Consider the following 72,089-nt stretch of genomic DNA (forward strand, 5'->3'; position numbering starts at 1 on the left):
CTCAAGACAGGACGCTAGTCCATCATAGGGAAGCCCAAATGGGACTTGAACCCCAGACCCACCAGAGAGCAGGCACAGGCCAAACCTGCTGCACCACCACACCCCTCAACTCCAAAGCCTTTCAGTGCAATTCATATTTATTCTGTCATAATTCTTCTTTATTTATTTATTTATTTATTTACTTACTTACTTACTTACTTGGTTATTTGTATGAAGTGTTCTTTGTGCTGCTGTTCTTATTTGGTTGCCATACGGAATTTCACTGTATTGCATATAGTGACAATAACATATCTTATCTTATCTTATCTTTTCTTATCTTATCTTTTCTCAATGTACTTGGTAAAAAAAAAAAAAAAAAGAAATTCTATGATCTCCCTTCCTGTTCTCTCTTCATTGTCTGTGACTGTCTTTTTCAAGTTCAAGACTCTGGCTGTAGCATTCAAGATGGAGAAAGGATCTGTGCTCTGACACCTACAAGCACTGATAATTACAACAAAAGTACTTTGCTCCTCTACCTTCAGTCACTTGGGGATCGTTCTCACAAGAGATCCAAATTCTGAAGTTGATTTTGGTTTTGAGGCTAAGGAAAAAGTTTCCTCTCTCCCTCAGAACTGCTGACTCCTTCTCAGCTTGTGTCAAGCATTCAGTATGAGGATCAGCACCTCCAAGTCTGAGTCCATGGTTCTCTCACAGAAAGGGATGGCATGCCCCATTCAGGTAAGGGGAGAAAATCTCCCCCAGATGGAGGAGTTTAAGTATCTGGGGCTCTTGTTCACGAGTGAGGGGAGAAGGGAGCATGAGATTGGCTGCAAACTGGGAGCAGTGGCAGCAGTAATGCGGTTGCTGTACCGGAGTGTAGTGGTGAAGGGAGAACTGAACCATAAGGCAAAGCTCTTTAATTACTGGTCGTTCTACATCCCTACCCTCACCTATGGTCATGATCTCTGGGTAATGACCAAAAGAATAAAATCGTGGATTCAAGCAGCTGAAATGAGTTTTCTCCGCAGGGTGGTGGGACTCGCTCTCCGTGACAGGGTGAGGACTTTGGCCATCTGGAAGAAACTCAGAGTAGAGCTGCTACTCCTCCACATTGAGAGGAGCCAGTTGAGGTGGTTTGGGCATCTGGTAAGGGTGCCCCCTGGGTGCCTCCTTTTGGGGGTATACCAGGAACGTCCAACTGGGACGAGACCCCGAGGTTGGCCAGGACCCGCTGGAGAGACTATATCTCCCAGTTGGCTGAGTGGGCTGAGTACCCCAGGTTGAGCTGGAGGAAGTTGCGGGGGACAGGGGCGTCTGGGCTGCTTTGCTCTCCCTATTGCCACCGCGACCCTAGCAAATAAGAAAATGGGTCATTGTATTGTTGATCTCACTTTCAAGTGACAGGTTGTCTGTGATCATTGAGCCCAGGTACACAAATTCATGGACAGCTTCCAGCTTCTAGTAAATAATGGTGATGGATGGCTCGATGCTGAGGTGTTGGTGATGCAGCTACTCCCAGCAAAATATCTATATCCTCAGCAGTAAGAAATATATAAACATCCTGAACAGTTAAAAGTACGCATATATCCCAAACAGTAATAAATACACCCCAAACACTAAAAGTGCAATGTTTATTACAAAAAAACATACCCTCATTCATCCCCAATGCAGATACTGTGTTCAACATATGGATGTACCTTGCTTCCCACTGAACAAGGCATCAACCTCTGTCAGCCCCTGTTGGAGTAATCTTTCCTTGACATTTGCAGTAAGTAGTTATATGATAATTACATTTTGAATAAAACCAAAATTTATCTGTTTAGGTGCATGTGATTCCCAGCTTTACTTGTCAGTTTTCAGATTCCAAACTTTTGAAATGTACATTTTATTCAGATTGTAATAAAAATACTAAATTTTTACTTTAAAAAGACAACCACAACAGAACAATTTAAAATCAAGCAGATACAAATTTAATGGAGGTATTCTACATTTTGTAAATCATAAATTAAAATAATTTTACAGCCTGTTTCCACTAGCTTGGTACTTTTACTTTCACAACACAAAAGCAGGTCAGCACACTATGTTTAGTTCTGCTCCAGTTCAATTGTGCATGTTCTCCAATGTCTTTACAGATGTGGTGTCTGAAATGAAGGTGCACCATTCTTTGGAGGTTTTACTGAAACAAAGCACTGGAACACTTGGAGTGCACAAATAAAAGAGTTTATTAAGAACAGCAGCTTGTCACAATCTCACTTCCCACAGTGAAACCTCTTCTGCTCCCGCACGAAAAAGTCCGCCTTATATATAGTGCAGCCTATAATAATTTCCGATTCAATTACGAATTAATCAATGAGAATTAAGGTTTGTCAACTTAGATTCTACAGGCTGGCAGGAACCTTTTTTTTTTTACAAAACTCTCGATGATTTGTTTTTGGTGTAAAACACCACAACAGAAGTTCTGTTTTCAGACATAATAGCAAAAAGTTTTAATTGCCTCCCTCAAGGTTTATCTCTATAGAGATACATAAATAAATAATTTAATAAACAGGGGGTGTAAATAGTGCTTTTAAAAGGACTGGGAATGTGGATTATATGGGACAGTACATGCATTGCCTCTCACAACCACGAAGGTAAGAAGATAATACGTAGAATCCATGTTCTGGTCAAAGAACGTTATTTTTAGTTAATAAGGCATTAAGTTTTTCCCTATCCATTAGCCTATATCTCTGTAAGTATTATTGTTTGTGATCTTTATGTTCTCTTTTACTGGACCTGAATAAATGTTCTGTTACTTTATTGCATCATGTTGTGAGATCATATCCATCTCTCATTTTACTGTTGAGTTAGTCTGAATGAACTACCCAATGAAAGCAGGCAGAAAGAAGGGTGGAATGTTTCTCTACCTAATGGACACAGTTCAACTACATAAAATAAAGGCATGTTGATGAATAGTCAAAGTATCCTTTTTAGTTTCATGTAAAAATTGATTAGCCATTTTAGTGTCCGTTTAAATAAAAGAAAAATATCAATAGATAAGAGATAAGACCTTATTTTTCCTTAGTTTTTAAAAACTGTAAAATTCAATAACATTAGACCAACAGTGATCATGGATGAAAATGAAAAAAAAGAATGTAAAAAGATAAAAACAAAGATTACCTTTAATCAGTGGCATTTGTCTTTCAGGTTTATATTCTGAGTTCAACATGTCCGCTACAAATCAAACCTCTGTGAAAGAGTTTTTCATTGTGGGCTTTCCTGGACTTCATCCTATGTATTTTGGGCTTGCTTCTGTTCTTTTATTTTTTGTCTACATGTTCACTTTAGTGGGAAATGGAATATTTCTCATCCTGTTTATAACAGACCGCAGTCTCCACAAACCCATGTATGTTATCATTTTGAACCTGGTTGTGTCTGATGTGCTGTTCAGCACCACCACTTTACCAAAGATTATTGCCAGGTACTGGTTTCAGGCAGGAGCCATTTCATTCACTGCTTGCTTTGTCCAAATGTACTTTGTGCACTATTTTGGAACAGTCAACTCATACATATTATTAATAATGGCATTAGACAGATATGTTGCAATTTGTTACCCTTTGAGATATCCTACAATAATGACAAATTCCATTATTTTACTGACTAGCATAATTTCATGGGTAGTGGCAAAGGCTTGTCCACTGATGATGGTAATAAGAGCATACCCCCTGCCATACTGCGCTTCCAACACCATCATTCAGTGTTACTGTGATCACATTTCAATCACAACACTGGCATGTACTGACCGGACCCCTTATGCTTTCCCAGCTTTCGTTTTTGCTATGGTTGTGTTACTGGTACCTCTTGCTTTTATTGTATTCTCTTACTGTGCCATCATTGTAGCAGTACTTCGAATTGCAAGTACCCAAGGGCGCCTCAAAACCCTTTCCACATGCACTCCTCAGCTAATCATAATAGCTCTCTACTTCTTTCCACGGTGTTTCGTGTATCTTGCAAGCAATGTGGGAATTACATTCAGTACAGATTTACGGATTGCCATCATCATGTTATACAGTCTGCTCCCTCCAATGGTCAATCCACTCATTTACTGCTTAAGGACTAAAGAAGTGAAACAGACTTTGATGAAAACATTCACTAAACAACAGGTTGATATACAGAAAATAAATATATCTGCTCTTTCTAAGTAAACTGTTCAGGTAAAATAAAATATTTTTGCATTTGTATATGTTGATATTTTGTGTTTTTGTTGTTTTTTTTTTTTTTTATCTATGGAACGTTAAGACTTTTCTGGTGGTGAGTCATGCTGTACAGAGTCTGAGTGTCTGAAAAAAAATCAGCTAGCCGTGGTCAACAGGCATCTTCAAATGCCTCCTTCCTCAGCACGGTCATAACCTCCCATGGATTCAAATACCACTGCTATACTGATGAAACCTGCTCTTCCTCACCTGGAGTATCAGACATTTCTGCACACATTGCTGCCTGCCAGGTAGATATCTCTGCATGGATGTCTGATCACTACCTCCAACTCAGCCTCTCCAAAACAGAGATTCTTCACCTCCCAGCTGGCCTATCTTCCTGTCATGATCTATCTATCAAACTGGACAACTCACTCATTTTGCCCACCTCCTCAGCTAAGAGTCTGGGAGCGATGATTGACTCAAGTCTATTTTTCTCTCAGCACATCGAAGCCACAACCCAGACCTGCAGATACATGCTGCATAACATCCACAGGATCCATTCTTACCTCACAACTGACTCTGCCACACTACTTGTCCAGGCTATGGTGACATCCCATCTGGACTACTGCAACTCTGTCTTGTATGTCCTTCCCAGTACTGCTATCAAACTTCTACAGCTGATACATAACGCTGCTGCCTGAGTTGCGTTTCACATGCCAAAGCATTCCCATGCATCTCCTCTACTCATTTCTCTGCACTGGCTTCCCATAGCTTCCCAGATCAAATTTAAGACCCTGATTATTGCCTACAAATGCATCAGTAGAACTGCTCCCAGCTATTTACAAGACTTGATCTTCCGCTACACCCCAACCAGATTGCTTCGCTCATCTACTTCTGCCCACTTGGTGGTCCCGCGCATCAAAGGTAAAGTGCAGAGATTCTCGCTTTTGGCTCCATTGTGGTGGAACAATGTCCCCCTCTCACTTGCAACTGCTGAAATTCTGTCCACATTTAAAAAAGGTCTGAAAAGTCACCTCTTCCAGACTCATTTTGCCCATGATCCCACAAGTTCGTGTAAGGTGTAAATGTTCATGCACCAAAATTTAAGATCTTGCCCGGATCAGCCTTTACACAGCTACTCCTGTAATATAAGTAAATGTTTGTGTATCTCAAAAAAAAAAAAAAAATGTAGGAAGGTGATCAGGAATCATCTATTCTGAGTTGTATGCAGATACTCATGTGATGAACATAGGTGCATATGGTGGAAAGAAACAAACTAAATTTACTTAAGAATCACACTTCTGCAACTATGTCTATTTTTCTCCTAATGTAATCCACAAATTGTATTCTTTGAGATGTACATCGCTTTGGAGAAAAGCATCTGCTAAATCAATAAATGTAAATTTAAATGTGTAGGGACCCACCCAGCATTTCAGTACGATTCCTTTGGGTGCTAATCCTAACACAGCCATATCAGGTGATTGTTTCAAGTTCCACCACCTTATGACCAGAGAAATTAGAAAATGAAGGAACAAGCATATGCAAGTAAACATTTTTGTAAGGACCAGCAAATTTCCCTGAGTATGTGTACAATTCCATGAAGTACAAATACTTTTCTGCCACCATCAAATCTCATAAGTTAAACTATTACCAGAAATTAAATACAAATAGAATTAATTTTTTTGGGTAGTAGAAAGTATATAACAGGTAATAAAATCTAGGTTCAGACACTTCTGCTTACAGACTTTATACACTATACAACGAGACTAGATATAAACCAACACATTTTAAATTAACATCTGTCCCCTGTCTGGGGCCTCACTGAACCCGAGAGACATGCAGATATCAGTAGGTTACTACAACCAGTGGAAGCAGAAGTGCCAAGGTTTATGAGAGGTTTTAAAAATGTTCTGTAATTGACAGGTGTGCATAAGTGGGGGTGTGCTCTAGTTCTTTTCTCCCAAAAAACCTCTCAGCAGATTCAGCAGATATTAATCAAGCCACAACCAATCTTCACCTAATTATTATAAAATGTTAGATAATGTACATGTGATTGTGATTCATTTGCAGATGAACGTAATGAATATATATATATATATATATATATATATATATTTTCCCCCACAAGTTACTAGGCAAGCAAAATCCAATAAAGAGCAAGTGCAAGTTCTATAATAGCTAAAAGTGTGATTTTTCCTTCCATCTTATTAATGAAAATAAGTTGTTTATTAGGCTGTCTAACAATATTTCTGGTTAATTACTTTCAATGGTAAATTTTTTATGCATTCTTGAATCCCAAAACTGGCACCCATTTATGTCACAAATATCAGGAAATTCTGACACGATTACTTCAGTAGTTAACAGTACAACAGTTATCATAGTACAACATAAGGCATATTGCCTTCATTAATTACCCTCTAATACTGTATGGCTGTCTGCAGTACCAAAGCTAATCAGCTGTTTCACAGCTCTTACAAAAAGGCCACAGGTTTGAATCTCACCTCCGGCAGTAGTACCCTTGGGCAAGGTACTTACCCTAAATTGCTTCAGTGAAAATTAGCCAACTGTACAAATGGGTAAAAAATTGTAGGTAGATTAACATTGTTAGTCACTTTACATAAATTACTTTACTGTAAATGTAATTTACATTACATTTGAATATAAATGTGTTACATGTCATGCTTTTAAGAAACAATCATAAACATTAAAGAAAAGAAATCAGGAAGACAATGCAAATGAATTTGCACTGGCCACAGGGAACAAGCTGTGGTATGTTTTTTGGATAGTGAAAATGAGGGTTATTATTACTAAGATTTTAATAGATGAAAAAAAGCAAACAAAGGGTAATGGTGGCTGAGAAATTAATGAAGCACAAACCCAACTATTACTGTATAGAAGACCACATGGTGGTGCTTGTCTCTCCTCTGGATGATGCTGGTGTCTTAAAGTCCCTGGGCTGATTAGACTGCGGTTTGATCCCTGCTCAGTGTGTGTAAAGTTTTCATGTTCTCCTATGTTTGTGTGGGTTCCTGCCATAGTTCAAAAACATGGGCTTTATGTGGATTAATGACTCTAAATGACCCTTAATAATGACGTTTGTATCTGTGTCTGCTAAGTGCATTTGCTAAATGAGTAAATATTAATGTTTCTGTTGCAAGGCACAAAAAATCCAAACTTGGCCCTTATAAGTATGAAGGAATTGCACCTGAGCAAAAATAGAAATATTAAATGAAATTCCTTGAAAATTCAAAATTTCATAGCCGAAATTGATGATTCTTGGGGTATACCTGTACGGTATACGCTTACATAGGTTACGTTCATGTGATCTTTAATTCTATTTCAGACATGTTGCTGCTTGAATACACACACACACACATTTTCAGAACCGCTCGTCCCATACTGGGTCACGGGGAACCGGAGCCTACCCGGCAACACAGGGCGTAAGGCCGGAGGGGGAGGGGACACACCCAGGACGGGACGCCAGTCCGTCGCAAGGCACCCCAAGCGGGACTCGAACCACAGACCCACTGAAGAACAGGACCCGGTCCAACCCACTGCACCACCACGCCCCCCTTGCTTGAATACTTATTTATGAATTTGTGTCAAAGGAAGTCAAGGACAAAGAGAAGAAGGTCTATGGCCTTTACCAATGCAAAGATGTTACTGTACATATTTCAACTGAAATTAGAATGTATCTGACAATATTAAATGTTTTTGTCTTGTTTTTCTTGACCATTAAAATATCTCACAAGGCAATCAGTTTTAATCATCCCTCTTGTGATTGGTTGTCTGACAGGTTGTGTTTACACAAGTCAGTCCCAAGGGTTAAACCAAAATAATGAACACAAAAAGGTGTTTAAAATTGAAGTCTCTTCTACAGTTAGTGCACAAAGCCCTTAAAGTATCTTAGCAGAGGTAAAGGTAAATGTAGACAAGTTCTGGCTGTGGGTGGGCAACAAAAGCTTTTCCAAAATATTCGGTTTTTGGTTGTCTTGTTTTTTTGCTTACTCACATCAACCAAAGTTATGCGTAAGCTGTCATCAAGCATCTGAAGAATCCTTTTGGAGACTGTCAAAAGAACAACAAAGTAAGGTGGTATTTGTCAGGTTCCCTTGTTTTTATACCACATTTTTGCATTACTGTATGAAATTTTAAGATAATTCAGTGTACTTTCACTGTCTGCCACTTTTACTATATTTATATATGAGTTCAGCAGCAGACTTTGGTCTGAATGAAATTATGAAATGATTTAACTGAACTTCTAAGTGACATTTCTGTGAAATTAGTGTTCTATGTTACTTAAAATTTACTTTCAAATAGTAAGTTTTATGCATTCTACAGAAATTACTATGAAATAGTTGCAGCTTAATCAACAATGGTGAAAAAGTAAACTTCAAAAATCTGGGTTATGAATTTGTTGACAGATTTTTCAGTTTTCAGTTTATGATACAGGAGAGAACTTTATTTCACCTTGGGATACTTTTATGTAACAGGTCAATGATCTTTCTTTCTTTCTTTCTTTCTTTCTTTCTTTCTTTCTTTCTGTCAGTTTTGAAATACACTACTATTGTTTATCCAAAAAAAATTCTCAACTAACAAAAAGTGCAGAATGAAAAAGGGAGTTTATGCTTTTTACCTAAGTTTTTTATAGATTTCTGGAAACTCACAAAATCCATTTCTCCGATCAAAAATATTAAAACAGGTAAGGCATTTTCTTTATAAATATACTGTCATTTCGTTAGTCTAATAAATTATGCTGCCTGTAGATAAAACTCCTGATTGTGATATTTACAAAATTTATTTATTTCTATATTCTGTTCTGCTTGACTGTTTCTTTTTACAAACATACTTTGATGTATATTATATAGTTTCAGCATATTCAGCCACTCAGTTTCCTTCTGCTTGTGATGATAGCAGGTTCAGCAGGCAGACCAGAACATTCCTTTCCTTAGCAACTGAGAAATATTACCTCCTCCCAGTGGGACATGACCAGTATAGGTCCAGCTGGAGCCGATCAGGGGCATTCTTACGATGTACCCAAACCACCTCAGCTTACTACTCTTGATTCTACGTAAGTAGCACCTTGTAATAGACAGCTTGCTCTGCATTTCAGCTACTTGCATTTGTGATATTGTTCTTTGAGCCATTCCCCAAAGCTAATGCCCATAGGTGAGAACTGTTGAGCAACCCTCTCTTTGGAAAGTAATTAAATCTGGAATATACAATATGAGCATCGTTTCATCCCCTTTTCATTTTCCATATTTTATTCTTTTTACATATTTTATTCAAAAATTCATCTAATGGAAAATTTAGAAATGTAAAACATGTTAAAATTCAGTCTTAGAAAGGATTTAAATACTTCTGTGTTGCAGGCTTCTTTCTCACCGAGGATTGCCCTTCAACATGTCAGATGGAAATCAAACCCTTGTGACAGAATTTCTCATTGTAGGTTTCCCTGGACTTCACCGCACCTACTATGATCTTATAGGCGCAGTTTTTTTCCTGGTCTACATCTTCACTTTAGTGGGAAATGCAATATTTTTTGTACTGTTTGCAACAGACCACAATCTCCGCAAACCCATGTATTTCATCATCTTAAATCTTGCTGTATCTGATGTGCTGTTCAGCACCACAACTTTGCCAAAGATCATCACCAGGTACTGGTTTCGGGCAGGGACCATTTCATTCATTGGCTGCTTTGTACAGATGGCTTTTGTGCACTATTTTGGAACAGTGACTACGTACATTTCAGTAATAATGGCTTTAGACAGATATGTAGCAATTTGTTTCCCTTTGAGATATCCATTGATTATGACAAATTCCATTATTTTAATTCTTTGCATCACTTCATGGGTACTTTCGGCAGCAAGCCCAATGATAGTGGTAATTAGATCATACTCCCTGCCATACTGTTCTTCCAACACTGTCATTCAGTGTTTCTGTGATCATACTTCAGTGACAACACTGGCATGTATTGACAGAACTGCTTTCGCTTTCCCAGCTTTCATTTATGTTTTGGTTGTGTTATTGGTGCCATTAGCCTTTATTATATTCACTTACTGCTCTATTATTCTAGCAGTGCTTCAAATCGCCAGTACTCAAGGGCGACTCAAAACCCTTTCCACATGCACCCCTCAACTAATAATAATAGCTCTCTTCTTCCTCCCACGGTGTTTTGTGTATCTTGCAAGCAATGTGGGAATTACATTCAGTACAGATTTGCGCATTGCTATTATTGTGTTTTATAGTCTACTCCCTCCCATGGTCAATCCACTCATTTACTGCTTAAGGACCAAAGAAGTGAAACAGAGTTTGATCAAAAGACTGAAAAGACAAGAACTACATGCAGGGAAGATCAACATCTCTGGAAAATAAATACTTTAGAAAGTATAGAATTTTCCTTGTTTAATTGTTTTTATTTTTACCTTTATTTTTCTCTAGGAAACATTGAAAAAATAACCAAATTCAGAAATTATTCGTGGGAAAAAAAGAGAACTAAAATCATTATTATTTAAACTATTATTAAATGGAATTTTTTTGTGGGTTTAGCCTTAGATGACTTTCGCCATTGCATGTGGAATTGGTTTTACCATCAAGCATCAGACCTTTCTGGATGTCCTGATCGAGAGAGTGCTGCTTGCTGACTATGCAGTCCTACTGGGAGTCTTAAGTGTTCATGTAGCTTACAATGAAGTAACCTAGAGGAACGTTATCAAGATGAAAAGCCTATGTGATCTCAACCCAAATGTCAAGTGGCTAGATTTCTATGCTAGCCACATACTGGCAATAATGAATACCATGAGTAAAAACAAGGTAGTGTATAAGTGTTCTTGGTACCAGAGCACCCAAGTTCAAAAAACCTGATTGTAGTTCTGTTATCTAACCTGATGACATATATTCTGAACATTTGGGTGAAGAGTGGTTCTTAGCTGTGAGCTGATCAACATCTGGGGACACCAATGGACAGACCTGAAAGGGCCCAAGTGAGTAGTAAGGTTGTCCTTGGAATATTTAGCAGACGCCCTGGTTTATGATCATGTGGACTCCCATCATAAGAGTTTCTCCTGCATTCCAAAGCAAGTCAGAGGCATAGAGTTGGAACAGATGCTAAGTATTTGTAGGATGTAGGCTACTGCAAAGAGCTATTGTTGGAAGGTGGTTAATGCCTGTCATGGCAACAAATCAAGAGACAAGGTAGACATCATTAGTGAAAGAAGCTATCAGCCTGAAGAAGGAGATCTACTGAATGAATTCCTGATTCATTAAAGATGTACCTGAAATCTAAGAAGGCTGTGGCACCAGTGTTTGTAGAAGGAAAATCCAAGATTTGGGGGGGGTGTTGAGAGTGGCAATGAAAAGTGATGTCTTCAAAAACTGGGTTTAGGAGTAACCGTATTAGAGACATCACAACTGGACCACTGCTACTTGCAGACAATGGTGGTCCTGTTTGCCTCATCAAAGTGCAATCTCCATCAGGCATTAATAAAATATGAAATTCACTGTAACAAGTTAGATTAATCTGGAGTGAAGAGATGTGCTGGGTAATACAATGAATGCTTTCTCTTTGTTCTATCCTTCATCAGTCACAGTTATGACTATAATTTTCATTTAATCTTATTGCTTACAGAAAAAGAGGGGCAAAAGCTTGATTCATAGTGGGATATTTTAGTAGAATTGTTGTACAATAACTTGACCTTAGATGTTTCCAGCACTTTGTCCCCTGGACCATGCTGAAATCTTTGTACAAAGGTTAACACTGAAAGGTAGTTGAGATGCCAAGAGGAATTTTTTAAAAGTATGTGGATATGGGAATGATAAAACATAACTTTCAACTTTCAAATCATCAATAAAATTAGAAAAAAGGACTTGATTTTATTTCATAATGAAAAGCATTATGTAAACTTCTAGTTATGATTTGAATACCTATGATTAATTGTTTTGTAGTGCTGACATAAAAAAGAGATTTCCAACTTCATAATATTTGGTTATTTGGACTGAATGCAATAATGTAACCAAATCAAATGGTGACAATGGGAAAATGTCAAAATCGATTAAAATTTGACTCACACTGCACATTAATGTCACTAGATGGTGTGATTATATAAATAAGTACAAGTGGTCCCCGATTTACCATGGGATTACATTCCACGAAACCCATCAGAAGTCGAAAATATCGTAAGTCAAAAATGCATTTAATACATCTAATACACACCTCTGCGTGACAGACTGGAAGATGCAGATTGGATTGCTCATGGGAAAGTATTGCGTCCCATATCGCTTGCCCAAGAAAAAATCAAAATTCAAAATTCGAAGTATGGTTTCTACTGAATGTCTATGGCCAACTCACCATCGTAAAGTCTAACAAGTTGTAAGTTGACCCATTGTAAATCAGGAACCACCTGTACAAGAAACAAATTTCTGAATTTTACTAATTTCCATAAATTTTCTGTAAGTAAAGACAGAAAATTGGAACTGTAGGCTTCAAATCCTTAGCAAGGGTTAGCTGTCATAAGGTTTTGAAATACATAGTTGTCTTGAATAGATGGAGGAAAATATATTGATGTATGATATAAATGTAACAGCAAAGTAAAATGTTTGAATATTGAAAATGGTTCAACAAAGTATTATTGTATTATTTCCTTTTGTAAACATCCATCAGTCCAGTTTTATTAGCTGTTTGTCTTGCTCAGGGTTGCTGGAGTCTGTAGCCTATTCCAAAATCACTAGGCAAAAGTTTGAGATGGAGTACACCCTGGATGGGATGCCAGTCCATGACAGAGTAGCCACACACACATACATACTGTGGACAATTTAGTATCACTGCTTCACCTGAACTGTATGTCTTTGGACTATGGGAGGAAAACCATTCAGGCATGGGGAGAAATGAAAACTCCACATGGACCGAGCCGAATTCAGACCTATACCCAAACAGCTCAGGCACTGTGAGATAGTAGCACTATTCATTACACCACTGTACCACCTCCTTAGTAAACAACTTTAATGCAATACTTGCTTTTGTCCATACATTTTGCACATACTTTTCAAATCTTAATAAATGGATTCAAGGACAAAGTGGAAGGTCGCTTCTCTTTACCAATGGAAGGATATCACTGTATTTATTCCAAGAGAGCACAGAAGAAACAGAAAAGACAAAATAAAATATACCACACATCTCAATTTTTGTTTTGTTTTCCTTGACTACAAAAATATCTCGCAAAACAATCAGTTTTAATTACCCCTCCTGTGGCTGATATGCTCAAAGTTTGGGCTGGCATAAGTCAGTCCCTGTGGTTGGACCAGAAGAATGAGCAAGGCAAGAGTATTTAAAGAGAGTAGTTTGTTATACAGTCTGTGCACAGAATCTTACTTTAGCAAGAGTAAGGGCCAATGAAGAACAACCCTGAATTTGGCATGTGCAAAACAACAGCTTTTTGAAAACTTTATGAACTTTGGCTTGCTTCTTCAAATACTGTTTCTAGAAACCTTCTTGAACAGCCAAAAAGAACAGCAAAGTAAGGTGCCTTTGCTCTGATACCACTTTTTTTTTGATGACTGTGTGAAACTACAACTGAATTAAATTTTTTCTTTTATATATATATATATATTCTGTTTTTATGGAAAAGCTGTCTCCACTCATTGACTACCCTACTAAATTTCCTGTTCTAGGAGAGGACCTACTAACAAACATAGAAGAGAAAGGCAGCAGGCAGCTTATTGTGACCTGAGTCTGAATCTCTGCTGGAGTACTGTTGAGCAAGGTACTTGAATTGCTTCAGGAAAGAATTATCCAGCACTGTAAATAGCTAAAAATTAATAAATGAATAAATTAAATTAATAAATTAAAACTGCTTTGGCAAAAGATGTGAGGTAAAAAAAGAAAAAGTAACATACAATGTGTTATATTTTTGACTGAATATACATTTCCATTCATTTTTGCTCTTCCTATTTTAAATTTTTGAAATATAATTTTAAGTGGCAGTTAGAATGCACATCATGTATTGTAAATCTTTAACTCTAGGTATTCAATTAATTCTACTGCACATACCCTAAATCCAAAACTGATTTATACAACTTTATTAGGTAATAAATTAAACCTTAAGTTCTTTCTACTTTCAAAGCCCAACATTGTCTGACTTGTTAAACAACTAAAAATGTTTATAGAATGTTAATGCAATTGCATTTGTAAAGTAAGAGACAGCTAATAAAATTGTTATATTTTGCTCAGATTTTTCATGTTATCTTGTCTTGAAATTCACAGGTAATTATTGACGTTATAGCACACAAACAAAACAGAAATAGTCACAACTTATGTCTATATGAATATTCATTCATATACACAAATATTTCAATATTCATTAATATTTCTTAATTAAAACATTTAAAATCCACTTTTTAAGTTTAAAAAAACCCTATGAACTCTTATAGATACTTATGTGTTGCAGGCTTCTGATTGTTAGAGGATTCCAGTTCAACATGTCTGTGGGAAACCAAACTTCTGCAACAGATTTTTTCATTGTGGGATTTCCTGGACTTCAACAGAACTACTATGGACTTGTAGGCACTGTCTTTTTCTTGGTCTATTTCTTCACTTTAGTGGGAAATGCAGCATTTCTGGTACTGTTTACAACAGATCGGAATCTCCACAAACCCATGTATGTTCTCACCTTAAACCTTGCTGTGTCCGATGTGCTGTTCAGTACCACCACTTTGCCAAAGATCATAGCCAAATACTGGTTTCAGGCAGGAACCATTTCATTCACTGGCTGCTTTGTACAGATGGCCTGTGTGCACTATTTTGCAACAGTGAGCAGCTTCATATTATTAATAATGGCTTTAGACAGATATATAGCGATTTGTTACCCATTGAGATATCCAAAAATCATTACCAGTGATATAATTTTAATTCTTAGTATCACTTCATGGGTGCTTTCAATTGCAAGCCCAATAATAGCAGTAATTAGGGCATATCCCCAGTCTTACTGTACTTCTCACACAATCATTCAGTGTTTCTGTGATCTCATTTCGGTCACAGCTTTGGCATGTGTTAATCAGACTTCTCAGTCTTTCTCAGTTTTGGTTTACGCTATGGTTGTACTAATGGTCCCATTTGTCTTTATTTTATTAACATACTGCCGCATCATTGCGGCAGTGCTTCAAATTGCTAACACCAATGAGCGTCTGAAAAGCCTTTCAACCTGCAGCCCTCAGCTAGTCATAGTAGCCCTCTACTTCCTCCCACGGTGTTTTGTGTACCTGGCTCATAATGTGGGTATTAAATTCAGTACAGATGTGCGTATTGCCATCATCGTGTTATACAGTCTGCTCCCCCCTATGGTGAACCCACTCATTTACTGCTTAAGGACTAAAGAAGTGAAACAGAGTTTGATCAAAGCATTCAGAAGACAACATGTTCGCATTCAGAAAATGAATATTGTTCTTACTCTTTCTAAATAAAAAATGAATAAAGTACAAATTTCACAAAACAAATGTAACTCATACTCATAATTTGCTCATAAAGAGATCATCAAAAGATTCTTTATTATTTTAAATATAAATGGAAAAACTAGATAATGTGTGTCTGAGCCACATGAGTTTCACCCATTTTTTCACCAAATATGCAAAATTCATGCCCTATGTCACGTCCCTTGCAGCCGGCACATCGGCGACACCTGCTGTTTCCTAATTGAAACAGCTATAAAGAGGGACACCGAGGAAGCCTGGATGTGGAACCTTGTTTTGCCTCCTTTGTTTCCTCTTGAGCAGTGTCACAGTGAACCTCTTCCGACATCGACCTTTGCCTGTGTATTTCCTGACCACGTTCTTTGTCTAGCCGTCTGTACTACATTTGCTGATCGCCTGACCTACGTCTGTCCCACAACTTCGGTTTTTTATTCCGTTTTGGCGTTATTAAACATTTGTTTATGAAACTCTGCACTTGAGTCCGTCCTCGTGAAGCGCAACCATGACAGAAGGTTCCGCCTGCAACCAGGACTCAGCGGAGTATGCACAAATGTGTACGGCACTCGCCACGCAAGGCGAGATTTTGGGAGCGCAAAACCAGTCACTGCAGTGCCTGGGACAGACAGTAGACAGATTGATCCAGGCTCTACAAGCTGGGGGAATCATCCAGCTCTCCACATTGACGGCACCCGCGGCCCCCTGCTGAACAAGCCCCACCTGCACCACCAGAAGCCTCTGGTCCAGCTACACAGATCGCCATTCCGGAGTGGTATGATGGCAATCCCGACCAGTGCCAGGACTTCTTGATGCAATGTGAGTTGGTTTTTGAGAGCTCCCCTCGCATGTATCATGCTGATGACGCGAAGATAGCATTTGTACTATCGTTGCTGAGCGGCCTGGCCCGGCCTGGGCTGTAGCAGGGTGGCGCACGCGTCGGAGGACCACCTATGCTGTTTTGCGTGACAGGTTTGAAGCGATTTCTGACCACCCTCACGCGGGGCGCGCTGCAGGTAACCGTCTCATGCGCCTAAGCCAGGGGAATAGGATGGTGGCTGAGTATACTCTTGAGTTCAGACCCCTCGCAGCCAAGAGTGTATGGAACTCCATTGCCCTCCTCACCTGTTTCTGTAAAGGGCAGAACCCCCGATCCAGGAAGAGCTCACGTACAGGGGTGAGGATTGGGACTTCGACCGGTTTGTGGAGACCGCCATCGACAACCTTGGCAGGACTCGACAGCCCTGGGGAGGCCAGACCATCCACCATGGGTCCTGCCCCGAGGAGGAACCGGAGCCCATGCAGATAGGACCGGGTCAGATTGGGACAGAAGAATGAAGAAGGTGCTTGGTGGGGAAATTGTATCTCTATTGCGGATCCCAGGAGCATCTCCATGCCGCATGCCCGGTTCGACCACCCCAAGGGACCTCCAAAGACACGAAGGTGAGTCCTGGGGAGCACCGGGGACAGTTGAGGTTGCCAGTGAGTATTGCCTGGGGAGGAAGCCGGGTACAGGCAAGTGCCCTAATTGATTCAGGAGCAGCGGGCTGTTTTATGGACTGGGGCTTTGCCAGAGTGCACCATGTCCCTCTTAAGACATGTGAGGTCACCCTGAGAGTGAAAGCCCTCGATGGTCAACCCTTGGGGTCAGAGGTAGTTGATACCCGAACTGTCCCTCTCCTGCTTGAGACAGGAGCCTGTCACCACGAGAAACTTACCTTCTTTCTGATCCGAGCTCCAGACACCCTGATTATTCTAGGATACCCCTGGTTGACATGACCCGGCCTTCAAATGGAGCACCAATGAGCTGGTCTCATGGGGAGAGTCCTGTCACTTGTCTTGCCTCACCCTTCCTTGTCGGGCCACATTGGTGGAAGGGGTAGAGGGCCTCCCCCAGCCGGAGATATCCCCTGACTACGAGGACCTACGAGAAGTCTTCAGCAAAGCCCGCGCCGCTGAACTGCCTCCTCATCGGTCCTGGGATTGCGCCATTGACCCCTTACCAGGTACCACACCACCTCGGGATTGGGTATATCCCCTGTCATTACCGGAACAACAGGCCATGCAGGAGTACATCAGGGAGGCCTTTGCGGCCAGCCTGATCCAGCCTTCTACTTCACCTGCAGCAGCAGAGTTTTTCTTTATCAGTAAGAAGGACGGGGGACTGAGGCCGTGCATAGATTACCGGGGGTTGAACGCTATAACAGTCAAATACCCACACCCTTTGCCTTTGATCACTTCAGCCTTGGAAAGTATTCATGGTTCTACCTGGTTTACTAAATTAGACCTCCGCAGAGCATATAACTTGATTTGGATCCGTGAGGGGGATGAGTAGAAGACGGCCTTCTCCACTACACTAACCCATTATGAGTACAGGGTCATGCCATTTGGCCTAGTTAACGCCCCCTCGGTTTTCCAGGCCTTTCTGAACCACGTGTTGGGGGACTTCATTAATCGCTGTGTCATCTTCTATCTTGACGATATCCTGATTTACTCAAGGACCTGAGAGCCACATATCCATCAGGTCCGGTCGGTCCTCCGGCAACTCTTACAGCACCGTCTGTATGTCAAGGGAGAAAAATGCGAGTTCCATCAACGCCAGATCTCCTTCCTGGGCTACATCCTGAGCCGGGAGGGAATCTCCATGGACCCCAGGAAGGTAGACGCGGTGACATCCTGGCCTCAACCCACCACAGAAAGGGCACTCCAACGCTTCCTTGGCTTCGCCAATTTTTATCGTCGGTTCATAAGAAATTTTAACGCAGTAGCTCCTCCCCTTACTGCATTAATGGCTAGCAAGGATCGAAGACTCCCTTAGAGGGCGGAGGCAGAGAAGGCCTTCCAGGATCTAAAGAAACAGTTCACCTCCGCTCCAGTGCTGAAACAGCCTGAACCTTCCTTGCCGTTTGTGGTGGAGGTCGATGCCTCCTCAGTAGGTGTGGGAGCAGTCCTGTCCCAGAGGCAAGGGGACCCACCGAAGCTATACCCCTGTGCTTTCTTCACCAAGAAGATGGCCCCAGCCGAACGTAATTACGACACTGGGAACAGGGAACTCCTTGCTATTAAACTCGCGCTTGAGGAGTGGCATCACTGATTGGAGGCGCTGTCCATCCCTTTGTGGTACTTACAGATCACAGAAACCTTGAATATCTTGAAATCGCAAAAAGGTTGAATTCCCGACAGGCCCGATGGGCCCTGTTCTTTACCCATTTCAACTTTACTGTATCCTATCGACCAGGTACCAAGAATAGGAAAGCTGATGCCTTATCTCGGATTCATGACCCAAAACCGACGCCCATCAACCTAGAGGGGATCCTGCCTAAGGGATGTGTGGTGGGTCCGGTCCAATGGCAACTCCTCCAAGACATCCAAGAAGCCCAGGATGGTGAGCCAGAACCTCCTGGGAAACCAGCAGGTTGTGTTTATGTTCCCATTTCCTTCCGCGCGACAGTGATGAAATTGGTTCATGAGGCCCTGGAGGCAGGGCATCCCGGGATCCAGAGCACCCTTTCCCTGGTACAGGGATGGTTCTGGTGGCCTTCGGTGTCCGATGACATCCGGGACTTCATCCAGGCCTGCACCACCTGCGCTCAAACCCAGACCGTGCCCGAAAAGGCGGCTGGTCTCCTAGAACCCCTACCTACACCGACCCGACCCTGGATCCATGTAGCACTGGACTTCCTAGTGGACCTGCCGGTCTCCAAGGGTAAGACAGTGATCCTCTCTGTCATAGATCATTTCTCCAAGGCCTGCAGACTGGTGCCCTTTCCAAAGTTGCTCACAGCTCTTGAGGTTGCGGAGATCCTGTTTGAACAAGTATTTAAACTGTACGGACTCCCCGAAGACATTGTTTGAGATCGGGGACCCCAGTTCACCTCTTGGGTGTGGAAGGCCTTTTGGGGATGGCTCGGCGTAATGGTCAGCCTTACATCTGGATACCAACCGCAGGCCAACGGGCAAGCAGAACACCTATATCAGGATGTAGCAAGGTATCTCCGAGCCTACTGTTCCTAAAAGCCGCACAATGGGCTCGCTACCTGGCCTGGGCAGAGTATGCCCACAACTCTGCACCGCATTTGTCCACAGGTATGTCTCCCTTCCAATGTGTTCTAGGCTTCCAGCCTGTCCTGTTCCCTGCAGAAACCTCCCAGAGTCCTGTTCCGGCCGTGGAAACTTGGCACAACGAGAGCGCTCGCATATGGAGGACGGTCCGGTCCTACTTGCTCCGCAGTGCGGAACGCCACAAACGTCAGGCGGACCGGCACCGGTGTACCCTTTCCTTCATACCCGGGCAAAGAGTTTGGCTCTCCACTCGAGATCTTAACCTGAAGGTCCCCTCAAAGAAACTCGGGGCTCGTTACATCGGCCCCTTCAAGATCATGCGACGAGTAACGCCGGTTACCTACCGCCTTCAGTTGCCTCCTGACCTCCAAGTACGCACAACATTCCATGTCTCCCTCCTGAAACCGGTAGGAGTGTCCCTACACCAGCCGCCAGTCGACACCACACAAACTCCTCTGCTACCTCTTGACGGGGACAGAGTCTACGAGGTCCGGGCCCTACTGGATTCCCACCGACGGAGGGGCCGCTTGCAGTATTTGGTAGATTGGGAGGGGTATGGCCCAGAAGGACGCTCGTGGGTAGCCACTTCTGATATCTTGGACCCCAATCTGATTGCTGCCTTTCACAGGGATCATCCAGAGTGCCCGGCCCCTTGCTCCCGGGGGCGCCCGTGGAGGGGGAGGTACTGTCATGTCCCTCGCAGCCAGCACATCGGCGACACCCGCTGTTTCCTAATAGAAACAGCTATAAAGAGGGACACTGAGGAAGCCTGGATGCGGAACCTTGTTTTGCCTCTTTTGTTTCCTCTCGAGCAGTGTCACAGTGAACCTCTTCCGACATCGACCTTTGCCTGTGTATTTCCTGACCACGTTCTTTGTCTAGCCCTCTGTACTACATTTGCTGATCGCCTGACCTACGCCTATCCTACAACTGTGATTTTGGATTCCGTTTTGGCTTTATTAAATATCTGTTTACGAAAGTCTGTACTTGAGTCCGTCCTCGTGAAGCGCAACCATGACACCCTATCTTTTTAACACTGAGGAAATTTAAATCAAAACTATATAACATCAGACCTACTCTGCCCACTCTTTAATTCTTGTTTAGGACCCAGATGCTCAAAATCATGTTGAAAACAGTATTATCCTTTTCCTATTACCTTATTATTTTTTATCGTATTATTATTGATATACTTAACGTGGTGGAGGGGTTTGAGTGCCTGAATGATTTCAGGAGCTATGTTGCCTGGGGCTATATGCTCCTGGTAGGGTCTCCCAAGGCAAACAGGTCCTGGGTGACAGACGAGACGAAGCGCGGTTCAAAACCCCCTTATGACTATTAAATCAAGGTTCTCGTTTACCCCGCCTGGTATGGGGTCACAGGGTCCCCACCCTGGAGCCAGGCCTTGGGGGGGGCTCGCATGCGAGCGCCTGGTGGCAAGGTCTATGCCCATGGGGCCTGGCCGGGCTCAGCCCGGAGCCAAAACGTGGAGCCACTCTTCGGTGGGCTCACCACCTGCCAGAGAGGACGTAAGGGGCCGGTGCGTTGTGATTTGGGCGGTGGTTGGGGCCAAGTGCCCGGCCGACCCAAACCTCGTGCGCCAACTCTGGCTTCTGGGACTTGGAATGTCACCTCATTGGTGGGGAAGAATCCTGAGCTAGTGCAAGAGGTTGAGAGATACCGTCTAGATATAGTTGGGCTCACTTCCACTCACAGCTTGGGTTCTGGAACCACTCTTCTCAACCAAGGGTGGACTCTCCACTATTCTGACGTTGCCCAGGGTGAGAGGCGGAGGGCGGGTGTGGGCTTATTAATAGCCCCCCAGTTCAGCCACCATGTGTTGGAGTCTACCCCGGTGAATGAGAGGGTCGTCTCCCTACGCCTTCGGGTCAGGGAACGGTCTCTCACTGTCGTTTGTGCTTATGCGCCTAGCAGCAGTGTAGAGTACCCGGCCTTCTTGGAGTCCCTGGGGGGCATGCTGGAAAGCGCTCCCACTGGGGACTTTGTCACTCTACTGGGGGACTTTAACGCCCACGTGGGCAGCGACAGTGATACCTGGAGGGGCGTGATTGGGAGGAATGGCCTCCCCGATCTGAACCCAAGTGGTGAGTTGTTATTGGATTTCTGTGCTAGTCACGGTTTGTCCATAACAAACACCATGTTCATGCATAAGGGTGTCCATCAGTGCACTTGGCACCAGGACACCCTAAGTCAGAGGTCGATAATCGACTTTGTAGTCATTTCTTCTGATCTTCGGCTATATGTCTTGGACACCCGGGTGAAGAGAGGGGCTGAGCTGTCAACTGATCACCACCTGGTGGTTAGTTGGATTCCATGGCGGGGGAAAAAGTTGGACAGACCTGGCAGGCCCAAACGCATAGTGAGGGTCTGTTGGGAACGTTTGGCGGAGGCCCCTGTCAGAGAGGTCTTCAACTCCCACCTCCGACAGAGCTTCAACCAGGTCCCGAGGGAGACTGGGGACATTGAGTCCGAATGGACTATGTTCCACACCTCCATTGTCGGGGCGACGGTTCGGAGCTGCGGCCATAAAGTCTCCGGCATCTGTCGCATCGGCAATCCTCGAACACGGTGGTGGACACCGGAGGTAAGGGATGCCGTCAAGCTGAAGAAGGAGTTCTATCGGGCCTGGCTGGCTCATGGGACTCCTGAAGCAGCTGACGGGTACCGGCAAGCCAGACAGAACGCAGCTCTGGCAGTTGCCGCGGCAAAAACTCGGGCTTGGGAGGAGTTCGGCAAGGCCATGGAGGAAGACTTTCGGTCGGCCTCAAAGAGATTCTGGAAAACCGTCCGGCGACTCAGAAGGGGAAGCAGTGTTCCGCAAACACTGTTTACAGTGGAAGTGGTGCGCTGCTGACCTCAACTGAGGATGTCCTCAGGCGGTGGAAGGAGTACTTTGAGGATCTCCTCAATCCCTCCGACATGCCTTCCGTAGAGGAAGCTGAGGCCAGGGAATCGGAGGGGGACTCGTCCATTACCCTGGCTGAAGTTGCTGAGGTAGTCAAAAAACTTCTCGGTGGAAAGGCTCCGGGGGTGGATGAGATCCGCCCCGAGTTTCTCCAGTCTCTGGATGTTGTGGGGCTGTCTTGGCTGACACGCCTCTGCAGCATCGCATGGAGCACGGGAACGGTGCATCTGGACTGGCAGACCAGGGTGGTGGTCCCTCTTTTTAAGAAGGGGGACTGGAGATTGTGTTCCAGCTATACGGGGATCACACTTCTTAGCATCCCTGGGAAAGTCTATGCCGGGGTACTGGAGAGGAGAATCCAACCGACAGTCGAACCTCGGATACAGGAGGAGCAATGCGATTTTCGCCCTGGCTGTGGAACACTGGACCAGCTCTATACCCTCACTAGGGTGTTGGAGGGTTCATGGGAGTTTACCCAACCAGTCCATATGTGTTTTGTGGACCTGGAGAAGGCATTCGACATTTCCCTCATGGCATCCTGTGGGAGGTACTTCAGGATTATGGGGTTCGGGGCTCGTTGCTACGGGCTGTTCGTTCCCTGTATGACCGGAGCAGGAGCTTGGTTCGCATTGCCAGCAGTAAGTCAGACCTGTTCCCGGTGCATGTTGGACTCCACCAGGGCTGCCCTTTGTCACCGATTCTGTTCATTATCTTCACAGACAGAATTTCTAGGCACAGCCAGGGAATGAAGGGTGTCTGCTTTGGTGGCCGTAGGATCTTGTCTCTGCGTTTTGCGGACGATGTGGTCCTGTTGGCTTCATCAAATTAAGACTTACGGCGTGCACTGGAGAGGTTTGCAGCCGAGTGCAAAGCGGCAGGGATGAGAATCAGCACCTCCAAATCCGAGGCCATGGTTCTCAGTCGGAAAAAGGTGGATTGCCCCCTCCGGGTTAGGGGGGAGTTGCTCCCTCAAGTGGAGGAGTTTAAGTATCTCGGGGTCTTGTTCACGAGTGAGGGAAAAATGGAGCGGCAGTTTGACAGACAGATCAGTGCAGCATCCGCAGTAATGCGGTCATTGTAGCGGTCTGTTGTGGTGAAGAAGGAGCTGAGTCGTAAGGCGAAGCTCTCAATTTACCGGTCGATCAACATTCTTACCCTCACCTATGGTCATGAACTTTGGATCATGACCGAAAGAATGAGATCGCGGATACAAGTGGCAGAAATGAGTTTCCTCCGCAGAGTGGCTGGGCGCACCCTTATGGATAGGGTGAGGAGCTCAGTCACCCGGGAGGAGCTCGGAGTAGAGCCGCTGCTCCTCCACATCGAGAGGAACCAGTTGAGGTGGCTCGGGCACCTGTTCCGGATGCCTTCTGGACACCTCCCTGGTGAGGTGTTCCGGGCATGTCCCACTGGGAGGAGGCCTCAGAGCAGACCCAGGACACGTTGGAGAGACTACGTCTCCCAGCTGGCCTGGGAACGCCCTGGGGTTCCCCCAGAGGAGCTGGAGGAGGTGTGCGGGGAGAGGGAAGTCTGGGGGCTCTGCTTGGACTACTGCCCCCGCGACCCAGTCCTGGATAAGCGGAGGAAGATGGATGGATGGATGGGTCGAAAATAAAGTCATTTTTCTATGTGATCATAATATTTGTTTGCATTTACTTGCACAGCAGACACTTCTCTTCAAAGCTATATACAATAATAATTAATCTTTAATTTTGCTAACACATTTGTCTTTGAATGCTAGATACACTGCAATAAACTCTGTGCAATTGTCTACAGATTTGTGGAAATTGTGCAGTCCAGAGACATGCTGTTCAGGTTCCCCTATAGTGTGTGAATGACACAGAGAGAGTTTGTGTGTTCCATTGATGCATGGATGAGTGACCCATTGTAAGTTATGTATCTAGCAGTGTAAGTCACCTTGGTGAATAAGGTATGTAGGCTGATAACACTACATAGTAACCATTGTAAGTTGTTCTGGAGAAAAGCATCTGCTAAGTGAATAATGTAAATATAAATAAATGTAAATGTAAATGTAGCAGTGTAGTGTATCACACTGATTCTTTCCCTCTCTTTCCATATAAAGGATAAGGCAGGATTTGGCATGTTTGTTCTGTAATGGATAATTCAAAGCGACGGGTTCACAAAGTGTTCTTAGTCATATATACAGTACAAAATATACAAGTGAAGGTACTTGGTTTAACGAATGTAACTTGGGGTACAGTTATTTTTGCATCTGCACTACTTCCATTTTTGTACTACTCACATGATTTCCTCCAAACCAACGTATGGATCTGGTAAGTACACATCTATTATGTCAGATAAAAAAGACTGGTTCTTATTTAATAATTTTGTGCTAAAACTAAGAGATGCAAGGGGTTCACATATTTTCAAGCAGCACTGTACATACACACATTTAAATGTTCATGGGGGTATGGTGCTGCAGCAGGTAATAGTAATGCCTCGGCACTCCTGGGCTGCGGTTTCAGATCTGGGGTTCATATTAGGTTTTATCTGGGTGGGGTTTTGTGTGCATCCTCCCAGAGTCTAAACTCATGCAGTGAACAAGACAGCAGTGAACCACTTCCATGCCCTTTCATATCACAAAATTAATGTATGTGTTTGCCAAGAATCAGCTTCAACCCATTTGCTGTAGTTCACTTCTTGAATAATGTAAAGAACACAATCCAGTTGTATAGAACTTGTAATTTCATATTGTGAAGCAGTTTCTTAAAGTGTGTGATAACACTAAGGCTTAGTGACAGCAGGCTTCATTGTCTTGTAAATGAATTTTCAGCCCTGCATCTGCTTTTTGTTCACTAAGGTAAATATAGAGCTCTATATTCCTTACTTCTAGCTGAAAGCAGTTGGCTTTGTAAGGGGACTATGGTGTTGAGAGTGGTGCAAGTCATGGTTAAGTATCTTACTCGAGGGTATTACAGAAGGAGTGAAGATTGAAACTAGAGATCTTCAGATAGGAAGTAAACAGCCCAAACCATTTCACAGTCCTGTTGCCCTCTGAAATGCACTCTCATTGCAGGTGGTTTTTTTAATTATCATGGTAATTCTCAAATGCCATGAATCCCTTAAGATTAGTTGTGCATTATGCAAATAATAATGTGAGGTAGGAATCAGAGAGCTCAAATCCTTGATGCTATACATCCCAGCATTTAAATATTGGTTAATACACAGCAAGCCTCAAAGAACAGCTCAGGGTGTGCGTTGTTTTGTGCCTGTGGCAGATTGTTAGAGCAGGTAAGAACGATACTTCGAAGGCAGATGAAAAAATGATCCCATGTATTAATAGGACAAGAGAAAGGAGCAATTTCACTGTAATTGAAAAAATTTCACATTCTGAAATTGTTGTAATCAAATACAATCAATTGAATCGATGATAAAATGACAGATATCAATTGCACAATTGTTTTATAAATAATCCTCATGTATACATCTGTCAATATGGCTGAATTGTTTGTCACAAAAGGGGGTGCGGTGGCGCAGTGGGTTGGACCACAGTCCTGCTCTCCAGTGGGTCTGGGGTTCGAGTCCCGCTTGGGGTGCCTTGCGGCGGACTGGCGTCCCGTCCTGGGTGTGTCCCCTCCCCCTCCGGCCTTACGCCCTGTGTTGCCGGGTAGGCTCCGGTTCCCCGTGACCCCGTATGGGACAAGCGGTTCTGAAAATGTGTGTGTGTGTGTGTGTGTTGAATGAAATGTTTCAGCATTTTAAATTAATGTTTTTTTTCCTCTTTTCTTGATGCTTTGCAGTCAGCGTTGCTTTTGGTTTGTCATGCCGTACACCAATGCAAGTACCATAACCGAGTTTTTGTTGATGGGGTTCCCTGGACTCCAATCCTGGTACTATGGGCCAGTGGCAGGACTTTTCCTTGTTGTCTATCTGGCCATTTTATCAGGGAATGGGCTCCTTTTAGTTTTTGTGGGCACTGAGAGAAGTCTTCAAAAACCTACATACCTCATATTTTGTAATCTGGCCATTTCAGACATTGCCTTTGCTACCACTACTTTGCCCAAAGCCATTGCCCGATATTGGGTAGAAGACCAAATCATCTCTTTTAATGGCTGTTTCCTTCAGATGTTTATGGTCCATTTGTTGGGATCAATCAATTCTTTTCTTCTCATGATAATGGCTCTTGATCGTTACATAGCCATATGCAGTCCCCTTAGATACCAGACACTGATTAAAAACTCTTCAGTACTGATCTTGTGTGGCCTCTCCTGGCTTATACCATCAATCTGGATGATTATTATTGTTGTACAGGCCTACTTTCTTTCATACTGCAACTCTAACAAAATTTTCCAGTGTTACTGTGATCATATTGGAATAGTGGGACTAGCATGTGAAAATACTTGGAAGGTCCAAACTGTAGCATATGTTGCAGCCATGACTCTATTGTTAGGTCCACTCACATTTATATTATTTTCTTACATTTCCATTATTATCACTGTAATGAAAATAGCACATTTGGAGGGTAGATACAAAACCTTCTCTACTTGTAGTCCTCAGCTTTTTGTCATATGCCTCTATTATGTCCCCCGTTGTTTTAATTATCTGGCCAACCGCGTTGGCTTCAACTTCAGTGCAGAAGTACGGATTGTTATGATCCTGCTTTACAGCCTCTTTCCCCCAGTGGTCAACCTTTTGATATATTGCTTCAGAACTAAAGAAATTAAGGAGTTATTGAGCAAAAAGTTTAAAGCAAGAAGGATAGGGTTTTGAGTAGGCTGTAGCTATAACTAGCAAACTTAAGGACTTATAAATAAGTCTGGCTCAAAGTAAGGCTCTCGGTTACATAACTGTGAAGTGAAAAAGGTTATTCCAAAACAGCATAGTCTAGTCCTAACACAGCACAGAATGATTTTTAATTATTAACTACTCCATCTCTACTCCAGGTCGATCCCTCTTCCTGAGATTTTGGTGGTCTGGAGTCTATCTTAGAAACCGACTGTCTCTACGCCACTCCTCTGCATTGCCTATATATTGTATTGAGGTCAGGTGATAGAAGGTGACAATGTTCAATCCAGATTGTGGGTGTGTTGTTTTTAGTAAATTGTAGAAAAGGTAACTTACCTAAATCAATGGCAATTTTCAAAAGGTTGGGACAGATGTTCTACAGAAAGAAAAAAAAAAAAAAACTGACAGTGTATAATGCAATTGTTTTAACACACTTTTAACAGAGTTTCAAACAAAATGTATTTTCATCATTGATTATAATGTGAATGGAATTAGATTACATTTTCCCATCATCATCACTGCTGTTTTGCCATCAGTTTTTTCAGTCTTTTAAAGTTTTACTCACTTATTTAACTGGATGTCAAATGTAGCATTTCAGGTTGAGTACCTTGCTCAAGAAAGAACTTTCTGTAGTACAGCTGAGAAATTTACACACACACACACACACACACACACACACACACACACACAGTCTGAACTGCTTGTCCCATACGGGGCCGCGGGGAGCCGGAGCCTAACCCAACAACACAGGGCAAAAGGCCAGAGAGGGAGGGGACACACCCAGGACCGGACGCCAGTCCATCGCAAGGCACCCTAAGCAGGACTCGAGCCCCAGACCCACCGGAGAGCAGGCCCTGGTCCAACCCACTGCACCACCACACCCCAGCAAGAAATTTACTTTACGCTAGTTAACTCTAGGGAAAAAAAAAAAGCAACTGTACAATGAGGTCAAATCATTAACAGATTTGGAAAGGCATAAATTAAGGAACAAAATTTTCTGTCCTCATTGTGCTGTTCCTTTAATAAAACCAACAAAGCCATGTACCAGCCAATTATTTTGCGTTTTCCACTTTCTGTCAGATCTATTTTTCTACACTATTCAGTTTCTTTACTAACTGAATCTCACAACAAGCACAACTAAAAAAATCTTTCTATTGCTCTGCTCTCATGTTCCACCATATATTGTTTTTTTTAACAAAACATCAATATACATTCCATATAATAACTTCCTTACATCTGAAATTAATGTAAATAAAGAAAATGCTTCAAAATTAAAAATATAAAAATGTGAAGAGGTGCAATAAAAATTTGAAATTTATTACATTTTGGTTACTAAGACATTGAAAGACAGATTGTTCTAGCTACAGTGGTGCTAATTTACAGACCAAATGCGCATACAAATAAATATACTTTATATATAAAATGTAAGCTGTATAGTATGTTGCAATGTGAAATGTAAAATGGCAAGCTGAAAAACACTTGAGAAGTATCTCAGTTTCTCTAGTCTTTATATATAACCATGAATAATCATCATCAGAAGAAACAACCCAGCTCAAATGGCTTCTGTCCATCAAATTTGACCTATTTGCTTGTATTACACAATATAAACAACTGTTTTACTTACTTTTTAATGAGTGAATCAATGAATAAGCTTTATTGCCAAGCATGTTTACACATACAAGGAATTTGTCTTGGTGACAGGAACTTCCACAGCACAGACAGAATGACAGTGACAAGACACAGATAATAAAAGTAGAGTGGGCTAATAAAAGATTAAAAGATATATATATAGTGGCTGGATAGTGTAGCGGTAAGATCGCAGCCTTTCACATAGGAAACTGGGGTTTGAATCCTGGTCATGGCCCCCCTACCTACAGTGGGGGGGTCCTTAGGCAACACCTCCTTATGCTTGGCTCTGCCTACTTTGGATATGAGAGTGAAACAAACAAAGAGAGTCATGCTGGCTCAGATGTTGGGGAACCAGGACATACTGATGATAAGTGGGCTCCTGGACAAGAGATGAGAATAGGGAACTGTTATGGCTGATTACCAAGACCAAGTGAAGTACCTACTGAAAGTCTACTAGAAGATGTGAATGCAGCACTATGAACAATCCCTACTGTGACCATCACTGACACCAACCAGCTGATGTACAACAGAGATGCTTGTATACAAGATGAATACCAAGCATAAGAAGCAGTATCCTCCATGGAAAAGAAGGCTAGAGGCCAAGATCAAGGCAGAATGAAGGGAAGTTAAGCAGCTATCAGAACTGCAGAAAGGTGTGATGAAGACCCTGCCTAAGAAGTACAGCAAGCTGTCTATACCTGAGGCCTTAGAAACTGCCAAGCAAAGACTCACAGCTAACTGCCTGAAGAGGTACACAAGAGAGATAGAGGGCAGAAGAATAAACCAGATGTTCTCCACAGAACCATCCAAAGTGTACTCTCAGTGGCAGGGTAATAACATGAGAGTGGACCCACCAAGGTTGGAGACTGAGCAATACTGTAAAAACATATGGGAGAAGGAGGCATCACACAACAACAAAGCCCAGTGGTTAGTGGATCTAAGAGCAGACCATAGCAACCTCCCTGAACAGGATCCAGTAACCATCACAGTGGCAGACATCCAAGAAAGAGTCTCAAGTATGAAGAACTGGACAGCACCAGGCCCTGATGTGATCCATGTCTTTTGGCTAAAGAAGCTAACTGCACTCCATGAGCGCCTGGCAACACAAATGAACCAGCTGCTAATAGATGGGACCCACCCTGAATGGTTAACAGAAGGCCGGACAGTCGTGATCCTGAAGGACCCCCAGAAAGCAGCAGTCCCATCCAGCTATCGCCTGATAACCTGCCTCTGCACAACATGGAAGCTGCTCTCAGGTATCATAGTGGCTAAGATGAACAGGTATATGGCTCAATACATGAGTGAGGCCCAGAAAGGAATTGGTAGAAACACCACAGGAGCAAAACACCAGCTACTGGTAGACAGAACAGTCACTTGAGACAGCAAGACCAGACAGACCAACCTGTGCACCGCCTGGATTGACTACAAGAAAGCCTATGTCTCGATGCCTCACTCATGGATCCTGGAATGCTTAGAACTATACAAGATCAACAGGACACTAAGAGCCTTCATCAGGAACTCAAGGGGGCAGTGGAAAACAACCCTAGAGGCCAACTCCAAGCAAATTGCGCAAGTCACCATCAAGTGCGGCATCTACCAAGGAGATGCATTGTCCCCACTGCTGTTCTGCATAGGCCTGAACCCCCTCAGCCAGATCATCACCAAGACTGGCTATGGATACCGACTACGGAATGGAGTAAACATCAGTCACCTCCTCTACATGGATGACATCAAGCTGTATGCCAAGAGTGAACGAGACATCGATTCCCTGATCCACACCACCAGGATCTACAGCAATGACATCGGAATGTCATTCGGGCTGGATAAGTGTAGCCGGATGGTAACAAAGAGAGAGAAGGTAGTCAGAACTGAGGGGATTGTACTACCAGAAGGCAACATAGCAGATGTTGAGGACAGCTACAAGTACCTTGGAATCCCGCAGGCGCATGGGAATCATGAAGAGGCCGCAAGGAAAGCAGCAACCGCCAAATACCTGCAGAGAGTAAGGCAAGTCCTGAGAAGTCAGCTGAATGGAAAGAACAAGGTCCGGGCTATCAACACCTACGCCCTGCCGGTCATCAGATACCCCGCTGGCATAATAAGCTGGCCAAAAAAGGAGATAGAAGCCACTGACATCAAGACAAGGAAGCTCCTGACAATGCATGGAGGGTTTCACCCCAATTCCAGCACCCTGAGGCTGTACGCTAAGCGGAAAGAAGGAGGCCGAGGACTAGTGAGCGTCAGAGCCACTATCCAGGATGAAACAACAAAGATCCTTGACTACATCAGGACGATGGCCCCGACTGATGAGATACTTAGTGAATACCTCAGGCAGCAGAAACCCGGGAAGGAGGACGAGGAAGAACAGGAACCATCATGGAAGGACAAACCCCTACACGGTATGTACCACCGGCAGATTGAAGAAGTGGCTGATATCGAAAAATTGTACCAGTGGCTGGACAAAGCTGGACTGAAAGACAGCACAGAGGCACTAATCATAGCAGCACAGGAACAAGCTCTAAGTACAAGATCAATAGAGGCTGGGGTCTACCACACCAGGCAGGACCCCAGGTGCAGGCTGTGCAAAGATGCCCCTGAGACAATCCAGCACATAACAGCAGGGTGTAAGATGCTAGCAGGCAAGGCATACATGGAACGCCATAACCAAGTGGCTGGCATAGTGTACAGGAACATCTGTGCCGAGTATGGGCTGGAAGTCCCAAGATCAAAGTGGGATACGCCCCCAAGGGTGGTCGAGAATGACCAAGCTAAGATCCTGTGGGACTTCCAGATCCAGACTGACAAACTGGTAATGGCTAACCAACCGGACATAGCAGTGGTGGACAAACAGAGGAAGAAAGCCGTAGTGATAGATGTCGCCATCCCAAGCGATGGCAACATCAGAAAGAAAGAACATGAGAAGCTTGAGAAATACCAAGGACTGAGAGAGGAGCTGGAAAAGATGTGGAAGGTGAAGGCAACAGTGGTCCCCGTGGTAATCGGAACACTTGGGGCTGTGACCCCTAAGCTGGGAGAGTGGCTCCAGCAGATCCCGGGAACAACATTCGAGATTTCTGTCCAGAAGAGCGCGGTCCTAGGAACAGCTAAGATACTGCGCAGAACCCTCAAGCTCCCAGGCCTCTGGTAGAGGACCCGAGTTTGAAGGAGTAAGACCGCCCGCTAAAAGGGGGCGAGTGGGGAGACTTTTTTTTATATATATAGCGAGAGAGAGAGTATAAAGTAGACAATATACAAAATAGACACTAGACATTATATGTTTGTACAGGTATGTTATATACAATGCAAGGGAAAGTAAATAAGAGATATGATGTGAAAAATAAATATAAATAGTGTTGTTTATTGCACCAGCTTACTCCCTAGGGGGCATTTAGCTGTTCATGAGGTAGATGGCCTGAGGAAAGAAACTTTTTCTGTGCCTGGCTGTCCTGGTGCTCAGTGCCCTGTAGCGCCGGCCAGACGGCAAAAGTTCAAAGAGTAAGTGGCCTGGGTGCGAAGGGTCTAGAATGATTTTGCTAGCCATTTTTCTCACTCTACACGAGTACAATTCCTGGAGAGCAGGGTGGGGTGTGCTGATGATTTCTCCAGCCGTCCGGACTATCCCCTGTAATCTTCTGAGGTCTAATTTTGTAGCTGAGCAGAACCAGACAGTTATAGAGGTGCAGAGGACAGACTTCATGCTAACAAAAAATAAAATGCTGATAATATCAATATTAACTAATTAACCAATATTATTGGTACACAGTTCCACTTGGATTAATTCAGAACATTGATAAAGCAATTTTGCCAGAGCTACTTTTAAGACATTGCTTGGATATTAATTTTTTCAAGATGTGTGCATGGAATATACAAAACACCATTCTTTACCTTCACTGCCTGTTGATGCATATGTTGTTTGTTTATAATAACTTCCTATTGCTTATAACTTCAGATGCCCCACACACACACACACACACTCTCAGAACCGCTTGTCCCATACGGGGTCGCAGAGCCTACCCGGTAACACAGGGCGTAAGACCAGAGGGGGAGGGGACACACCCAGAACGGGACGCCAGTCCGTCGCAAGGCACCCCAAGCGGGACTCGAACCCCAGACCCACCGGAAAGCAGGACTGTGGTCCACGCCACCACGCCACCACACCCCCACTTCAGATGCCCCACTTTTTTGAAATTACTGGCTTCCTTGTCATACAGTACAGAGATTAGCTATACTGCTGCATTATGGAATTTTCATGGCCCTAAATCAAATCTGCAAAGAGTAAAGCAAACAAGTGAGTTAATGGTGAATCTAAGTGGACAGTTTACTAACGATGAAAAAAGGTAAAATCTGGTGGTATGGCCTCTACAAGTGGCTACTGATGCAGTCTTTGAGGGCCATAAGGACAACCCTTTCAAATAGATTCCAAAATATCAAAAAGGTCCCTGTGAAAATCTGAAACAGGGACCTAATATGTCATGGGTGAGCATCCAAGATCACTCCTATGGTCCATATCCATCCCAGTGAACTATTTAAGCCCCTTGAAAGTTAGCACCATTCTATGGATTTCAGAAGATGATGACCAACTGCCATGATGGATGCTTTTCTCCAAAGTGACTTCCGGTGAACTCTGTGTAGTATCAGCCAACACACCTTATTCACCAAGGCAACTTACACTGCTAGATATATTACTTATAATGGATCACTCATCCGTACATCAGTGGTTCACTCTTTCTCTGAAATGAAGGGTACAGCGCATACAATGTAAGCAAGATATGAAGTGGTTCAAACTCTTTATAAGTCAGCAAAAGGGTGTGAGGCAGTGTCCACAGTGAAGAGTTGAACAGTGTCAGCTGAGACAATGTTTAAGAAATGATGGAATCCGTGTTTCATGTATCCTGAATGTTTTGTTAGATGGTGCGCTTAGATGTTGTGTATCATGTAATATGTACTGCTTAGTTGCACCTGCTGATATTGTTGACAATTTCATCTGCTTGAAATGTGTGACAAATAGTGACTTGGTGTGGGAAGAATGTGATTTAGAAAGGTGAATTAAAAATTCATTTCTATTTGAGAGATGGAGACTTTGCTGGACTCAATGTGTCCTGTTGCCTCTGGTGTTGAACTCTGTCAGTTACAGCCCCCAGTACAGTTAATGAGAAACTGGGTACCCTGAACTGGTCTCATTGTGACTGGATTACTGTAAGAAGGAAGGTGAGTAAAGCTAAACCTAAACCATAGGTTTCTGGTTCTCCTGTCTGAACCCAAAAAAGATATTTGGCTCTTAGCAGTTTTTCCTGCTGAGCTTGCTGATAGGAATGTGCTTATTTTTGGAGATTTGGCTGTTCAGGGGCTTGGGAATCAAAGTGTTAATGTGGTTTTCTACATGCACCTGTGTCTGATATTAAGGCTTGTGTCCATTCCTTAGTTGAAAATGCAGTGTCAGCTCTAATGGTACATATTGGCAGTAATGATCTGTTACCAGCAGTCTGAGGTGTTGGAGTTGCTTTTTGTGTAATAAAGCAGAAGGAAGTGTCATATTCTACATTTACATTTACATTTATTCACTTAGCAGACGTTTTTCTCCAAAGCGACTTACACTGGATAATATGCAGTGTTACTAGCCCACACACCTTATTCACCAAGGTGACTTACACTGCTAGATACGCTACTTACAATGGGTCACTCATCCATACATCAGTGGAACACACTCTCTCTGTGTCACTCACATACTATTCTAATAGTCTGGTCTTTTACTGAGACTGTTCATGAAGGACAATCTACAGTAGATTGATGTTCTTTAACAAATGGTTGGAAAGGTGGTATTGCTCTAATTGCATATTCTTTGTTAACTGGGATGACTTTTGGGAAAGGCCTGGGTTTTTCAGGCATGATGGTGTAACACCCCAACTGGAGGGGTTTGTCTGTACTGTCCTAGAACTTGGCCTGTAAGGTGCAGGATTGACTTTTGGGCCTTAGTACTACAAATGGAAGTGGTAATTGCAGCCAAAAAACAAACCATAAAACCACGGTGCTTAACTAGGTTTGGCGATTGGTCCACTCATGACAGTAAGGTAAACATAAATTTAAAAAATACACTCAACTTAGCACTGCTGCCAAACAATAGTCTAAAATACTGACTGTTAAATATCCAGTTAAGAAAAGCTGCTTTGGTTAACGATCTAATAGGTTACAAGTCCAGTCTTTCTTAATGAAACATGACTCAGTAAGTCCAACAATTCTGCTAATGGAAGTCGCTCTAGACGGGTGTAACTTCCCTAAATCTCACCATCTACCTCGTGGAGGAGTCGGCATTCTTAATGGATTACAAATAACTCCCATAAATTGTGATAATTTTGCGTAATTACTAGTTGTACTTCTAGGTTTGAAGGCAAAATGTAATATCCACCGTACTCCTTAATGTATTTAGTAACTTTATAGGCAATTTAGTCATTCACAATATCAAAATATTGAGGTTAATATTGATATAAATGTGTTATCAAATATTCTTGCCAATAGTTTTCTAAATTATATTGGGTTAAGTCACATTGCAATAACCATACGCTCGATCTTGTCATAACTTATGGTGATGTTCACAATGGAAACATTCCTTTGAACAAGACTATTTCCGATCACTTTTCGTAAACCTTTCATTTATACCTGCCAGTGTTTGACAATAAAACCAAAACCGTACAATGTATTAATGAAAAGTTCTGTTAAATTTATAGATTACATGCGCAAATCTGATTTTGGAATGAACGCAGACATAGTTCAAATGGCTTTTGAATATTATTTGGTGGCTCACCAAATCAACTTATTTGTTATAAAGTTAGGGGGGTGCGGTGGCGCAGTGGGTTGGACCGCAGTCCTCCTCTTCGGTGGGTCTGGGGTTCGAGTCCCGCTTGGGGTGCCTTGCGACGGACTGGCGTCCCGTCCTGGGTGTGTCCCCTCCCCCTCCGGCCTTACGCCCTGTGTTACCGGGTAGGCTCCGTGGCCCCGTATGGGACAAGCGGTTCTGAAAATGTGTGTGTGTGTGTGTGTGTGTGTGTGTGTTATAAAGTTGCTGCATAAATGGCATTCAACTAAACTCTAAATTTAGATGTAACCTGGTCCGATTGTCTAAATATAGAAAAGCACTTAATGACAGGTCCTAATATTATGTGACATTAACTAATGAAAATCGAAATCTTCATTTAATACATTGCTAACTTAAGTGGTAAAGAGATTAATTCTGATCCTATTACTAATGTAAAACGAATAGTTTGTTAAACTACTCGTTTAACAAATCTGAGAATATCTGGGCATCCATCATACCCTCTACTGTGGTCCTAGCAGTATAAGGGGCTTTAGCGACATATTGTAGTCCCCCCCCCCCCCTTGGAACTACTGGAACCGGGCTCAAGAGTCAGGGTAAAAGGAACGTGTTCTTTATTAACTGTGTACATTTCATCTTAGTTTAAGACATAACAGACACTCCAGACAGTACCAAGTCATACCAAACACTGGAGAATTCCCCTAGGTCACTCCCTGCCTCTCTACAGCATACAATCGTTAGAGGACCACCTTTAGAACTGCCCAGAATTCCACCGTGACAAACCAAGCATAAACAATACACCAACCAATGAGAACAAAACACCAAACCACATGCAGACATAAATACCAATATTAACTATTTACATGGAACTATGTCAGCTCCCCTCAATGCTATTACAATATGCTGTCCGCACCATTTCACTAGCTTCGACTTAGTTATTATACAGAAAACTACCATGCTAATTTGCTTGATGTAATGTATTACTTGTCCTTTTGACCCAATCCCCACTAAATTACTTAAAGTCGCATCTTCAGTTCTCGCGGAACCTATTGTCAATATTGTTAATTCATCATTACTTAAAAGCGTTTGGAAAACAGCCATTAAAGTCACCATTATTAGACCCCTACTAAAGAAATCAAGTCTTTATTGTAATAACCCAAATAATTATAGACCTATCTCCACTTTTATCAAATCTTTGATCGTAACATCCCAAACTGTAAATTTAATCATATCTGCATTTGCATTAAGCCCTGGTCACAGCACTGGAACAGCCCTCTGTCATTTTAATGATATCTTGTGATGCTGGTTCACTCTTGTTGGTGGAATGGAGTGCTGTTTCATACTGTTGACCATAGTTTCCTTCTCAAACAGGTTTAAGTCTAAAGGGCACTGTTATGAAGTGGTTCTATTCATATTTAGCCAACAGTAAACAGCTTGTACTGAAATCTGACTGCATCCTTTCATTCTCATCTATTCAGTATGGTTTGCCTCACAGCTCTCTGGGTTCATTGTTTTCACTGTTTCACTGTTACCATTGGGTAATATTGACAAACATAATGCAAGTTTCCACTCATGCTGATGACAGCGTGTTTCATTTAAGCCTGCTGGCCTATCATACATCATTTTTAGCAAACTCTTACCAATTTCTCTAAATGCCAATAAAACAGACACTTATGGTAGGTGGTGATGTAGAAACTCTTGACACAATCACACTAATCTTTACCACGAATAGTGTAAGCTTCAAGTGTACAGATTAAGAACTTAGGTGTCTTGGACATAATCCTGTCATTTGCCATGTTGCTTTTGACTAGGTTGCTTTTCATTGTAGAAGCATAGCTAAATTGTAATTCCTGTGTCAGCAAGATGCTGAGCTTGTGCTTTTGTTTCAAGTAGGCTGGACTACTGTAATGCTTTATCAGACTCTCGGTACCAGACTGTTTCCTGGCTACAGTTGGTACAGATTGCTTCTGTGAAAATGGCTTCAAGAACTAGGAAGTACTGTCACATAACACCAGCACTTTGCTGCAATGACTCCCAGTTCTGTTCTGAGTTGATGATAAAATCTTACTTCTGACCTATAGGGTAGTAAATGGCATTGCTCTGGCTTACCAGCTACTGTCAGAAATGCCCAGTCTCTCAGCCTTTAAATCCTGGCTAAAGACTTCCATTTTCACTCTGGCATATCAATAACTAGTAATTCTTATTGGCGGTGCTTGATTAAATCTGTATTAATCCTGTTGCTAAATTTCTTGAGCAACATGGTTTCCCTATGATAAGACCTGAGAAGGACAACCAGTCATGATACCAGCACCCCATGTTGACTCAAGCTGACTGCCTACCATGATGGACAAGATGTGCCAATATGAACTGGGACATCAAGTTAACATGTCTACAATGTTAGCTGTAAATTGATTCAGATTTTTTCTACAAATCCAGAATGCAGGAATAAGAAGCCACTGGCACTTGGCCCCCCAGAGGTTTTCCCCTTTGACTTTCAGTTGGGAGTTCTTGTTCCTTTCCTCTACAGTAAGTAGGTATACTTACAGCTTTAACTGCATGGATAATCTAGTATATAGCTAACAATCGTATCCCTTTGTTCAGTGCTCTATAAAACTGAATACAAAAAAATCAAAGTGCTTGTATGTCCCAGTTAGCATTACTGGTCCATCTGAAAGTGGAAGGTGTATCACCATCCAGTTTCTATGTAAAGAACATCTGTCAACTTGTCCAAGCAAGACATAAACAGAGAAGGAAGCAATAAAGATGCCAGCCATGACTAAAGTACATAACCTAGTTTCAGCAACTGACTTAATGTCTGCATGAGCCCTCAATATCAAGAGCTTTCCTTAATACTGGTCTATTTGGGAGGGTGGCAAGAAAGAAGCTATTAACCAAGAATATCCATGAAAAGGTATGTCTGCATTTCGCCACAATGCATGAGAAGGACCCAGCTAGAATGTGGGAAAATGTGTTGTGGACAGATGTGTCTCCAAGCCTCGCGGTCGGAGGCTAGAGCAGACCACTGGCAGTGGTCAATGTAACAGGCACCAAGAGATTTCTTCAGAGAGTCCTTGTACCTTTTCTTCGGTGCCCCTCTATCGTGGTGGCCGGTGGTGAGTTCGCCTTACAGCACAATATTGGGTAGGCGATGATCCTCCATCCTGCAGATGCACCCTGGCCAGCACAGCTGCATTTTCATCAGCATGGCCTTGATGCTGGTGACCTCCCCCTCGAGGACTTCAGTGTTGGTGATGAAGTCATTCCAGTGGATGTTAAGGATGATGCAGAGGCAGCGCTGGTAAAAGCATTCAAGGAGTCGCAGGTGGTTATGGTAGGTGACCCAGAACTCGGACCCATAGAGTAGGCTGGTCAATGACTCTGTACACACTGACCTTTGTGCCTTTTTTCAGATGTTTGTTATTGCAAACTCTTTTGTACAGTCTGCCGAATGCACTGTTTGCCTTTGCCAGTCTGTTGTCAATCTCTTTGTCGACCTTGCGCCGTAGGAGATGATGCAACCCAGGTAGCTGAGCTGGTGGACTGTCTTCAGCTGTGACTCGCCGATGGTGATGTGAGGAGACTGGTAGTCTTCCTGAGGTGTGGGCCAGTGGAGAATTTCTGTCTTCTTCAAATTGACTTTTAGTCTGAAGAACTTGACAGCCTCCGCAAAGCAAAATGTTATACACTGCAGAGCTGTCACCGTGTGGGAAACAAGGGCAGTATCATCGGCAAAGAGTAGCTCTTGGATGAGATGCTCTACTGTCTTGGTGTGGGCCTTTATTCGCCTCAAGTTGAACAGGCTGCCATCTGTGCAGTATCAGATATAGACACAGTCCTTGTCATCAAGGTCTACTGCGGTGCTTTGGAGCATCATGCCAAAGAAGATCATGAAAAGAGTTGGGGTGAGGATGCAGCCTTGCTTTACACCATTGCCTATTGGGAAGGGCTCTGAGAGGTCGTTGCTGTGTCTGACTTGACCACGCTGGTCTTCATGCAGCTGGATGATCATGTTGAGGAATTTTGGAAGACAGCCTAATTATTCCATGAGTTGCCACTGCTCCTGTTGGCTCTAAAGCCACACTGACTCTCTGGGAGGAGTTCTTCTGCAATGGTGGGTACTAGTCTGTTCAGGAGTACTCTTGCACGGATTTTCCCTGCGACAGAAAGCAGAGTTATCCCCCAGTAATTGGAGCAGTCTGACTTTTCCCCCTTGTTCTTGTACAGGGTGACAATGACTGCCCTATGGAGGTCCTGAGGTAGTTTGCCTTGTTCCTAGCAGCAGACAAAGAGCTCGTGGAGTTTAGTGTCTAGTGCTGGGCCCCTATGTTTCAAAATCTCAGGTAGGATTCCATCAGCTCCAGCTGCCTTGCCATTTTTCTGCTTAATGGTCTTGACAGTCTCTTCTAGGGTAGAGGTCTTATCCAGTTCTGTTTTTTCAGGCTGCTGTAGGATGTGATGAATTGCTGAGTCTTGGACAATGCGGTTGGCATTGAAGAGAGTCTGGAAATGTTCCTACCACCGGTTCAGGATGGACGCCTTGTCTGTGAAGAGTGTTTGGCCGTCTGCACTGCGTAAGGGTCTCTGGACCCGGTGTGAAAGGCCATACACAGCCTTCAGGGATTCAAAAAAACCCTCTGTAGTCACTGATGTCTGCGCAAAGCCGAGTTCTCTCTGCGAGGTTGGTCTACCACTTGTTCTGAATCTCACAAAACTTGCACTGCAGGTTGCTGCATGCAAGGCAGAAGGCTGCTTTCTTATCAGGACAGAACGGCTGAGCAAGGTGGACTTGGTGGGCGCATCTCTTTTTCACCAGCAATTCTTGGATCCCCTGATTGTTTTCATTGAACCAGTCTTTGTTCTTCTTTGAAGAAAACCCTAGGACTTCTTCAGAGGTCTACAGAATGGTGGTTTTCCCAAAGCACTTCTGAAGAGGGGTCTGTGGGGCAACCAGGACCCTCAAGTCTCAACTGAAGATTTGTCTGGAAGTCAGCTCTCACTTCAGCTGACTGGAGATTGCCAGCCTGAAACTTCTTCCTTGGAGCCCTTCTCTTCTTTGGTTTGAATTTAAAGTGGAGACAAAGTTTGCTGCATGCAAGATGATGGTACGTCTGACAGTCTGCATCTGGCATTACTCAGGTGAGCAAGACGTCAGAAACCCTGTCATACCAGTTCCTTGTTCCCCCTTTTTCTCCCATCCCATCCCCATGATGGGGGGTAGGGAACAATCCCTGGTGAAGCACAAAAATAAACAGACAAGAGCACCGCATCTGCAGTCTCTGGCATGCGTCTGTTACAAACATTTACACCATACATGAGCTTGAGAGATCTTGGGCGAAGTGAGTCCAGAAAAGGTGAGTTTTCAGACCCTTCTTGAATGTAGACAGAGTTTCTGCAGTTCTGAGTGAGAGGGTAAGGACATTCCACAACAACGGAGCCAGAACCGAGAACCTCCGTGCTTTACTTTTCACACGCGTGACCACCAAGTGAGTAGAAGCAGAGGAGCGAAGGGATCTGGCTGGGGTGTAACAGTTGATCAAGTCTTGTAAATAGTTGTGAGCAGTTCTATTGATGCATTTGTAGACAATAACCAGGGTCGTGAATTTGATCCGGGCAGCTGTAGGAAGCCAACGCAGAGAAATGATTAGAGGAGATGCATAGGAACACTTTGGCAAATCAAACACAACTCATGCAGCAGCATTCTGTATCAGCTGGAGAGGTTTGATGGCAGTAGCAGGAAGGTCACACAAGAGAGAGTTGCAGTAGTCCAGACGGGATGTCACCATAGCCTGGACAAGTAGTTGGGCAGAGTCAGTTGTGTTAGGCAGGATGTAGCTGCAGGACCAGGTTGTGGCCTCAATGTACTGAGAGAAAGACAGACTTGAGTCAATTGTCACTCCCAGACTTTTCGCCAAAGAGGTAGGCAAAATAAGTAAGTTGTCTAGGTTGATCGATAGATCGTGACAGAAGGACAGGCCAGCTGAGGACAGGCATGGGAGGAGTTTGGAGAGGCCATGGAAAACGACTATTGGTCGGCTTCAAAGAGGTTCTGGAGAACCATCCGGCAGCTCAGAAGGGGTCGGAGGAGTTTCGCTCAGGCTGTGCTCAGCAGGAGTGGAGAAACTCTGACCTCTGATGAGGACATTGTCGGGAGGTGGAAGGACCACTTTGAAGAACTCTTAAACCCAAGTGATATGCCTCCCTTACAGGGCCAGAGGCTTTCGGGCTGTCAGAGGCCATCTCCCTGGTGGAAGTCACTGAGGTAGTTGGTAAGCTCCACAGTGGCAAAGCACTGGGGGGTGGATGAGATCTGCTCGGAAATGCTTAAGGCCCTGGATGTTGCAGGGCTGTCATGGTTGACACACCTCTGCAATGTTGCATGGACCTCGGGAACAGTGCCCTTGGATTGGCAAACTGGGGTGGTGGTCCCTATCTATAAGAAAGGGGACCGGAGAGTGTGTGCTAACCATCGGGGCATCACACTTCTCAGCCTCTCTGGGAAAGTTTATGCTGGGGTGCTGGAGAGGAGGCTCCAGCCGATAGTTGAACCTCGGATGGAAGAGGAACAATGCGGATTTTGTCCTGGCCGTGGAACAGTGGACCAGCTTTTTATCCTCTCACAGATATTTGAAGGGGCATAGGAATTTGCTAATCCAGTCTACATGTGTTTTGTGGACTTGGAGAAGGCCTATGACCATGTTCCCCAGGAAATTCTGTGGGAGGTGCTTCGGGAGTATGAGTTACTGGTGCCACTACTGCGGGCCATTTGATCCTTGTACATACGGAGCGAAAGCTGTGTCCGCATACTCAGCATTAAGTCAGGCCTGTTCAGTGTGGGTGTTGGACTCCGCCAAGGTTGTGCCTTGTCTCCTGTTTGTGGTTTTCATGGACAGGATATCAAGGCTCAGTCGAGGTCAGGAGGGCATTCTGTGTGGGAGTCGGAAGGTGACGTCTCTGCTTTTTGCAGATGATGTTGTCCTTTTGGCACCGTCACATGGCTGCCTCCAGCATGCACTGGAACAGTTTGCAGCCAGATATGAAGCGGTGGGGATGAGGATCAGCACCTCAAAGTCTGAGTCCATGGTTCTCTCATGGAAAAGGATGGTATGATCCTTCCAGGTAAGGGGAGAGTTTTTGCCCCAGGTAGAGGAGTTCAAGTATCTTGGGGTCTGGTACACGAGTGAGGGAAGAAGGGAGCGTGAGCAGCGGCAGCAGTAATGCGGTCGCTGTACCAGACTGTAGTGGTGAAGGGGGAGCTGAGCCATAAGGCGAAGCTTTCCATTTACCGGTCGATCTACGTCCTTACCCTCACCTATGATCATCAACTCTGGGTGATGACCGAAAGAATAAGATCACGGATACAAGCAGCTGGAATGAGTTTTCTCTGCAGGGTGCTGGGACTCACTCTCCGTGACAGGGTGAGGAGTTCGGACATCCGGGAGGAACTCAGAGTAGAGCTGCTACTCCTTCACATTGAGAGGAGCCAGTTGAGGTGGTTCGGGCATCTGATAAGGATGCCCCTGGACACCTCCCTTTGGAGGTATACCAGGCACGGCCAACTGGGACGAGGGCCCGAGGTCGGCCCAGGACCCACTGGAGAGATTATATCTCACAGTTGGCCTAGGAACAGCTGGGGATCCCCCAGGTTGAGCTGGAGGAAGTTGCGGGGGACAGGGGCGGCTGGCCCTCTCTGCTCTCCCTGCTGCCACCGCGACCCTTTTAGGACAAGAGGGACAGAAGATGGATGGATGGATTATTTGTCTAAGCAGTGATTAATACAAAACTGGGGCACAGGTACTTGGATTAAGATGAAGAAGGATAAAGCTTGATTTGGTAAAATCACAAGGGCATAGACATTTGAAGAATCACTATCTCAACACACTACTTTTTTTAAACTTTGTACTCTAGTTGTGCAGTTTTGCCAGTTTTTATCTATTGATGCTCTGACGGTAAGAAAGTATTACATACAGTGCCACTTGGAAGTATGCGAACCCTATAGGAATGGTCACTACAGTATAAAATTAAACCTAAATCTTAAGTCTTAAACTAAACTTATAGAAAGAATACGATTGACACACTTGATTCTACCTACCTACTTGGTTTAACTAATACAGCTCGAGATTCACTTATTTTTACACTTACACTGCTTCTGTTTCTCTACTACACACATGGTTTTCTCTAAAGCAACATTGGAACTTGTAACTAAACAAGTTCAATTATGTTAAATGGCGAAGACTGGTTTAGGTTAAATTTGTGATAAAATTAAGGTACACAAAGGATTAACATACTTCAGCTTTGAAAATAGTTTATGAATAAATTTCGTTAGAAATCTGTGACAAATTCTGGTCCTGTGTTTGCAAGCTGATGAGCCATTGTTTTCATTAGTAAATTCACAGTCAAGCTGCATAAGATTGTAAGAAAATTTGCTATTGAGTTTAGTGAATTTCCATTTTGTTCATGAATCCAAAATCACTCCGCTAATTTATTTTTAAAAAAGCCTACAAAGCACATTTATTACAGCTTAAGATTTGTAAAAGTCTTAAATATAGTTATCATATATTAATACACACACACACACACACACATTTTCAGAACCGCTTGTCCCTTACAGGGTCACGGGGAACCGGAGCCTACCCGGCAACACAGGGCGTAAGGCCAGAGGGGGAAGGGGACACACCCAGGACGGGACGCCAGTCCGTCACAAGGTACCCCAAGCGGGACTCGAACCCCAGACCCACCGGAGAGTAGGACTGCGGTCCAACCCACTGCGCCACCGCACCCCTCCATATATTAATAATACAGTAATATTTTTTGTTAGCTGTATTTAAACTATTTTTGACTGAAGATAAAATCACTAGAAACTCCTACTCAAGCTCTAGACTGATTATTTTTGCATAATATTTGCAATTTTTTCACCTCATTGAGTTAACTAAATTTAAATACGCACGCACGCATTTTTTGAACCGCTTGTCCCATACGGGGTCACGGGAAACCGGAGCCTACCCAGCAACTCAGGGCGTAAGGCTGGAGGGGGAGGAAACACACCCAGGACGGGACGCCAGTCCGCCTCAAGGTACCCCAAGCGGAACTCAAACCCCAGAACCACGGGAGAGCAGGACCCGGTCCAACACACTGCGCCACTGCGCCCCCCTAAATTTAAATATTCAAAAGAAATATAAGTATGAAAAATGTGCTGCATATTTCAGGAAGGTTGATTTCATCTTACGAGGGGGTGCGGTAGCACAGTGGGTTGGACCACAGTCTTGCTCCCAGGTGGGTCTGGGGTTCGAGTCCCGCTTGGGGTGCCTTGCGACGGACTGGCATCCCATCCTGGGTGTGTCCCCTCCCCCTCTGGCCTTACGCCCTGTGTTACCGGGTAGGCTCCGGTTCCCTGCGACCCCGTATGCACAAGCGGCTCTGAAAGTGTGTGTGTGTGTGTCTGTGTGTATGTGATTTCATCTTATGTCCCTGATTGAAATGAGCAGAACATTTGGTTAAACAGATTCAGGATGAAGAAGGAATAATGTATAACTTAAACCGCAGGTTACAATAAAATCACATGAAATGCATGATTGTGTGACAAGTGCAAGATAGGCACCAGATCAGAGGTTTTTAATCAGTTGTAGCCCATTGGCACCATTAAGAATTTCATGAAAACTACAGTTTCCTACTAGAAATATCACTGCAATTCCAAGAAAGTTGATGTAGTATAGAAAATGCTAATATAGACAAAGTGATTTGTAAATTAACTTGTATTTAAACAAAACCATATAAAAGCAAGGTATTTCATATTTTAGCTTAGCAACTGTATTGTTTGAAGACTTATGTTTATTCTGAAATTGATGCCTGGGACTCATTGCAAAAAAATTTGGATGGGTAGTTTATGACTAATAACATGACTAATACTGCATTGAAAACTGATTACCGTACCTTAGATTGTAACATCATTCATATATACACTCATTATATATCATACCTATAACTGCATGTCCAATGAAGAGTAGCAGTGATCCAAAGCCTCTTTCTAGAAACAGTGTGCAAGACAGAGTGCACCTTGGAGGGAATGGCAGTCCATCACAGGGTAAACACACATGCATTCACTCACACATACAAACACTACAGGTAATTCTGAATGACTTAACTACTTGAAACACTCTGGATTCTAAGAGGAAGACAGAGCCTCTGCAAGAGATTCATACGAACACAAGGAGAACATGCTTGTTTTCCACAGCCTGAGGTGGATTCAAATCTATGTCTCCCATAGCCAGGACCCATGAGACTATAGTGCTCCCTGTCTCTGTTCTTGAAGGGCAATAACTTAGTCTAATATAATTTTTGCTGTGTGCAGTACACAAGTAACTGATTAGTCTGATTAGTAACTGATTAGGACCTGCTTAGTCACTTTTGACTAACAAACTTTTCAGGTTTTGGACTTTCAAATTTTGAAAAAATCCAGATTAGATTTTCTCCATGCTGCACTTCAAGTTATAATCATACAGGTCAATCATTAATTTATCAGAAATGCACACACACACCACACACACATTTTCGGAACCGCTTGTCCCATACGGGGTCGCGAGGAACTGGAGCCTACCCAGTAACACAGGGCGTAAGGCCGGAGGGAGAGGGGACACACCCAGGACGGGTTCAGAAATGCAATAGAATAAATTTTTTTTATGACAGTTAACTTTTATGAGCAGCGAATAGTGGTTATGTGAGTAATGTCTGTATTACACAGTAGTAACAGTAACTCTAATTGGCACCCTTTTTCTGACCTTCCCTGTGAATGGTTTTCAATTTTTCAATAAGGTAGATATTAACAACTATATTCTTTACTTCTGGGTTACAGCAGGTGGCTTTGAGGAATGGTACTTGTGGAACTGGGGTTTGACAGAAGTTTGAGGAAATATTTTGTGTCCTTTCTGAGTTGTCACTACAGATAATGTTTCCTCTGATCATGGTTATTCTCAGATGCCAAAAGTCCCTTAAGATGAGTTCTACAACCAAGTAAACATGTGAGGTAGAAGTTAGACTGCCCCCAGTCTAGATGCTATATGACCCACTATTTAAATACTGGCTGTCATGTGGCAAGTCATACAGATCAGCTCTGGCTGTGTGGGATTTTGTCACTGTGTTTGTAGCAGACTGGTTGCAGGTAAGACCAACGAAAGAAATAATAGATCCATGTAGCACTATGTGATGAAATTTGTAACAAATTTAAATAATGTTTACTGAAGGACTAATAGTAGTCTAATCACCACTTTCATCTTTTAGGTTACACCATACTCAAAACACAAACAACAATATTGACATATACAGTTTAATAACCTGAAAGCGAATGTTAAATTTGTACAATAGAATGTTTCAGCATTTTTAAGTAATGTTTTCACCTTTCTCTTTCTGACACTTTGCAGTCAACATTGTTCCTGGCTTGTCATGCCCTACACTAATGTAACTATCATAACAGAGTTTTTTTTGATGGGGTTCCCTGGACTTCCACCCTGGTGCCATGGGCCAGTGGCAGGACTTTTCCTCATTGTCTATCTAACCATTGTGTCAGGGAATGGTTTCCTTTTAGTTTTTGTGGGCAGTGAGCGACACCTACAAAAACCTTCATATTTAATTTTTTGTAATCTGGCCATGTCTGACATTGTCTTTGCTACCACCACTTTACCTAAAGCCATCGCCCGGTACTGGGCAGAGGACCAAATCATAACGTTCAATGCCTGTTTCTTGCAGATGTTCCTAGTCCACACAATGGGCTCTTTCAATTCCTTTCTTCTTATGATAATGGCTCTTGATCGCTATGTAGCCATATGTAATCCCCTCAGATACCACACCTTGATCAAAAACTCCTCCATACTGACATTATGTTGCCTAGCTTGGCTTATATCAACAAGCTGGATGATTTTTATTCTTGTACAGGCTTATTCTCTGACATACTGCAATTCCAACAAGATTTTTCAGTGTTACTGTGACCATTTTGGATTAACAACAGTAGCATGTGATAACAACTGGAAAATCCAAGTCATAGCCTTTGCTGGGGCAATGACTGTGCTGCTGGGTCCACTTACATTTATATTGTTTTCTTACATTTCCATCATTATTGCCGTCATGAAGGTAGCAAACCTGGAGGGAAGATATAAAGCTTTCTCCACCTGTAGCCCTCAACTGTGTATCATATGTCTTTATTATGTCCCCAGGTGTTTCAATTATGTGGTCAGCATCTTTGGCTTTAATTTAAGTGCAGATATCCGCATTGTTATGATTCTGCTCTACAGTCTTTTTCCCCCAGTCGTCAACCCTTTGGTATATTGTTTCAAAACTACAGAAATTAAGGAGACTTTGAGCAAAAGGTTTAAATCCATAAAGACTGGAGTTGCAGGTTGCAACAGTTAAGCTCAGGCAATAATAACAAAAATTAACTTGAACATATCAATGTCGTTCAATAATATTTTTAGATGAGATCAGAAGTTTTTGTGAGACTTTTAAAAGTGAAAAATGTTTCATTAGAAAAAAATAATCTAAAACATTGAGCAAATGCTTGCTTTTTATATGAATTGCACCACAGGCAAACTGCATAACAGTACCATGAATCTTATCAACCTTTCATTGTGTCTTCAGAGCGTCAGCTTTATGTGGGCAACCCACTGCGGAAGAAAATATGGAAAAAAATTTGAATAATGCTGTTGATCGCACTCACGCCAACTGAGCCAGTGAGCTAAATCAGTCCTCTCACAGTGAGTCCATGATACCCCAGATACTCCCTCAGCATCTAAGAAATAGACAGTATAAAAGTGATTAAGTGTAAACTATTACTATTACATCTGGAACCGCAGAGTACATTTTTTTTACACTTATTGTTTTTGTTTTTTTTTTTTTTTTTTATTAATTGCAATGTATTTTTAGAAACGTATCTATTTTTATATGTAAAATTCTGGCTTTTTTCACAAGCCTGTGGTACCATGGCATATGTCATATCCCAAAATTTATTTCAGGTGAAATGGTTATGCAGTTTTTGTTATTACAGAATCTGACAATCCTCACTCCCTGCCAAAGCTACCACTACATTGTATCTTCAATTTATTTTTATAGAGCACTCTTCTCATACTGTGACACAATTATTTTTAAGCAACTCAACTGTATCAAATTCCCTCCTTTATTTTAGAACTGTCAATATACTTAAGTAGAATTGGTGTATTAAACTCAATTGGTGTAATTCATGCATTAAATTTGTTAATTTCTTAAAATCATGGACAGTTCCTGGATCATGCTGTCAGCAACTCAATTTTTAAATAATTTCCATCAGTAGACTGGCATAATGACAGTCAAAAGATGGTCGTTGATTGTGTAAAATAAAATGAACTCGTAACTCCATAAGCATCCCCAGATACAACCTTTATTCAGCCATTACTCTGGCATTGTACTTGCTTATTTGTGTATAATATTTAAAAAAAAAAAAAAAAATTGGTGGGAGGGTATTGGGATTTGTCTATCCTGTGTCTTATGCACCTACTCGAACGATGAACCTCGGAACGCGGTAGGGAACAAACTAGGTTTGCTTGAGACTTTCATGTCTGCAGCTATGTCTCCTTCTCTTACTGTAATGCTTAAATTGTACTTACTTTGGCTGAGATCGTCTGTTAAATGAATAAAAATGTAAATGTAAATGTAAATATTTGTAACCCGTATGCAATTTGTTCCCGTGTGTGTAGTTGGATATTTGGGGTGGAAAATAGTTATAGTTACGGAGAGGGTTATGGTTTTGTAACGTGATGTTTTTTTGTTATTCCTATATTGTACGTTTTTTTTTTTTTTTTTTTGGTGTTTATTGGTAGGAAAAATGTAATTTAGCCTAGGGACTGCCCAATCGGTGCTGGTGGGGAAAGTGCGGGGATGGGGCGGGATGTTCCGGGAGAGGAGGGGAAGAAGAGGGAGTAGGAAGGAGAGTTGGAGCACCGCGTGGGGAGAAAGGGAGTTTTTTTTTTTTTTTGAGACCGGGCGAGGGGAACGAGCCGGTTTGGGTTCGTTCTCGCTCGGGGGTTTCGATAAACTGCGCAAGCATCATCACAACCAGTGGGCGTGCAGTCAGTTGGTTTTAAGTAGTTTAGGGAAAGAGGGGGAACGGAGCATGTGTGCGGTAGACACCGCGTTGCACCTAGTTTTTTTTCGGAGTTGCGGGGCAGTGGAGGTGTTAGCGTTTGGCCAGCGCGACTGGACCGCGGAAAGAGTGTCGCCAGGACTCGCCATCGCTCCACCCTCACTGGAGAGAGAGTGGATGTGAGGAAAGGTTGCTGTCGGTTTCCTGCACCGCACGAAAACCGTGAGTAACGGCGGGGAACTTCCCTCAGTGCTGGACAAGGAGCTCCAGAAGCGCGCCAACGAGACGGTATCAGAGACTGAGTCACATAAAAAAAGAAAGAAAAACCCGGGCACAAAAAGTGTTCGTTTTCATTGTTGATGTGACTGTAATGTTTATTTGTGTGGACTTGTAGTTTTCTATATTAAATGTTCATTGGGTTTATTTCACCTGAATGTTGTGACAGTCCCTGTGTGTGTGTGTGTGTGTGTGTGTGTGTGTGTGTGTGAATGCTTCTTTTTTTTGGGGGGAAAGGATAGGAGCTGAGGTTGCTAAGTGTGATGCATGGGAGGTTTGTACTCATATAACAGTATAGCTGCATGACGCTAACTGGGCCTCTCTTCACCCTAGCAAGAGTCATACCCTGCAATTGGGGAAGCAACAGTACATGCATCCCAAAGTTGTGTTGTAGACACCACCTATTCACCTCCCATGCAAGTAATGTTAAAAAAACATCAGAATTGAGTTTGTGGGCTACACTTGGGGGCTCGTCCGGGATCTGTTTACTGTTTTCTGTAATTGTGAGTATTTTTTTGTATGATTTGATGTCTGATGTGATTTTATGATTTGATGTCTGGAAAGTTGTTGTAACATGGAGTCAGAGCATATAGTCCAATAGTGTAACGACAAGGGTATTGATGTAAGAAAAGCTATCGTGCTTAGTGGGGTTTCTGTTGACGTTACTGATGAGACTGTGTACAAGGTGCTGGATGGGGTGGGAATATTTGGTCAATGTAAAGTAAGGGGACGGTGTTTAGAGCAGGCTGGACAAAACCAACTAGTGTTAGTTGAAACCACAAATGACATGACTAAGGCTACCATACCTGAACAGTTAGCAGTTGGAGGTGAGTTGGGGCCCTGTGTAGTTAATGTCAACGAGACCCGAGAATGTCCGATACTTGGTGAAAGAGGCAAAATTCCAGGCAAAATTCCTGTTATTCCTAGCAAGTGAAGGGAAGACTTTTTAGCTGATGTCTCAGCCTGGTCTGGGCCTACTCCAGCGCCACCTGTCGCTCCAGACTTGAACACCAAACTCGTGAATGCCATCTCTTCACTTGTGGAGAAATGCCAAGCCACGCTTATGGACGGACTCGGCTATCGTAAACTTTGCTTGTTATCCGGTATGAAACCAACTCCACCGAGAGAGGAAGAGTATGATGCCTGGGCTGAGCAGACCACTCACATGCTGGACAAATGGCAGTGTTCAGATATTGTCAAGAAGCAGAGGATAGCTGAGAGTCTTAAAGGGCCAGAGCAGACATTGTCCGGCTTGAGAGTTAGTAACCCCTCTGTCACTGCTGATGATTACCTTAAAGCCCTGGACGCAGCTTTTGGAACCACAGACAGTGGGGCTGATCTCATGGTAAGGTTCCGTGGTACATTCCAACAGGAAGGTGAGAAACTATCAGCATGCTTGTTCCATCTAGAAAAACTGTTGCATACAGTTCATCGTAAAGGTGGGTTTGAGGTGGTCGACATGGACCGAATTCGCATTGAGCAGGTTGCACGAGGAGCTCTGTCCCATGACCTTGTTGCCATTCGCATCAGAATGACGTACAAGCTTAAACCTCCTCCAAGTTTCACAGAGTTTCCGTGATGTCCGAGAAGAAGAGGAGATGATCCTGGCAAGGCAAAGTGTGGAGAACGCTGCTCTTCCAGCAATGGTTAGGTGTGTGGGGTGCGCTACACCCTCCCCCGTACCAATGCAGCCTGAAAATGTTGCAGTACCTGTGGTGGTGGGGAATGGTTATAGAAAGGAAATAGAACGGCTCAGGAAAGAGTTCAGAGGGCTAAAGACGGAGGTTGCCCGGCTGTTTTCTGCATCTGTAGCTGCCTCTGATGGCGTACCACAACGGACCACGCAGAATCTCGATCCGAAGAGTACAGGGAACTTGTATGCCTGCGGAAGGGAGGGTGCTCCCAAACCCCAGTATCATGCTGGTGTTTTTTGCTGTTGATGTGGTGAAGATGGGCATTTCCAACGAGAGTGTCCTAATCCAGAGAACCTCCGAAAGGTGACGAACCATCTATTGAAACTAAGGTAGCCGCCGGGAAACTTCCCAGGGGCCCAGTGAAGGAACGGCCTGCCACCCAGAGAAGACACGTTCCACCAGGTGTGATATGCTACAGCAAAGGGAGGCTATATTGCCAGAGGGTTTAGTTGGACCCAGTGCTATTGTCTTGGTATAAATTGAGGGCATTTACGCTAAAGCTGTGCTCGATAGCAGTTCCCAGGTTACTCTACTGTATCGCTCCTTCTATGACGAGTATTTGAATCACTTGCCTTTGACCCCTATCGAGTGCCTAGAGATTTGGGGCCTTTGTGTGGAGCAATATCCATATGATGGCTATCTGTGCATGAAACTGGAGTTCACTGGAGACGTAGTTGGAGTAGTGGAGACCACAGAAACGCTTGTGCTTGTCTGTCCAGATCCGGTTGTGAAAGGGGAGGTTTCTGTGGTGGTTGGTACAAACACCTCCACAGTTAGGAGGCTTTTTCACTCTTGCATAAATCAAAAAGGGGGAAATTTCTTAGCTACCCTTGCTGTCCACCCAGTAATAAAAGAAGCGTATGAGAAGCTCCAGGAAGCTTCTGACGGCCTGGCTGAGGAAAGGCGAGGGACTGTCTGGTTCATGAGGGGCAAGCCTTTCACTCTGGCCCCAGGGGGTGTTGTTACAGTGGTTGGCACTCCAAAGTTTCCTGGACACCTGAATAGTCAGGCTGTGGTTATAGATCACCCAGAGGAGGGCCCTTTCCCAGAAGGGCTGCTGGTAATGCCTGCTGTAGAGGAGCCAGAAACTGTCCAGTGCCATCACCTCGCAGTCACTTTGAGGAATGTGTCTCGTCAGCCGGTGACATTAAAACGTGGAATGCCTATTGCACACCTATTCCCAGTGGATGTGATGAATAAGGGGCTAGGAAGGGAGAAGACGATGCCACATACGTCTCAACTATCCCCCTCCTCCTTCAGCTTTGGGGACTCTCCTGTGCCTATTGAGTGGAAGGATAGACTGTGTCAGAAAATGATGGAGAGGAAAGAGGTCTTTTCTTGCAGTGAGTTTGATGTAGGGTGTGCTAAGAGTACGCGGCACCACATTCGAGTGACGAATGAAACACCTTTCAGAGAGCGTTCCAGACGTTTACCGCCAGGGGATCTAGAGGATGTGAGGAAACATCTCCATGATCTGAAGGAGGCTGGAATCATCTCGGAATCTAGGAGCCCTTACGCTTCTCTGATAGCGGTGGTTCGGAAGAAAAACGGAACCATACGTATGTGTGTGGACTACAGAACCCTGAACAGGAGAACGATTCCTGATCAGTACGCAGTTCCTCGGGTGGAGGATGCTTTGGCCTGCCTGAGTGGTAGGAGGTGGTTCAGTGTGCTGGACCTCATAAGTGGTTATTATCAGATCCCTCTGGGCGCGGCAGACAAGGAAAAGACTGCATTCATCTGACCCGCGGGATTTTACCAGTTTGAGCGGATGCCACAAGGGATATGTGGGGCCCCAGCAACCTTCCAACGGGTCATGGAGCGGACTGTAGGAGATATGAATCTTCTGGAATGCCTAGTGTATCTTGATGACATCATTGTATTTGGGCGAACATTGAAGGAGCATGAGCAGCGCCTTCTAAAGGTGCTGGACAGACTAAAGGAGGAGGGACTGAACTTGTCTTTGGATAAGTGCCAGTTCTGCTGCCCCTCGATGACTTAGCTTGGGCACGTTGTGTCTAGAGATGGCATCGCTACAGATCCCTCGAAGGTTGAAGCAATGAAGTCATGGCCACGGCCAGAGAGCATTACTGCTCTTCGCTCTTTTCTCGGGTTTTGTGGGTACTACAGACGGTTTGTGAAAGATTTCTCCAAGGTCTGTTATCCCCTAAATCAGCTGTTGCAGGGCTGCATCGTAGCTAGAGGACCAGGAAGAGTGGAAGGGGCTAAGACTGCCTCTCAAGATGGAAGGAGACCAACATCAGGTCTGTGTACAAGGGAGTGGGACCACCCTTCAGAGCCCTTTGGTCCTAGGTGGGATGAGGACTGCGAGAAAGCTTTTGAAACACTAAAACGGAGTCTCACAGAGGCCCCAGCTCTGGCTATCGCCAGTCCAGGACTGCCTTATGTGCTGCACGTTGATGCTAGTAGAGAAGGTTTGGGGGGTGTCCTCTATCAGGATCAGGGAGCGGGCTTGCGCACTGTGGCTTTTGTCAGCAGAAGCCTCTCCCCAGCAGAGAAAAATTACCCCACCCATAAGCTAGTGTTTTTGGCATTAAAGTGGGCGACTACCGACAAGCTGCATGATTACCTCTATGGAGCTAAGTTTGAGATGCACACGGACAATAACCCATTGACTTATGTCCTGACCACAGCCAAGTTGGATGCAGCAGGGCATCGATAGCTGGCGGAACTGTCCACATATGATTTCAGCCTGAAGTACCGCCCCGAGAAGCAGAATGTTGAGGCAGACGCCTTGTCACGGCGCTCACATGTCCGTCCTGAGGCGTCTCAGGAGAGGGGGGCCATGCCAGCTGACTCAGTCCAAGCTATCTGCCAGATGTCCTCAGTCAGACCACCTCGCTATCGTCACTGCAGAGCTGTTGATCTCATGGGCTCATCAAAAGGGGCGGTACCCAAAGCCTATTGCAACTTGTCTTTCCTGAATATTCAGCAGCTGCCCCAGCTGACTTCGACAGACCTCTCATATTCACAGCAGAAAGACCCTTGCATTGGCGAAGTGTGGCATGCAGTTAATCAGAAGAATGCCGAACGTGCCAACAAAGGGAGACATCTTGATGTGTCTTTGCTGCTGAAAGAGTGGGATAAGTTACAGGTTGTGAATTCCGTATTGTACAGGATGAGTAAGCCACCCAACAAGCCGCCTCGCCAGCAACTGTTGCTTCCCCAAGAGTTCTGAGAGACAGTACTCCAGTCTTTACATGACCAGTCAGGCCATCTTGGGTTCGATAAGACCTATGGGCTGCTACGAGAGAGGTTTTATTGGCCTTGCATGAAGACACAGGTTGAAAGGTACTGTAAAAGCTGTCTCGGGTGTATTCAGAGGAAGACACTGCGCAAGAGAGCTGGTGTCCGCAGTAATGCGGTCATTGTACTGGTCTGTTGTGGCGAAGAAGGAGCTGAGTCGTAAGGCGAAGCTCTCAATTTACCGGTCGATCTGCGTTCCTACCCTCACCTATGGTCATGAACTCTGGATCATGACCGAAAGAATGAGATCGAGGATACAAGCGGCAGAAATGAGTTTCCTCCGCAGAGTGGCTGGGCGCACCCTTAGGGATAGGGTGAGGAGCTCAGTCACCCGGGAGGAGCTCAGAGTAGAGCCGCTGCTCCTCCGCATCGAGAGGAACCAGTTGAGGTGACTCGGGCATCTGTTCGGATGCCTCCTGGACGCCTCCCTGGGGAGGTGTTCCGGGCATGTCCCACTGGGAAGAGGCCTCGGGGCAGACCCAGGACACATTGGAGAGACTACGTCTCCCAGCTGGCCTGGGAACGCCTTGGGGTTCCCCCAGAGAAGCTGGAGGAGGTGTGCGGGGAGAGGGAAGTCTGGGGGGCTCTGCTTAGACTACTGCCCCCGCGACCCGGTCCCGGATAAGCGGAGATGGATGGATGGATACTTTTTTTCCTTTTCACTTGAAACCATTACACTCGTTATTCCAACTGTATAGACATATACTGTCAGTTGAGGTCCATGTCATCTCAGAGTGCAGAGTAACTACCTGGTCACTAATGGCAGGATATGGGTCTTATTAGTTAATTGTTTTTGACTCTTCTACTCAGAATTATATATAGTTTCATCACTTCATACCACAGCTGGATATTAGGATTGCTCAAGTTTGCAACAAAAGGCCACCTGTCGTCTTATGTCTTGTAGCTCCAACATTCTGATTTCAAGTTCATCTTCTTAGCTTCAAATTCATCTTGCTACCCACTGCACTGTCTGTTTGTGCTTGAAATATACCAATAAAAATACATTTCAGTCTGGTATTTTCCTCTGTTGCATGCCATTAATTACTATAGACTTTTCAGTTGTCACAAAACATTGTTGCACAGTGCTGCCTGGGAAATATCACAAAAAGGTGAAAAAAGAAAAGTCATTATTATGCTGTTATGGTCATCTGCTCCATGTTAAGTCATTTTCCAGGGTAATTTTATTTTGAAGAAAAAGCAAAAAGTATAAAAAAATATCTATTCGTGTACTGTGTAGCGCTGTCCTCTTTTATTTGAAAGATGTGTCCAGTAGTGGTTTTGAATGCTTATAACATCCATCAGACTTAATTAAGAGTAGGTGCAGACACACTAAAAGAAAGTACTGCATGCATAACTCTCTGCAGAATAAAATGACATAACTGATGTTAAGCAATACATCTATTTTGGTTTCTCAGAGATAAAAGTTTTCTGCAGTTATTGATTTATGCAACAGTGTCAAATGTATATGTATTGTTTTGACCCCTCAAAAAAAAAATCTCTCAAAAATCCATCTTAATTATTCCTCTTGTGGCCAATGTTCTTTGAGGTTACATGCTGTCAGAAGTCGTTCCCAAAGGTTATGGACAGCTCAATGAACAAAGCAAGATTGTTTAAATAAGGCTTTTTTTACCAGTCTGAAAGGCATCTTTATTGTAATTCGCTAAAGGCAAAGGCCAATGTGCTTTGCAGAATAACAACTGCAAATGTAAAGGTAAGTATAATATTCAAATATGATACTTTCTTAATCAATGGCAGGTTTTATTGGCTTGTTTTTTTCTAAAGCAATATCTCATACGGGAGTGAAGGATCTTTCTAGACAGCAGCAAAGAACAATAAGGGAAGGTAGTACTATTCCAAAATCATTATGCATTTCAGTTATATGCAAGATGTTTGTATTAAATGTTTAAAGAATAAAAATAATTTGACCATCACATACATATATAAGGAATCAAAATTACAAACAGTTCTGTACAATATTATCTACCATGTTGTTTCTCTGTACTGTTATCCACTAAATTCTATTTTGAAACTTACAAAATAATGCAAGCCTGAAAGCCAATTCGTCAAAAACACTAGAAAACTTTGTTTTTAATGTTAATCCCATAACTATTTGATCATTTAAAAAAGGAAGATTTACTAACTATGAACTTACACTGCCCATGATGCTCAATGAAACTATGATCTCCAAAAATGCAATAGCTGTATTGTACTGATAACACAGCCATTCCAGAAAGGTAGATATTAGTGTAGCAGTTACTGATGTTTTTGAAACTGAGGTTATGAAATTCAAGTTTTAGTGTATGAAATTACTGTTGTATCCTTAAGAAAGGTGCTTATGCTATAATTGCTTCAGTAAACCTATCCAGCTTTAGTGAATAAGTTAAACAGTGCGTGTTGTTTTGAGTGAAAGAAACAGCCAGGCAAGAGACTGAAAGAAATAGAACAAAAATATGTAGTCATTATTAGATGTTACTTACGTAACTGTTGTGCAAAACTCTTTAAATATACTAACCGAATAATCTGCTGCTTACTGTGATACAAAACAAAATTATCCAGAAAAAATACAAAAAAATCAAGAAATGCTGAGAAATGACTCAATTTTTCTACAGTAAATCTCAAAGCTACATAAAATGATTGGAGCTTTCAAATAGACAACTGATTTTATTCTTACATAGGTGAGTATTTTTCAATACCTTATTTTAGCAATGTGTTAAAATTATGAAAACGTGTACCATTTTACCCTGTCCTAAAAGGTTTTGTTTAACTTCCTTTTTTTTTTTTTATTTAGAAATTCTTGTTCTGCATTTTTCCCCAAACTAGCACCTGAATCCAGAGATTAGTTGTGTGTTTGTAGCTTCTGTGTTGAATTGACAGAAGTGACTTAAGATCCAAAAACAAAACAGTCAATAAAACTTTTTAATGGTCTATTGCAGAATTTCATCTCTCAGAGGATTCCAGTTTAAGATGTCTGTTGCAAACCAATCCTCTGTAATTGATTTTTTCATTGTGGGATTCCCAGGACTTCAGAGCAGCAACTATGGTCTTATGGGCACCATTTTTTTCTTGCTATATTTATTCACTTTACTGGGAAATGCAGTATTTCTTATACTATTTTCAACAGACCAGAATCTCCACAAACCCATGTATTTCATCATCTTAAACTTGGTAGTGTCTGATGTTCTGTTCAGCACCACCGCTTTACCAAAGATCATTGTCAGGTACTGGTTTCAGGCAGGAGCCATTTCATTCAATGCCTGTTTTGTGCAGATGTACTTTGTGCACTTTTTTGGAACACTGAACTCTTTCACATTATTAATAATGGCTATAGACAGATACGTAGCAATCTGCTACCCTCTCAGATACTCAGTAATCCTCACAAATTCCAGAATTCTTTATCTTTGCATCACAGCCTGGCTGATCTCTCAACCAGGTTCCCTGATACCATTACTGAGAGCATATCCTTTGCCTTACTGTGCATCAAATACTATCATTCAATGTTACTGTGATCATGTTTCAATTACAACGCTTGCTTGTACAGACCGGGTCCCTTATTCTTTTGTGGCTTTCATTTTAGCTATGATTGTGTTACTGGTACCTCTCTTTTTTATTGTATTCTCTTACTGTGCCATCATTGTGGCAGTACTTCGAATTGCCAGCACCCAAGGCCGCCTCAAAACCCTCTCCACATGCACACCTCAGCTAATCATAATAGCTATCTACTATCTCCCACGGTGTTTTGTGTATCTAGCTGCTCATGTGGGTATTAAATTCAGCACAGATTTGCGCATTGCCATCATTGTGTTTTACAGCCTGCTTCCTCCAATGGTCAATCCACTCATATACTGCTTCAGGACTAAAGAAGTTAAACAGAGTTTGATCAGAACATTTAAAAGACAACAGGTAGATATACAAAACACACATGTTTGTACTATTTCTAAATAACTAAATAGGTTAGCTATAGCTGTGTTTTGTTTATGCTTTACAGAAACATGTTGGAATAACTGGATTGCCTCAGTCATTTTGCACATTAATAATGTTTACAGTTAATCCAAGCAAATGTGATTGTCCATGTATTTTCATGTTAAAGTACTTCAAAATGTACATGAATGTAATTACCGAATAACACATTTTGTAATGTTTGATGAAAACCATCATAGAAATTTTTGCAGTTATAATTAAGAATGAAACTGCTGAAGAAATTTACCTTTTAACCTGTGACAGCCTTTTTTCCCCCAAGTATGCAGTGATTACATATGTAGAAGATGTATAGGTGGATGAACTGTGAAAAATATTATGTCAGTTTTTTGAAAAAGGTGTGTCCTCTATGATATTTTCATGAAATTGTACACTAGCATGCCAAAAGCCACTTTCAACCACCAATAAATATGCAATAAAATGTTCTGATCTCGGGGGCTGCAGTGGTGCAGCGGGTTTGGCCTGTGCCCACTCTCTGGTGGGTCTGGGGTTCGAGTTCTGCTTGGGGTGCCTTGTGACAGACTGGCACTCTGTCATGGGTGTGTCTCCTCCCCCTCCAGTCTTGCGCCCTGTGTTGCTGGGTTAGGGTCTGGTTTGCCACGACCCCACTTAAGACAAGTAGTTTCAGACAGTGTGTATGATGTTCCCACTTTTTACAAAGTGTTGCAAATATTAAAATCAATCAAAATGGTGCCCAAACTAAATGTGCTACCTTCTCATTTTGAGATGACTAAAAAACAGCATTCCTTCAGGTTTTAGGAAAAAAAAAAATTATAGTCAAGAGCAGCTTTAGACAGTAATATGCTACTCATAAAGTCAAATATTTACTCATTTTACACTTTTTTATCCAAAGCATCACAGTAATAGTAGAAATGTAGCACTTCGATGTTCAGGCAGTAACCTGTCTCATACCCTTTACATTTATTTATTTAACAGACGCTTTACTCCAAAGCAGGGAGGTGCAGTGGCGCTGTGGGCTTGTTCCATGCCCACTGTATGGTGGGTCTGGGGTTTGAGCCCTGCTTGGCATGCCCTGCCCAGACTGGCATCCTGTCCACAGTGTCTCCCCTCTCCCTGTGGCCCTGTGCAGCCAGGTAAGCTCTGGCTTGCCTCAACCCTGCTCAGGACAAGCAGCTGTAGGCACACGCACGCACACGCACACGTACACACACACACATTTTCTGAACCGCTTGTCCCATACGGGGTCACAGGGAACCGGACCCTACCCAGCAACACGGCGTAAGGCCAGAGGGGGAGGGGACACACCCAGGATGGGATGTCAGTCCATCGCAAGGCACCCCAAGCAGGACTCGAACCCCAGACCTACTGGAGAGTAGGACTTGGCCCAACCCACTGCACCACCGCACCCCTGCACCTGTAGACATTGGTTGGTTTTCTTCAGAGCAATGTGCATCTATTAGCAAATACAGTTTTTGCATTACAAAGATACATAGAGGAAGAGGAGAAAGAGATACACATACCTACACACACACACACACACACACACACACACACACACATCATCTGACCCGCTTGTCCCAGATGGGGTCACGGGAAGCTGGAGCCTGACCCGGCAACACAGGGCGTAAGGCCAGAGGGGGAGGGAACACACTCAGAACAGGACACCAGGCCGTCGCAAGGCACCCCAAGCGGGACTTGAACCTCAGCCCCACCAGAAAGCAGGACCCAGTCCCACTGCGTCACAGTACCCGATAATAATTCAATAGTGGATGTTATTAAATACAGAAAAAAAACATTCCTGTTGTTTTTAAGAAACCTTAACTTGGAATAATACACACACATTTTAAGAACCTCTCATCCCATATGGGGTCGCGGGGAACTGGAGCCTAACCCGGCAACTTAGGGCGTAAGGCCGGAGGGGGAGGGGACACACCCAGGACGGGACGCCAGTCCACCGCAAGGCACCCCAAGCGGGACTCGAACTCCAGACCCACTGAAGAGCAGGACCCGGTCCAACCCACTGCGCCACCACACCCCTGTGGAATAATATATTATTCTCAGATAATATTACTACAGGATATGACATTTAGATTTACATTTATTCATTTAGCAGATGCTTTTCTCCAAAGCGACGGGCATCTGATAGAAGATACAGTGTGTGCATTACATAAAGAGAAAGAGAGACATAGTTGCAGACGTGATTCTTAAGTACAGTTAGTTGTCCCTTTCCGTTATATGAACCAATGTACATCACAGGAGTAGCTGCATAAAAGTTTATCCGAATATCAACAATTCCTAATCCCATTCTTGATACATTTTTTAAAACATTTACATTAGATTACATGAGTAGCTGCATGAAGGCTTATCCGTTGTTTAACAGTTATATCAAAGTTATAGAACATGAATATTTACACATTTTAATGAACTTAAGAAATCATGGGAAAAGTGAGTCCAGAAAAGATGATTGTCACTGTCACCTCTTGACCGCGTCCTGACTGCAAGCCTGACGACCATTGCAATCACCCCGTGCCTCAACCCGGAGACGGAGTATAAAAGCAACTGGTCAGACACACGGCTGTAGAACCTAAACCTGAGAAGACACACACCTCACAAACACTCCGAGACCTCTCCAACCCTCTACTGTGTGATTATGTGTCACGCCCCTCACGGCTGCGCAACAGGGAACACCTGCTTCGAATTAGCAAGCACAAGCTTAAAAAGGGGCTGCGGAACACAGCCCGATGCAGAACCTTGTTCAGCCTTATTGATCACTTGCGTGCCTAGTCTCGTTCCTCGCCCTGCTCCTCGTCTCTGACTCACTGGTTTGCCTGATCACTCGCCTGTTTCTTGGATTACGGTTCTTGAATAAACCTGTTTGAATTCTGTTTATACATTGGTGACCCTTTGCCTGTTCCCTAACAATGTCTACTGAACCGCCCGTTGACCAAACGTCCTGTGCCCCACACTTGGGTCCGATGCAAGCGCGCCGGGGGAATAGCATGACATGGTGAATACAACTCATGTTATACAAATAAACACACCTGCATTTCAGTCTTTCAGCCTGGTTTCCTGCGTTTGCCATGACAGTGATGAGGAGATTGAGGTGTCATAACAAGCTGCAAATCAATCACATCAAACAAGCTTACAGTGTACCAGTCCCTCCTAGTTTTAAGTTTCATATTCTTTACTATTTGCTATAGTAAAGAATATACAGAAAATATAATATATAGTAAAGAATATATTTACTATATCCAAAAACCGTGGATAACCGCTGAAATCCGAAATAAGATCCACGCATGAACTTGCGTGTTTCAGTCCAGAGACATGGACGCGTACAAGAAGAGCAAGTAGGAGCTTCGCAAAGCCATTGCCAGCGCGAAACGGGAATACAGCAGGAAGGTGGAATCTGAGTTTAACTGCATTTAAGATGCACGTAGGCTGTGGCAGGGAATCCAAACATTAACAGATTATAAACCATAGATGGGAAAATTAACAGGTGCCACCCCATTTTTCCCTGACGAACTGAACGTGTTTTATAGCCACCTCGAGTTCGAGAACAAAGACCCTCCGGTGCGGATCCCCACTGTGCTGCATGATAACGCCAGTCTCACCCTCTCTGTAGCACAAGTGAGAAAAACCTTTAGCCGTATCAACATCCGCAAAGCTGCTGGTCCGGATGGAATTTCAGGGCGGGTTTTAAAAACATGTAGTGAACAACTGGGTGCTGTATTCACGGACATATTTAACAGCTCCTTAAAAAGCTCAACTGTACCCACCTGTTTCAAAAACACCACCATTATCTCCGTTCCTAAGAAAAACAAAGTGAGCTGCCTTAATGACTATCGCCCAGTGGCACTGACCCCAATTGCAATGAAATGCTTTGAGAGGCTGGTGCTGGGACACATTAAGGACACCATCCCAGACACTCTGGACCCACTGCAGTTTACCTATTGCCACAACAGATGCCCTGAAGACGCAATATCTCACACACTTCACACCATTCTATCTCACCTGGGTAATAAAAACTGCTATGCAAAGCTACTGTTTGGGGACTATAGCTCAGAATTTAACACTGTCATCCCAACCAAGCTGATCCAGAAGCTACTAGGGCTGGGACTGAGTTCCACATTGTGCAATTGGATCCTGGATTTCCTCACCAACAGACCCCAACGTGTGCGGATTGGCAGTAATACCTCCTCCCCACTGATCCTCAACACTGGCACTCTACAGGGAAGCGTCCTGAGCCCAGTGCTATAGTCCCTGTTCACACATGACTGTTTGTCCATGCACAGCTCCAACACCATTATAAAGTTTGCTGACGATACCACAGTTGTGAGTCTGATCACCAACAACGATGAGACAGCCTACAGAAAGGAGGTGAGGCTCCTGGGAGAGTGATGCCAGGACAACAACCTGTCTCTTAATGTCAGTAAAACTAAGGAGCTGGTGATTGACTTTAGGAAACAGGATATGGTTCATGCACCCATCTACATAGGAGGGGATGTTATAGAAAGGGTCAACAGCTTCAGATGCCTAGGGATCACCCTCACTGCTAAACTCACATGGACTGAGCACACAGCATCAACCATCAAAAAGGCCCATCAACGTCTCCACTTCCTCAGGCGTTTGAAGAAAGCCAGGATGCCCACTACAGTCCTCACTACTTTCTACAGGTGTGCTGTGGAGTCCATCCTCACAGGGTGTATTACATCCTAGTGTGGCAGCTGCTCCATACAGGACAAGAAAGCCCTACAGAGGGTGGTCAAAACAGCTCAGGGAATCATCGGCACTGCCTCAGAAAGATGATACGCATCATGAAAGATCATAGTCACACCGCACAGGCACTTTTCTCTTCTCTGCCGTCTGCAAAGCAGCTCAAGTCTATTTGAACCCGCGCAGCTAGGTACAGGAACAGCTTTTACCCCACTGCTGTAAGAGGATACAACGCTAACCAATGTGCCACCTTTAGTAACTGGCGTTGGACTGCTCCTCCCAAGCACATTGGTAAATTATACTGCCACTTTAAGCATTCTCATTCTCTCATTCTGAGTTCTCTGGTTGACAGCTGGTATTATTGTTATTACTGTTACCATTATTTATTGATATTGCTGTTGCACTACTCACTGTCATTGTCACTGTTTTGTACTTCTATTGTCTCTGTCTTTGTCCATAATCTGTAGAGAAACATTCAGGAAGAATTTCATGATACTTGTACATGGTACTTGTACCTATGACAATAAACTAAACTTGAACTTGAAACTTGAACTATTTTAGACTAGTTAAAATGAGAGATCAGTCTCTGGCCTCCTTATTTTCAAACAGCAGTAATGCAACCCCAACCTCCAAACCCCAAATGTACATTGATATCCTGTCCATGAATATCGTGACTGGAAGAGGAGACTAGACACCCCTTAGGGCAGTGGTCTCCATCATGGTGCCCACGGGCACCTGGTAGCCCACATGTAGTCTGTGAGTTGCCCGCCAAGCACATTCTATAAGTAGTCTCAATTTTAATGATTGATTTTAGTTTTTTTATTATACTTACTAAAAATGAGTGTTACGTTAACATTTCATATAATATTAAAACATCAAATAAAATCATCATTTAAAAAATTTAAATATTTAGAAGTTTACGCATGTTATTAACGTACGTAGCATACGTTTCTCATAGGCTATTCTGTGAGTTGAGGCGGTAGTGAGCTGATGGCATAAACAAGGTGAAATCAACTATAACAAAAAAACACACACACACACACACACACACACACACACACACACACACACACACACACACACACACACACACACACACACACACACACACACACACATTTTCAGAACCGCTTGTCCCTTACGGGGTCACGGGGAACCGGAGCCTACCCGGCAACACAGGGCGTAAGGCCGGAGGGGGAAGGGGACACACCCAGGACGGGACGCCAGTCCGCCGCAAGGCACTCCAAGCGGGACTTGAACCCCAGACCCACCGGAGAGCAGAACTGCGGTCCAACCCACTGCGCCACCGCACCCCCCAAAAAAAAACAACGAAGGATTAATTATGGCTGATGGTGCACCAGGTCCTGCAAAAAAGAAAAAGACGTATTACTTTAACGAGGAGTGGGAGACAGAATTTCTCATCACAAATGTCAAAGGCAAAAGTGTATGCCTCATCTGTGGCGCTAGCATAGCTGAGAGACATTTCACCACAATCCACAAGACTTTCAATAGCAGTTTGTTATCCACCAGGTAAATCACTTAGAAAAGAAAAAGTTAAGGAGTTGAAAGCAACATTAAGCAGGCAACACACACACACACATTTTCAGAACCGCTTGTCCCATACGGGGTCACGGGGAACCGGAGCCTACCCGGCAACACAGGGCGTAAGGCTGGAGAGAGGGAGGGGACACACCCAGGACGGGACGCCAGTAAGCAGGCAACAATCATTTTTTACCAGACCGGCTAAGAAGTCACAGGCTGCAACCGAAGCTTCATTTAGGGTTGCTCATTTTTTGACCAAACACAAAAAATCGTTCTCGGATGGTGAAATTGCCAAAGGAACAATGACTATGATAGTGAACATACTGTTTAAAGATCACAAGGATGGAGATGAAATCATGTCTGCACTCTCCAATGTTCAACTTGGGGTGAACACAATTGCAAGACGAGTCACGGTTATGTCAGCAAATGTAACAAAGCAACAGGAGAAAGATTTAGGTTCGTGCAAATGGTTTTCCATTCAGTATGATGAGTCTGTAGAGAAATGTGTTCAGTGCAATGTGAAAGAAAAAATTATAAATGTTCATATTTCAATAAATTTTCTTGGAATATTTTCCGGGATTGATTGTTTAATAAAAAATATTAAAACAGCTTGTGAGAAATCATTAATATTTTTCATGCCAGGATATCAAGATATTTTATTATCCCTTTGACATAATGTTGTTAATTGAAAGTTAAAAAAGCACCATTGTGTTTATATTTATTATATTTATAACAAATTATATTTTTTGAGTATATCAAACAAGTAGCCCTCTAAACTATATTATCCCTTCAGGGAGCCCTCACTCACAAAAAGGTTGGAGATCCCTGCCTTAGGACATTCGCATCAGTGGCTTAATAAAACTGACCTAAACGTGAGAATGCAAACACAACTCTTACTGTGTAAATGTAAGGAATTAATGGTACACAACAGCAGCCCTAACACCCCATTGTAACACAACACTTTCCATAAACACAGGTCATGTGATTGTAAACTTTATTCAGTCCCATAATATATATGCAGACCAGATGTGTAAACTTCCACAACCTCATCATTGCAGGGGTAGAGTTATTCCACTGTTCTGAGGCCAAGGCCTAAAGTAAATTGTTCCTGTTATTCCGAAACTCAACTCATGAGCCTTCAGTCAGTTGGAGCCTTCTCTTACATTCTTCCCCATAAAGCCTTAAAAGTGTGATGCTTTGAGTTAGAACACGCCTGTCAGTCATCCAATGGGGAAAACCACCCCGACATGGCAGTGAGTGGTCAATGTTTCTGGTTTTCTGCAAAAATTCTTCTTCTACAGGCATGTTAGCCAATACAACCCAACAATATTGCTATTTTATGCAATGTGTTAAAATTTTAAAATGCTGTGTTTTATATAGTTCTGTGCTTATTAGAAAAATGACACCTAAAAAATACAAATTGTGTTCAGTATGATGTGTATGAGTAGAATCAGAGTGGCACTCAACTTTTAGCCGAGGAGTTACATGCTGAAGACCGGCGCTAAGATGTACTGAACTGCAGAACACTGTGACTAATGGAGCTTTCATGCCATCATACCACAGCCAAATGGGTTACTACATGTGACAAATTAAATAGTGATGCATAAAAAACAAAAACATCAATACTGATGAAATATCAAACTCATTATAAACCATTTTAATTTCTGAAAACAACCTGAAATTTCATATGGAGTCTTAGCTCACAGTATCTCAGCTTTTCTTGACAAATGAACCCTTTTCCACACTAATACATAAAAAGTCATCTTAGCAAGTCACTGGGCTCTGCCTTCATTTCAATCCCTGATTCATTATTTGAGGTTTTGAGAGTCTCTTTTTTGAAATATGAGTATGAATAAATATGTGTTCCTGAGTACAGGTCCTTAGTCTGTTCTTCACAGCCCTGAATATAGAAAACTAGTAAAAATCATACTACAACAATTAAAAAGTACTACAATACATTAAAAAATGTTTATCTGAGAATAACTGACTGCTGTTCTTCTTTGACATTATGAAATTAGAGGGCTTAATGTATTACTGCAGGGGTGCGGTGGCGCAGTGGGTTGGACCACAGTCTTGCTCTCCAGTGGGTCTGGGGTTCAAGTCCCGCTTGGGGTGCCTTGCGACGGACTGGCGTCCCATCCTGGGTGTGTCCCCTCTGGCCTTACGCCCTATGTTGCCGGGTAGGCTCCGGTTCCCCTGCGACCCTGTATGGGACAAGCGGTTCTGAAAGTGTGTGTGTGTGTGTGTGTATTACTGCATCATACTTCCATTTGCAATTTTAATAACACCTGAAGTCATTTTCTACAGCATTCTATAGCACTATAATATATTCTATAATTCCCAAGCTTTAAATTAACAGTGTACAAATAAACTGCACCCTCTGCTTTTGTTGCATTGATTTATTGCACACTCTCATCTCTGAATCAGTTGGATGACTATGGAAACTGGAGTTTGATGGTTGAGGTGAGAGCTGTGGAATCCAGTTTGACTCACAGCAATCACTCAGTTCCATTTACAGTATTTATTTTAGCAGACTCTTTTCTTCAAGTTGTTGTAAAACTCAGAGTAAACAAAAGTGTATTCCACCAGCAGATGGAGGGATACAGAAACAGACCACGGTTTTGTATGGAGCCTATCCTGTATGTATAGGGTGCAAGACTAGTTAGAGTACCTGCTACAAGGGACACCAGCCCATTGGAAGGAGGCCATACACCCACACAACCTGCAGTTTTGTTTCCCCAGTTCATCCAAAATATATATCTTTGGAGCAAAACCCACAGCAGCACATGTAGAACATGCAAACTCCAGAAAGACTGGGCCAGATCTCAATCCATGCCTGAGCAGCACAAGTGCTGTGAAGCCAAACTGCTACCCACTGGCCCACCATGCCACTCCTATTTATCAACCACCGGAAATGGAGGCTGCGTTCCCTGTAGCGTGTAAATATGTGAGGAACTGTTGTGGCTGCTCTGTGATGTAACTATCACGGTAAGGCACTGTCTTTTTCTTTTTATTTTTTTAAATGGTCCACTTAAACTATTTAATGAAATGTCTTACAAAAAGTTTCCAGTAGTATTTCTGGATACCTGTAATACCTCACAGATTATTTGAAAAGCAGACATAAACCAAGCTTCAATAAGATACTGTGTACACAACATTTCCAGCGGAAAGTAATTCCCATAGCCTTCTTAGAGCTATACATACATTTTGCTTTTTTAGAGATGCACCATTTTTCTTTGAAGTCATATTTTTGTACATCACATTAATTTTATTGTCATCATTAATATGTGAAGAACAGACCATTTTAATTATCTCTCTTGTGGCCAGTGCTCAAATAGGTCACGTGTTGACAGAACTTATTCCCAAAGGTTGTGGTCATGACAATGAACATACCAAGAATATTTAAATAGATCACTTTCCAGAGCAATCAAATGAAGACATATTTACTGTGCAAGGGGAAAAGAAATGTTCTTTTTACTTTCTACTTTTTGATTTTTCTTTTTTTGGAGAAAAAGTGTAACTGTGAAGCAAAACCCAATTCAGAATGAAACTTTTTTGTATGTAAATTTGCTGATTGATTATTTTGATGAAAATTTCTGAAGAGCATCAAAGGAAACACAAAGCAAGGTAATTTTAATGAGGTGACAAAATTATTATCAAAATTATTTTGGCCATTTTAACCAGTGAGGTCTGCAGTGCTAAATACTGTACATGCTCAGTGATTTTTCTATTAGCATTTAATTACTTTAAAAACTGTATTTTTATAATCAGATTTAAAAACCAAGTTTGTGTCTTCTCCAGAGTGACCTAGAGTTATTTTTAATTAGTATGTAGCTGACATGTTTGGCATTTTACATCAGTAGATATACTACACTACACTGCAATCTGTCAGGGACAAACACTGGAGGCAGGTAAGTGGAGGACCCAAGTGCGGGTGAGTTTTATTCAAGCAACCAGGTTCCAGGGACATGGTGAAATCAAGGTCGGGGACAGGTGAAGGTCTGAGAAGCGCAAACGTCAGAAACGGGGTAATCCAAGTCGTGGTCGAGGAAAACAGACAAAGGTCAGGAACAGGAAACAGGCAAGGCACTAATGGCAAGAACGCTGAGACTGCAAAGCACAAGGCGATTGCAAGAATCCGCGTCCACGCCCTTTTATGCCCGGACTTCCTGAGTGGACGCAGGTGCAGCTGCCTGGCTCATACCCGGGGGCGTGACACAATCATTCTCCTATTTATACAGCCTTGTGAAACATTTTTCGTATTGTTTTCTGAGATGTTTGTTGCTTTGGAGAAAAGTGACAAAAGCTAAATCAATAAATGTAAGTGTAAACACTGGAGTGTAACACAAACAATTGGCAATTGGGATTCATCAACTCACCTAAGGTGTATGATTTTAGGCTTTGGAAGGAAACCTGAACACCCAGAGGAAATGCACAGGTGTACAGACAGAATATGCACACTCTATACAGACAGAAGTGGATTTGAATCCATAGCCTAACACACAGTGCAGGAGTTATGAAGCAACAGCACAACCCACTATACCACCATGTTGCGAATAATACCACTTTTCAGTCAACTAAATAAAAATCAGCTGTTGTCTGTGAATACATTATTTACTTTCCCATAATAAATAACAGCATTTTGACCTCCATATATTACAGTCTACTACCTAACGGGGTAAAAGGAACTGGGCCTGGTAAGCAAGGAAAACCTGTATTGAAAGACAAGATGTATTATCTGTGAACGAGAAATAGATGCTGATTTATGTGTATTGTTTTGCTTATTTTTCTGTAAAATGTTGTGTGTTGTTTGTTAAATAAGACTATTTATTATTGTGATTCAGATGAAAGTCAAATCACATTTGAGGAGCCATTCTTGCAGAAATACTGATAATTCCAAAAGCATTAAAGCTTTTTCTCGCAACTTTATTCTGGTGTTTTTTCCGTATGAGAATTTTATTGTTCAATTTATCTTCACCTTCTGTCTTCTCTAGCTGATTAAGCAACCATATTAATAGATAAAGTAACTGGCTAAAGGAACCATACTGAGAATTAATAAACAAAAGGGGAGATATTCTATAAATGTACATTTTCGATATTATGCAGGAAAGATCAAATGAAATCACAGAATTGAGTTATAAAGAATATTTATCAAAAAAGGTACTATTTTGCTTTTCCAGATTGCCGTCAGACTGAAGAGTCAACATGGTGGAGGGAAACCACAGCTCTATAACAGAGTTTTTCATCATAGGATTTCCTGGACTACATCCCAGTTACGACAGCCTAATTGCCACTATTTGTTTCTTGGTCTATTTCTTTGCTTTAGTGGGAAATACAATCTTCCTAGTCCTGTTTGTAACAGACCGGAACCTGCACAAACCCATGTATTTCATTATCTTACACTTAGTTGTGTCTGATGTGCTGTACAGTAGCATCACTTTGCCAAAGATCATCGCCAGGTATTGGTTTCAGGCAGGAACCATTTCATTCACTGCTTGCTTTCTGCAGATGTACTTCATACATTTTTTTGGAACATTAAATGCCTTCATACTACTAATTATGGCACTGGACAGGTTTGTGGCAGTTTGTTTCCCTCTCAGATATTCCACAGTTATGACAAATTCCACTATTTTGATTCTCAGCATCGCTTCATGTGTGGTGGCCACAAGCTTCTCGCTGATGATGGTAATAAGAGCATACCCCTTGCCATACTGTAAGTCCAAAGCAATCATTCAGTGTTACTGTGATCATGGTTCAGTCACAGCACTGGCGTGTATTGACAGATCTGCTTATGTTTTTCCAGCTTTAGTTTTTGCTATGGTTGTGCTATTGTCACCTTTGGCTTTCATCATATTCTCTTATTGTGCCATAATTGTGGCAGTCTTTAAAATTGCTAGCACTCAGGGTCGCCTCAAAACCCTTTCCACCTGTAGCCCCCAACTTATCATAATTGCCCTCTACTTTGTCCCTCGGTGTTTTGTTATTTTGGCAAGTAACGTGGGAGTTACATTCAGCACCGATTTGCGCATCGCCATAATCATGTTATACAGTCTGCTACCTCCAATGGTCAATCCACTCATTTACTGCTTAAGGACTAAAGAAGTGAAGGAAAGTTTGAGCAAAAGATTCAAGAGAACAGTGCACATATGATAAGCCACTATATTTCATATCTTTACAAATTTTTACTAGCAAATATTTCACATACTGACAAAAAAAAATGTTGCTAAATAAGTAATAACATGGCATCTATTTCATTACATCGAGCAAGACCTTGGAATTATATATTATAATATTTAGAGCTTATCTAAATGCAATTAATATGTATTTGGCAAAAACATACTATAAATATCCTGAAAATAACAAGAAATACCTTGAAATTGTTAAGTAAATTATTTCATGCAGAGATGTTCATGCCTTTTTCAAACTGCTAGCTCCTTGATTTACTTGGATCTGGGTGGATGCTTTAATATCCTGACTCTGAGACAGCATACAGGGAGCATTAAATGGTCCAGAGAGAAGGTCAAAATGGGAATATGGAAATCAAGCTTCTGGTTACAGTTTTTTTTTGTATTTTGTAGTTATCCACTGTTAGTGCTGATAAACTACTTAAGCAAATTTCTGTTTAAATTGTCAAAAATAAAAGTGGAATAGTACCCACTACCTCACGTCTTTTCATTCTGGGTCAGTTGCGCTGTGTTTCCCACATGGGATCTTCCTGTAACAGCCCAAGGGACAGCACAGGCGACGTGTGGTTGCAGTGTGCATTTAACCTGGGTATTGGAACCAAACC

At 43.0% G+C, this 72,089-nt stretch overlaps 6 protein-coding genes across 6 annotated transcripts; all 6 read left to right on the top strand.

Annotated features, from left to right (window-relative positions):
• Positions 1-3,182: 3,182 nt before the first annotated feature.
• Positions 3,183-4,160, top strand: LOC114911610 (olfactory receptor 2AT4-like). The gene has a single exon (XM_029255516.1). The coding sequence runs from the start codon at positions 3,183-3,185 to the stop codon at positions 4,158-4,160; it is 978 nt and encodes a 325-aa protein (XP_029111349.1).
• Positions 4,161-9,554: 5,394 nt separating this feature from the next.
• On the top strand, positions 9,555-10,526 carry LOC114911611 (olfactory receptor 10A3-like). The gene has a single exon (XM_029255517.1). It carries the CDS (start codon positions 9,555-9,557, stop codon positions 10,524-10,526), a length of 972 nt encoding a protein of 323 aa, XP_029111350.1.
• Positions 10,527-26,373: 15,847 nt separating this feature from the next.
• Positions 26,374-27,321, top strand: LOC114911612 (olfactory receptor 2AT4-like). The gene has a single exon (XM_029255518.1). The coding sequence runs from the start codon at positions 26,374-26,376 to the stop codon at positions 27,319-27,321; it is 948 nt and encodes a 315-aa protein (XP_029111351.1).
• A 19,885-nt stretch (positions 27,322-47,206) lies between these two features.
• LOC108941400 (olfactory receptor 2AT4-like) lies at positions 47,207-48,169 on the top strand. The gene has a single exon (XM_018764064.1). The coding sequence runs from the start codon at positions 47,207-47,209 to the stop codon at positions 48,167-48,169; it is 963 nt and encodes a 320-aa protein (XP_018619580.1).
• A 9,903-nt stretch (positions 48,170-58,072) lies between these two features.
• Positions 58,073-59,050, top strand: LOC108941384 (olfactory receptor 1J2-like). Its single transcript, XM_029255519.1, has one exon. It carries the CDS (start codon positions 58,073-58,075, stop codon positions 59,048-59,050), a length of 978 nt encoding a protein of 325 aa, XP_029111352.1.
• An 11,454-nt stretch (positions 59,051-70,504) lies between these two features.
• Positions 70,505-71,449, top strand: LOC108941368 (olfactory receptor 52B2-like). Its single transcript, XM_018764062.2, has one exon. It carries the CDS (start codon positions 70,505-70,507, stop codon positions 71,447-71,449), a length of 945 nt encoding a protein of 314 aa, XP_018619578.2.
• Positions 71,450-72,089: the final 640 nt, after the last annotated feature.

Source organism: Scleropages formosus, chromosome 10 (assembly GCF_900964775.1).
Source record: "Scleropages formosus chromosome 10, fSclFor1.1, whole genome shotgun sequence".
NCBI lineage: Eukaryota > Metazoa > Chordata > Actinopteri > Osteoglossiformes > Osteoglossidae > Scleropages > Scleropages formosus.

What these genes read in the sequence shown, in the direction of transcription:
- LOC114911612 (XM_029255518.1), top strand. Translation starts at nt 26,374, where the DNA reads ATGCCGTACACCAATGCAAGTACCATAACCGAGTTTTTGTTGATGGGG.
- LOC108941368 (XM_018764062.2), top strand. Translation starts at nt 70,505, where the DNA reads ATGGTGGAGGGAAACCACAGCTCTATAACAGAGTTTTTCATCATAGGA.
- LOC114911611 (XM_029255517.1), top strand. Translation starts at nt 9,555, where the DNA reads ATGTCAGATGGAAATCAAACCCTTGTGACAGAATTTCTCATTGTAGGT.
- LOC108941384 (XM_029255519.1), top strand. Translation starts at nt 58,073, where the DNA reads ATGTCTGTTGCAAACCAATCCTCTGTAATTGATTTTTTCATTGTGGGA.
- LOC114911610 (XM_029255516.1), top strand. Translation starts at nt 3,183, where the DNA reads ATGTCCGCTACAAATCAAACCTCTGTGAAAGAGTTTTTCATTGTGGGC.
- LOC108941400 (XM_018764064.1), top strand. Translation starts at nt 47,207, where the DNA reads ATGCCCTACACTAATGTAACTATCATAACAGAGTTTTTTTTGATGGGG.